The sequence below is a fragment of the Oryx dammah genome, unplaced genomic scaffold (genome assembly GCF_014754425.2).
Source record: "Oryx dammah isolate SB20612 unplaced genomic scaffold, SCBI_Odam_1.1 HiC_scaffold_11232, whole genome shotgun sequence".
Lineage (NCBI taxonomy): Eukaryota > Metazoa > Chordata > Mammalia > Artiodactyla > Bovidae > Oryx > Oryx dammah.
In genome coordinates, this window is record NW_024080625.1 from 638,167 (window position 1) to 705,670 (window position 67,504).

The 67,504-nt window shown below is 49.9% G+C and overlaps 3 protein-coding genes across 7 annotated transcripts; 2 read left to right on the forward strand and 1 right to left on the reverse strand.

Annotated features, from left to right (window-relative positions):
• The first annotated feature begins 12,553 nt into the window (after positions 1-12,553).
• Positions 12,554-19,626, forward strand: LOC120861288 (rho-related GTP-binding protein Rho6). The gene is made up of 5 exons (XM_040236918.1): positions 12,554-12,778; positions 13,568-13,655; positions 16,240-16,349; positions 17,428-17,562; positions 18,517-19,626. Exons 1-5 carry the CDS (start codon positions 12,659-12,661, stop codon positions 18,760-18,762), a joined length of 699 nt encoding a protein of 232 aa, XP_040092852.1. The 5' UTR covers positions 12,554-12,658; the 3' UTR covers positions 18,763-19,626.
• Positions 19,627-23,752: 4,126 nt separating this feature from the next.
• LOC120861290 (probable ATP-dependent RNA helicase DDX23) lies at positions 23,753-38,121 on the forward strand. Of its 2 annotated transcripts, XM_040236920.1 has the most exons (18): positions 23,762-23,866; positions 24,344-24,399; positions 28,534-28,742; positions 29,159-29,269; positions 30,768-30,861; positions 30,978-31,043; positions 31,586-31,724; positions 32,003-32,136; positions 32,251-32,363; positions 32,594-32,737; positions 32,834-33,059; positions 33,358-33,503; positions 33,864-34,041; positions 34,751-34,993; positions 35,407-35,558; positions 35,780-35,888; positions 36,636-36,810; positions 37,217-37,783. In XM_040236920.1, the coding sequence occupies exons 3-18, from the start codon at positions 28,534-28,536 to the stop codon at positions 37,438-37,440; spliced, it is 2,463 nt and encodes an 820-aa protein (XP_040092854.1). In that variant the 5' UTR covers positions 23,762-23,866; positions 24,344-24,399; the 3' UTR covers positions 37,441-37,783. The 2 variants fall into 2 exon arrangements, with proteins under 2 accessions (XP_040092853.1, XP_040092854.1); XM_040236919.1 differs by lacking the exon at positions 24,344-24,399 and having other exon boundaries at positions 23,753-23,866; positions 37,217-38,121.
• Positions 38,122-39,006: 885 nt separating this feature from the next.
• On the reverse strand, positions 39,007-51,349 carry LOC120861291 (voltage-dependent L-type calcium channel subunit beta-3). 4 transcript variants are annotated; one of them, XM_040236923.1, is made up of 13 exons: positions 51,171-51,349; positions 44,100-44,222; positions 43,788-43,910; positions 43,223-43,338; positions 42,863-42,927; positions 42,645-42,664; positions 42,367-42,447; positions 42,108-42,166; positions 41,821-41,930; positions 41,362-41,513; positions 41,060-41,155; positions 40,817-40,966; positions 39,144-40,370 (listed from the first exon to the last, which is right to left on the reverse strand). In XM_040236923.1, the coding sequence occupies exons 1-13, from the start codon at positions 51,210-51,212 to the stop codon at positions 40,056-40,058; spliced, it is 1,452 nt and encodes a 483-aa protein (XP_040092857.1). In that variant the 5' UTR covers positions 51,213-51,349; the 3' UTR covers positions 39,144-40,055. The 4 variants fall into 4 exon arrangements, with proteins under 4 accessions (XP_040092855.1, XP_040092857.1, XP_040092856.1 ...); XM_040236922.1 differs by lacking the exon at positions 51,171-51,349 and adding an exon at positions 47,839-48,079; XM_040236924.1 differs by lacking the exon at positions 51,171-51,349 and adding an exon at positions 45,135-47,809.
• Positions 51,350-67,504: the final 16,155 nt, after the last annotated feature.

Sequence of the window (67,504 nt, forward strand, 5' to 3'; positions counted from 1 at the left end):
TCCTCTCCCCATTGTCTGACCAGGATTTGGAAGCTCTGGTTTCCATAGCAACCCCTGGGCATTTAATTAAGGGAGGAGGCCTTCATCTCTTCTAGTCCCGGCAGTTCCAAATCTCTGCCCGAAAAGGATACCCTGAGGGGGTGAGGCAAAACATTGTCCTCCAGTATAGCACAATTCTGGCTTCTCCACAGCACCCAGTATAGCTTTCCCAGCCCATCCCCTCCCACCTGCCGGTGTCTCCCCACCTCACACCAGAGCAAACTGGGGAAACCTTACAGACCAGCCAGGGTGAACCCCAGGTCCCAGAATAGCAGGGTTCTGGGTCAGGGAGTAGGTAACTTCTGTAAGCCACCCCCTCTTCTGGCTTTGTTTACTGCACTAGTTGATTGGGGATGGGATGGGGCAGTGAAAAAAAGTGTTGTTAGTCAGTTGTGTCTGACTTTGTGATCCCCTGCGCTGTGGGGTCGCACAGAGTCGGACACCACTGAAGCGACTCAGCAGCAGCAGCAGCAGCACCGTAGCCCGCCAGGCTCCTCTGTCCATGGAATTCTCCAGGCAAGAATACTGGAGTGGGTAGCCCTTCCCTTCTTCAGGGGATCTTCCTGACCCAGAGATCGACCACAAGTTTCCTGTATCTCAGACAGATTCTTTACTGTCTGAACCACCAGGGAAGCCCCTGGTGGGATGGGATGGGGCTGGGAGCTAATTCAACACTGGCCCTACCATCTAACTGCTCTTTGAAACCCCTGGAATTTAATGTAAAATGTTGTATATAAATTCTTATAAGTTGCAGTTCTTGTTGTCTAGTCACTAAGTTGTGACCAACACTTTGGTGACCCCATAGACTGTAGCCTGCCAGTCTCCTCTGTCCATGGGGTTTCCCAGACAAGAATACTGGAGTGGGTTGCCATTCCAGGGGATCTTCCCAACCCAGGGATTGAACTCTCATCTCCTGTGTGCTTTCATCAACTCCACAAAGGTATCTGTGATCTCAAAAATTTCCCCAGATCTGTCATTAGCTAGCTGTCAGACCTTTGGCAAATTACTTAACTTCTCTGTGCCTCTAAGTCCTCATCTGTACAGTAGGGTTCATAATTCTTACTTTGAAAGATGGTGAACACTTGGTAAGGGGTTATTCTTGTTACAGTTATTATTACTATGAGAGGGGGCTAAATGGAGGACCCTACCCCTTATTCGCTCCACACGCACAGCCCCTCAAGGTGACAGGTCAGCCCTCGGTAGAAGGCTTTCACCTCCTCCTCCCTGCTCCCTGTCCGCCCCACCCCAGACTGCTGGAAAGTGCTCCAGACTCTGATCGGAAGCTGGCAGCTTTTACGAGCTCGTCATGAGGTGGAATTTCCAAGCTCCAGTAACCGAGTTATCCGGGTTCCTGAAATTCCTGACTCCGATTTCTCAGCTGTTGCTGTGACCACTTTTTCCCATTTCTGGTTAGGTTAGTTTGTGTGTGTGTGTGTGTTTCCTTTTCGCTGTATTTTTAGACTTCGGAAAAAATAAACACAGCTCACACACTAGCACCTTCCTGATCTTTCGGATCTTCATAGGCGTGGGGGTAAGGGCAATTCTTTCCATGACCGCGACCATTCTTCAACCCTGCCCCACCCATCCTTACCTTCTGTTGAAAATTTCCAGCCTTATCCTACCCATCTCGCATTACCGCCTCTCCCATCCCCTCAATACTGGTAACTGTTGATTGTAATGTGAACCTTTGGGTCTTACATCCTTTCTATCCTTTTGTCTTGTTTCCCTCTTGTTTTCCCACAGTGGGAAGCTTTCCCGACTGTGGCATTCTTTTCCCTCCCTTCAGAAGAGCCACTCTATTTCTGCAGTTTTGTGACAGCACCTGATTCAAAGCAGGAGCTGGGGAGTCCAACGAATCTAGGAACCCACACCCCACCAATTAGGTTTGGGCTTCATCATCAATAAAATAGCACTTGCCTAAGCCTCAGCGGGCTTCCCAAGTGGCACTAGTGGTAAAGAACCTGACTGCCAACACCGTAGACATTAGAGACGCAGGTTCGATCCCTTGGTTGGGAAGATCCTCTCGAGAAGGGAATGGCAATCCACTCCAGTATTCTTGCCTGGAGAATTCCATGGACAGAGGAGCCTGGCGGGCTGTAGTCCATGGGGTCACAAAAGGGCCGGACACAACTGAGTGACTAAACCACCAGAGTTGTAGCGAGGTTGAAGTGAACTAATGCACGGAGAGTACAGAGCTTGGGTGCCTTGCAGGCGGCAGAGGCCTTGGTAATGGACCTGAGGGTCCTCCAGGATGCAGCGCTGTTTCTCAGGCCTCTTTCATTCAACCCTGTCCCCTGCCCGTCAGAGTCCTCAGCTGGACTCAGTGCTGCCCGAAGACACAGGTGACATCCAGAGGTGGCGCAGGAGAGGTGCTCGGGGAGGGCTGAGGGTTTTCTCTTGAGAAGGCAAGAGACAAGGATTTGGATTATCCAGTCTGGAGAAAACTGGGAGGAAGGAAAGGCTTTTAATAATAATAACAGACGTCAGGACTCTCTGTGTCACATTCTGTTTTGTCTCCCTCAGGGAAGAGGAAGTGTTGGGGTTGGAGCGTCTAGGAACTGGGGAGCAGAAGAATGTCCCAGCTGTGCATGAAACTCTGGCTCAAGAAATTAAAAATCTCTGCCAAGGCTCACAGAGGTTGCCTAAGGTCACAAGGCAGTTGGTGCTGGGCCCTGGACATGGACACAGACCACAGCCCACTGAACGTGGGCCAAGGCTTTCAACCCACACGTTGTGGCCAGAGGCCCAGACCCGGGGGGTCAGATGGGTTGGCAAACCCAGTGGAGACTCCTGATTTGCTTAAGAGTCCCATCCCTAGGAAGTGGTGGAAAGAACACGAGGTAATGCAATATTGCCACCCCCATTTCAGAAAAAGCAAAGCTCAGTGAAAGATGGAGTAATTCACCCAGTTCATATAACAGAATGGCTGGGACCAGGATGCGAACCCGGGCTGCATGATCTGAGCAGCCTCTGGATGTGTGGAGTCTGGTTCTCAAGCAGGTGGGGCTGACTCTGGAGCGGAGATGCTAATGAAGTCCTGTAGCACCTCTTGGACCCTCGGAGGACCGAGGACTGGGTGAGACAGTGCAGGTGGAGCCCAGCACACAGGAGAGCTGACACGGCTGTCCTCATTCTGTCTGGCTGGCTTTGGGTCTGCCTTTCCGCTATTTGCTCTGTGCTGGGGTTTATGCCCTTGGCCTTCACTAATCTGGAAGCAAATATCTGTCCTTCCTCCATGTTTGCCCTCAGTCAGTAAACAGGATTGTGGGTTAAGGGGTGACTGCCTGACCCTCACAGTCCAACCAATGCCAGACTCTGGTTGTCTGGGGCACGTCCCCTGGCATGCCCTGGAAGACTGGACTGGGGGTGAGCCGGGAGGCTCCCAGAGAGCAAGTCCAGCCTCACATTTTGTATAAGGATGCTGAGGCCCAAAGAGAGAGAGTCTGGGTCAGGGTCATTCCTTCAGTCTGTCCACAGTCACTGAGCCCCTGCTGGGTTCCAGCTACCATTCTAGTTGGGGATATGGCAGGAAATGGTACTGAAAAGACCCCACCAAGAGGCAATGTAAGAGATGCAGTTTCGATCCCTGGGTCAGGAAGATCCCCTGGAGGAGGGCATGGCAACCCATTCCAGTATTCTTGCCTGGAGAATCCCCATAGACAGAGGAGCCTGGAGGGTTATAGTCCATAGAATTGCAAAGAGTTGGATATGACTGAAGCGACTCAGCAAGCACACGTGCAAGTCTGCCTTACCAGAGTGGAGGAGAAAGGCAACAAAAAATAGGTGCACAAAAAACACATGCCAGGAAAAGATCGTGGTAACCAATGCCAGAGAACACGAAAGGGAATTGCCAACTGGTTACTTTAGTTAAGGTGAGTTCTCTGGGCAGATGACACTAAAACCCCAGATCTAAGGGATGAAAGGATACCAGTGGGGACCATCAAGGAGCAGGGTGCTCCTGGAAGAGGGAATGCAGCTAAAAGCTCCCAGGGACAAGCAGAGTACATGGTACTTAGTAAAGGTGACTGTTTGGGGAACTTTAATGTTCTTTTTTTCCCCCAGGAACTTTAATTTCATAGGGAGCTGTCATGCTGGGGGAAGTCTAAGGAAAGAGAGGCGCTCGGGAACATGGGAGTGAGCTTGGAAATGATGTGAAGGCTGAGCCACACACACTCCCTTTCCAGTTTCCCAGGCCTGGCCACTTCCTCATCCGCTAGTGAAGTATGAACGTGTGTGTGTGTGATAAATATATATTTATATGTAAATGTATATGTAAAGCGTGAACATGTCTATGTTTTGGGCTGTGATGTAATGTGTTTCTTTTTAAAAAGTGTTTATTATTATTATTATTTATTTGGCTGTGTTGGATTTTAGTTGGGCTTCCCTGATGGCTTGGGTGGTAAAGAATCTGCCGGCAATGCAGGAGACCCTGGTTCGATCTCTGAGTTGGGGAGATCCCGTTAGTTGTGGTATATGATGTTTTCAATTTTCGCTGCGGCAGGCAGAATCTTAGTTGCAGCACGTGGGATCTAGTTCCCTGACCAGGGATTGAACCCGTGTCCCCTGCATTGGGAGCATGGATTCTTAGCCACTGGACCACCAGGAAAGTCCCCATAACAAATTTCTGACTATGACTTGTGATAGAAAATTTGAGAGCCGTGATTGGAGGAAGCAAAGGTTCAGCATGGCTGGAGCACAGTGGGGAGGGGAAGAATACAAGGGCAAGACAGGTCATGTATGGTTCTAAAAGAAACTGGATTTTATTCAAAATGAACCTGACCCCATAAGACTTAAACAGAGAATGGACATGACCCATGTAGTTTCTTGGTTTTGTTTTTAATCTTGCCTTTTAGAAATAGATAAACTGAATCTCCTTATAGTTGCTTTTTCCACCAAAACAGATTTGCCTTGCTTTTGCTGGCAAGAAATTGGGTTGGGGGCAGGCAGAGGAAAGTTATATTTCTGTCCATCTTGCCAGATCAAGAAGGACCTCCTGGAGGGACCCAGGAGAGGGGGCACACAGAGATCCCCGGGAGGCTGTAATGAAGGGTGGCAGAAGGAGGCCCAGAGAGCGTGGAGGAGGGCGGGGGGATTGCCACAACAGCAGATGAGGAAGTGGCTGGACCTGGGAAGCGGGGAAGGGAGTGTGTGCGGCTCAGCCTTCCCATCATTTCCAAGCTCACTCCCATGTTCCCGAGTGCCTCTCTTTCCTTAGACTTCCCCCAGAGTGAGGGCCCCCTAGCATCTTGGCCCTGAACAAGCCTCAGTGGCGGCAAGAGAAGGCAGGAAGCCCTACCTGCTGCGGTCTTACCAGGGTCCTCTGCTCCAGGTACCTGTTTCAGGAATGGTGGCTACACTCACTCTGGCCACACACTGTCCCCCACTCCCAGCTCACAACTCAGTCCAGACCAGGCAGAACAAGGTTTCCCCAGGACCACTGTCTTTACTGTGTCCCTATTTCCCCCCCTGCCCCATCCTCAGCCATCTTTTCCCTCCTAATTCTTAGTCTAGTTCAGGTAGCTTTTCTTTCTTTCTCTTCCTTTATAGGCCTTTACACACACACACACACACACACGCACGCACGCATCACTGGTCCTCTTTTTCCATCTCTTGCTTCCACACCATCCCATTCCCTAGATCATTCCCTATATACTACCCACCTCTCAGCATCTTATTCTTATTTTAACCACAGCTTAATGCTACTTCCTCTAGGAAGTTTCCCAAGAAAATTCTCCTTTTTCCTTTTGTTTCTGCTTCTAATTGCTCACCAGACTCATACAACACTTAGCTCTCAGGAAAAGGAGCAGAAGAGCCCGAGAGAGAGAAAAGCCGCAGAAATAGGCCTGGCCTTCACAGCTAATCTTTGGTTTTCTCCTATGGAATATAACACTTTCACAGAATATCAACATCAAGCAAGGCCACCCAATGACCGAAATAGATCAAGAGCAAGACCTCGCTGTAGTCACATCCAAACACAGACAAAACCAAGAAATTGTCCAAGCCATAAACATGAGCAAACATCCCCCTGTTCTAGCTCATACAAGTGGCTGCTGCTCCTTTACCACTCACAGCGTTAGTCTTGCTTCATTCTTATTTACTAAGGTACCACTGTGGTTTAGAACGGAGAAGGTGGGGACTTCCCTGGCGGTCCAGAGGTTAAGACTGTGCTTCCACTGCAGGGGGTATGAGTTAGGTCCCCGGTTGGGGAACTAAGATCCTTCATGCCAGTGCGGCACAGCCAAAAAAAATAGAAGCCCCCCCCTCCAAAATAAAAAGGTACCGAATTGTAGAATCCTCCAGCTTCCTGACAACCTCTAACACAGGGCAACCTTGCTTCCCTGCTGCTACTGCTGCTGCTGCTAAGTCGCTTCAGTCGAGTCCGACTCTGTGCAACCCCATAGACAGCAGCCCACCAGGCTCCCTCGTCCCTGGGATTCTCCAGGCAAGAACCCTGGAGTGGGCTGCCATTTCCTTCTCCAATGCATGAAAGTGAAAAGTGAAAGGGAAGTCGCTCAGCCCACCAGGCTCCTCCATCCATGGGATTTTCCAGGCAAGAGCACTGGAATGGGGTGCCATCACCTTCTCTGCTGCTTCGCTGACCTCTCCGCAAATCTGCAAATTTAAGTCCAGATCCTAAGCCTTTTCCTGGATGCCCCACAGTTGGTGTGTGGTGTTCTCCTCGATGAAATGAGTTCACAAACCCCATTTGGTTTGACTACAAGTGTCTGCTGGTAGTCTTTGGCTGGAGGGCATTGACAATCAAGAAAAAACATACAAGTATACTTGTGCGTATCTTTTAAAACTCTGAACTCCTACGTTTTGGTTTTTAAGTGTATTTTATGATATTTTAGTACCACATTCCCTTTCCTAATTATGTTCTCAGGCAAACTGCCCCACCCCCTGAATCATCTGCTTCAGCTGGTTACATTGATTCTTCAGTCCTTGGGCGAGCTGAGCATTTTCCTGCATCTTTCCTCTCCAGTCTTTTTTTTTTTTTTTAAATAATGTTTGTCTGTTTATGTATTTGACTACCTTGGGTCTTAGTTGCAGCTGTCTGTAGCACTCGCTTCAATAGTTACAGCGCTCTGGTTTAGTTGCTTCACAGCATATGGGTATGTTTGCTTCCAGAGCAGGGATCGAACCCATGTCCCCTGCATTGTCAGGAGGATTCTTAACCACTGGAGCAAGGAAGTCTTGTCGTCTCCAATCTTGCATTAAAATTGAAGCCCAGGAGAAACCACTCTCTTAGATGAGGCTTCCAAGATCACCTAACCAGATCTGACCTCTCCCTTCTCAGCACTCCTACAGCACTTGTTTCAGTTACCCGCCAGGCTCTTGTTTTATCTCTTCCTTATAAGCTATAAACTCCATGAAGATGGGGACTGAGTCTTAAAATCTTGTCTAGCACTCTAGTGACTGCTCCAGCTAAAAGGCCCCATCAAAGGGTTGGGTGTTCCCATGGCTAGGAGCCAGGGATCCCTGAGATCATGAGAAGTTATGGTTTAGAACTGAGAAGTGGGGCGCCTGAGTCATATTAAGGAGGGGTGAGTGGGCCTTGCCTTCCAGACTCCTGGGGGACACAGGTGGCAGTGTCCCTGGGAGCTCTTTGTAAGGATCCCTAGGGCAGAGAAAGTCCTGGGTTTGTGTACTCTGTGCTAAGAAAGTGGATTTGAATTTGCTACCACCCTGAACACCTTGGTGTATTACGTCACTGTCCTAGATAAGGACCTTATCACAGTAATCAGAGTCAAAAAAGATAGGACAGCCCTGAGCTTTGAAGGTGTGGTACACACACACACACACACATACACACACACACACACGCATGCACATGATATTCAGGCTAGTGGCTTTTAAATTGTGTTCCCTGGAGTTTGTCCCCTAGGACAAACTGGGGGGCTGAGTGAGTCCCATCCCAAGTCCCTAATTCTGATTTAACCACAGAAGTTTTGTTTTTCATCTTTTTGTGTTTAGGGATACTGCATGAGATGTAATTTGTAAAAGTGTTTAATACATGTTAACAACACCATGGAGACGCAATCAGCAAAATCCAGAATATGGAAGACACTGTAGAATAAACAATGTGGTTTCTTCATCAGGTAAACTATAGGGAAAAAAAGGAAATGGAACCTATGAAATAAAAGATGCTTAAGAGCCATATCAATGAAATTCAGTGAGTGGACTTTGTTCAGATTCCAATTTAACTAAATCAGTGAATGACACAATTGGGGAAATTTTAGCACTGACTGACTATTTGGTGATTTTTAAGGAGTTATTTATTTTTGGTGGGGATAATGGTATTTTGATTATGTTAATGAAGAATCTTTTTATTTTTCAGATGAGTACTGAAACCTCTATGGATTAAATGATATGACATCCAAATTTGTCTTACAATTGTCCAGTGAGGAGGTGTACTGGGGAGAAGCTGGGTGGGGGTATAGATGAAGTAGGATTGTGTGGATGGTTGTTGAAGCTGAGTGATGGTTACAAATGGGTTCGCTGTATTTTTCTATTTCTTTAAATATTTGAACATCTCCACACAATAAGTTTTTTTTTTTTTTTAGGAAAAAAAAAAAAACAAACAAGTTAAAGGAGATTGCAAAGAAAATTTGAAATTATAAACTTATTTATTTATTTTTTAAGTAACCGCTTTGGACTTCCCTGGTGGCTCAGTGGTAAAGAATCTATCTGCCAGTGCAGGAGGCATGCGTTCCATCCCCTGTCCGGGAAGATCCTGCATGCCAAGGAGCAGCTGAGCCTGTGACCACAGCTACTGAACCTGTGCTCTAGAGCCCGTGCTCCGAAACGAGGGAAGCCACTGCAAGAAGCCCGCTCACCGCAACTAGACAGCAGCCTGCACAGCAACAGAGACCCAGCCCAAAATAAATAAATAAATAAAATGTCAGGAAAAGTACCAGCTTTATCAAGATGTAATTCACATACCATACAACTCACCAATTTAAACAAGTCAGTGGTTTTTAGTATATTCAGAGAGTTGTACAACCATCACCACAATCAAATTTAGAAGAGTTTTGTCACCTCAAAAAGAAACCTCGCACCTATTAGCAGACATTCTACAAAGTGAAGTCGTTGAGTTGTGTCCGACTCTGCGACCCCATGGACTGTAGCCTACCAGGCTCCTCTGTCCACGGGATTTTCCAGGCGAGAATACTGGAGTGGATTGCCATTTCCTTCTCCATGGGATCTTCCCGACCCAGGGATCGAACCCCATAACCCTTACAGCCCTAGACAACTACTAATCTCCTTTCTGTGTCTTTGGTTTTGTTTTGGATGCTTCATACAAGTGAAATCATATAACATATGGCCTTTTGTGACCAGCTCCTTTCACCTTAGGATAATGTTTCAAGTAAAACCTTGATTTAAATTTTCCTGGTCTTATAGGAGGGCTTCCTTGGTGGTCCAGTGGTAAAGAATCTGCCTGCCAATGCGGGAGACCTGGATTTGAGTCTTGGGTCAGGAAGATCCCTGGAGAAGGGAATGCCAACCCACTCCAGTATTCTCGCCTGGAGAGTTCCACGGACAGAGGAGCCTGGCAGGCTACAGTCCACATGGTTGCAGAGTCAGCCTCACAGGAAAAAACAACCTTATACATGTATTACTCTGGCTTTGGATTTTTAAAGAAAGATACATGGAAGAGGTTTAAACAAACTTGGGGGAGGTAGTCTAACTGCTAAAAAAAAAAGGCTAAAAACCCCTTCGTTAGTCCAAACCCCTCACCTTACGTTCAAGGAACTAGGGGCCCAGAGAGACTAACCCAAACACACATAGCTTGTTAAGGACAGAGCTGGTCCAACATCCAGACCAGCTGAGTTTTGGTTCCATCCTCCTTTCATGTTGCCACACTGCCTTCTGAACACACACCTCCCCCACATTTCCCACCATAATTCATAAACATGTGACCCACAAAATATCTTCGGAGACACATCTCGACAAGGTGAAGGGACCTAGAGAAGAAGTCTGGAGAGCTCTCCCTTCTGCTCAACGACAGTTTTACTTCAGTCCTGATCCCCAGGAGGCCCCATGATGGGGGCTGCTCTGTCTCACAGCTCAGGCTTTCTGCTTTCCTCCCCTGAAATGCAACCACTCAGGGAAGAAGCAGTGTTAGCACCAGTTCCCAGAATTTCTATCTCAGTGGACCTCAGGAGTGGCAATCTTGTTAGAAGTTAGAGGAAGTTGTTTGCATAGCAAGAACAGTTTTTACTTATTTGAATATTATTTGGAGTGCCTCGGGAGGCTGGGAGAGAACATGGGGAGAGAGAGGGCTAAAGCCTTTCGGGCTGCCATTGGAGGGAACCCAGTTAAGGGTTAAGAGGCTGTATGGGAACCCCACTGGTGCTTCCAGAACTGAGTTTGGATGAGACGGAGGGAGGGAGACACCAGGAAAAAGTCATGCTGAGGGAGAGGACTCCAGGCTGAGGCAGTCTGTGATCTTACAGCTGTTCCTGGAACACTCCCAAACCATGTTTATGGGGAGCTCAGAGAGGCTGTCAGTCTGCTGCAAAAGGGCAGAAAGAGGACAAATTCTATAGACAGAACATTATCTTAGGGCTGAGGATGAGACCTGGGGAATGGTAGGGGAAAGAAGCTTCCAGAGAGCCTGCCTGGGAGAGGAGGGTAACCAGCCAATGGTATCATCTGGTAACTGTCTTTCTACCGTGGAGATTCCCTGAAGTGATCCCTGATCCCTGGAAGGGGGGCCTTAGGGCAGAGGACAGTGCAGGACTTAGCCCCAGGACCCTCAGCCAGGCAACTTGGACTAGACGCAGGAGACCTAGGTTTGATCCCTAGGTGGGGAAGATCCCCTGGAGAAGGGAATACTACCAACCCCAGTATTCTTACCTGGAGAATTCCATGGACAGAAGAGCCTGTCTGGCTACAGTCCGTGGAGTCCAGGAGGTCCCAAAGAGTTGGACACGACTGATTGACCAACACTGTTGGGGCTTCCCAGGTGGTGCTAGTGATAAAGAACCTGCCTGCCAATGCAGGAGACATAAGAGATGCAGTTTCAATCCCTAGGTCAGGATGACCCCCTAGAGGAGGGCATGGCAGCCCACTCCAGTATTCTTGACTGGAGAATGCTATGGACAGAGGAGTCTGGTATTGCAAAGAGTCAGACACTGAAGACTGAAGCTACTTAGCATGCACGCACATTGGTTAGGCCACATTCTCAAAATACTCTCCATTCTCCTGTCTATAGAGGGTGTTAGCAATCCTGTCCCTTTGGGACCAGGGAAGATTTGAAACATCCTATGTAACAGGGAACACACTCCCCTCCCCTGCCCCAGTGGGGCAGCAGTGATGGCAAGTCAGAGTAAAGCTCCAAGGGAATAGGGCTCAGGCTGTGCTCCAGAGGCACTGGGCTTCACAAGGTGAAGGGACCTAGAGAAGTCTGGAGTGCTCCGCTTTTGCCCAGGGTCAGTCTCACTTCAATCCCTGATCCCCCAGGAGGCCTCATCTAGACTGTTTTGGTTCCTGAATAATCAGTATGTTATTCAAGCTGGTTCTGTCTAGTGGCGAGGCGGTAACATGAAGGGCTCTGAGGGCCAAGGGCTGGCAGGTAGCTCGTCTCAACCTCATTTTGCCCTTCAGCTTCCGAATCCCAAAGTCCCAGGCCCATTCTTCCAGTCTGGACTTCAACCAGCTGACACATGCAGTACAGCCGCGTCAATAGGTGTCAACCTGAAACTGGACCTGTGCCTGATTCATCCAGGAAGCTGAACCCAAGAGGCAGAACAAACACCCCTAAAGCAGCTCCTGCCAGGCCTGGGGTGAGAGGTTGTCTGGCCAAACAGACAGCAACTTTGTTTGTTTTGCCCTCTTCATGCCCCTCCCCACTTGCCAGACTCCCTCGTTCCTTTCTCCGTGCCCATCTCTGGGTCAGAAGCTCTGTGGGTTTTTTCCAGATGACGCAAGAAGGTTGTTTAATTTATGTACTTTTTAGTGAAGGTGATTTCTGAGGAAGAGACTTGGGTGTTGAAAGAGGTCCAACCGAGTTAATAAGGGGGTCCAGCAGGAGCTTCTGTGAAAAGAAGCCAGAAATGGGAAGTGGTCCGAGAGTGGGGATTAGATGGAACAAGGGGGCCAGAGATTTCTGGGACCACCCCTTCCCCAAGGAAGTGCCACCAGACTACAATTTAGGCAAGTCCTGTTCTCCTGGGACAGCTCCAGCTTGACTTCACTATCTACATTCTTGGCTAGTTTGTTGTTTTTGACACTAATTGGTGGACACTCAAGACCATTAAAGTTTGGTTCATTTTCCCCCACCCCAACCCCGATACAAACGCAGAACAACGTGGGAATTCCCTTTCAGAGGAAACAAGAAACGGTGCAGCTTTAAGAGAAAGGGAAGGGAAGAAGAGGGTTCTGAGTCAGATCCTCCTGCCATTGGCTGCTAGAGGGGATCCCACTTCAGGGATTGGCTGTGACAGAGTCCGCCTTCTCTTGTGATTGGCTCAGCCATGGCAATATAAGGTGGCAGTACTGGCCTCCTTCTCAGTCGGAGAGAGGCAGGGCATCCGGCTGGGTAGTGTGCTGAGACGCACCTGGCGTAACCCTCTCCTTTCTGAATCCGAGTCCAGGTCCCGCGGAGGCTGCAGCCATGAAGGAGAGACGGGCCCCCCAGCCAGTCGTGGCCAGATGTAAGCTCGTTCTGGTGGGGGATGTGCAGTGTGGGAAGACAGCAATGTTACAGGTGTTGGCGAAGGACTGCTATCCCGAGGTGAGTTGCTAGCCCGCCCGCCGGCCACCTTTCCTCTTTGACCGCCTGCTGCTGCGGGTAGATTCCCACCTGCCTAGGGGAGCTGTTTCATCCCACCGCACCCCTCCCCATCCTCAGCCGCTTTCTGGCTGGAGGACCGCCCTGCCTTAGCTTCCCCTGAGACCTGTTCCACTTCTGCCGCCCAGCTGGCTCCTCCTCACCTCTTCACCCATAGGTCCCTGATCAAATCCCCTCCTACCTCTCTTCATCCTGGAGTCTGCTCTTGGGAGAGGGAACTGGAGGCATTTGAGAGTCAGGGGTTTCTTCTTGACGTAATACCTGCCGTCCCTTCACCCATTCTATGCGCTTGTCCTCAGGCAGGCTTCTGCCGCCCTGCTGGTCCAAGGGACCTGTGGAGAGAAAAAGAGCTAGAATTGATTTGTGGCTCTGAAATTTGGAGACAGGCAAATCTGGGGACAAGAGGAATCCGTGTGTGTGTGTCTGTGTGTCTGTGTGTCTGTGTGTGTGTGTGTCTGTTTGTGTGTGTGGTGTCTCCCTGACCGTCTAGGATATGGGGAGATTGTCCCTGGCAGGAAGTCTTTTACATTTCTCACTTTGATGGAGCAAAGTGCCTGAGCCTCTACACCTCTCTCTGCTGTCCCACGTGGTCCCTCCTGCCCCAGGTATCCTCTCCTTTCCTGCCACGTTAGTGTCTCACTAGGGTGAGTGGGTTCTTGTGTAGCCAGCACTAACTGGAGGGTTCTGAGGGTTGGTACGTCCAAGGTGTGAATAGTTCCTCTCTTTTCACAGACGTATGTGCCCACTGTGTTTGAGAATTACACAGCCTGCTTGGAGACAGAGGAACAGAGAGTGGAGCTCAGTCTCTGGGACACTTCAGGTAAGATTGCTGGCCCTAAGTGCCCCTTTCCCACCCGCACTGGTCTGTTGCAATTGCTCTCTCTTAGAAATTGTTTTTCCCTCTGACGGGGGGGGAAGGAGTATGGTGCTTGCCGGGAAACTGAAAGAGAGAGACCTGAAGATTCTTTGGCCGGGGGTGGGGGGGTGGGGCTTGGCTAACTCAGTTGGCTCATCCAGGGGTGCAGAGTGGATGAACCCCAGAAGCTATCACTTCTCTTGGTCTGGCTCCATCCTTTGGAGAGCTGGAATGGGGAGGTGAATGGACCCCAGAAGACTACTGGAGAAGGCAGTTAGCGCTTCTGCATTTCCACACTCTGCCCCCCAACACACGCACTCACAGCCTTTACTGCCCCAGAGCAAAGCCAAATAAGAGGCAGGAGGCAGTGGTGGCTGTGGCAGGGAGACAAGTCTGCTTTGGGGGAAATGTTGCTCCTGACTCAGTTTTCTCTTCCGCATTTCATCTCTGGCCACTGCTGCCTGCCTGCCTGCCGCAGCTCAGCCCCACTGTCATGCCTCTGCGGCTGAGGGCTGAAGCGATGCATCGTCAGTGTTTTGGAGGGTGGGGGCTCAAATGGGTCATGGTCATGTTGTACATAGCAGGGGGCTGTTGGCTCTGACTAGGCTGAGGTAGAAGATGCTCTATCTTTCTGGAACGTGAAAAGCAATGTTTTAAGTCTCTCATCCCTAAATCTTCAGTGCTAGGCTATCCTTTGCTTTTCACTCTGACCCCCTTTCCATTATCTCTTTACCCCAGCCCTTTTAAAATAGACTGAGCTCGGAATCATAATTAAAGGCTGAAAGCCAGAAATAAGAGAAAGAAAATAAAATCCATTTATCTTCAAAAATGCTGAGTTTAAAGAGGAACTATAAATCACTAGGGGTTTCCTGTTACATATAAATATGCCCTCCTACTCCTCCAAAGATCTATTATTCCCATCATCCAATTTTGAGGATTGGAAAGACGAGGTAGGATATGGGTAATCAGAAAATGAGACATCCCCCTTGCTCCCCACTCCCCAAAACAGGACAGAAATTCCTCCACCTGGTCTGCTTCCCCCTGTTGCAGTTCCAGGCATTGGGAGCCAGGATTCTGATTATCGGGACTGTGCTACGCTGGCTGGATTGAGCTGGAATGCAGTTCAGCTGCATGATATATGGGTTTTCATCTGCTGTACTCTGCCCACCTCTCAATCTTCCCAGGATCTTCCTGCAGCTCATCTCTTTTCACTACCACCGCCCCCAAAGAGCCCCTCCCCCTCCTCCCACAGTCAGAATGCAGTCCTGGAATCCCAATTCAGATAATGGAAAATCAGCAAGGTGGTCTCTATTCCCTGTGCCGCATCCCCACCCCCCAAGTTCCCAGAAGATGCCGGCTGTCCGTCGTGGCCTCAAACTCCCTCTTTCAAATGAGATGCCCGTAAGGAAGGAGGAATGGCAGGGCTGTGTGGGATGGGGCTTCCCAGCACTGGGGCCATTATTCACTTGCTGGTCTTAGGGGAGAGGGATCGCTTAGAGCCAGAAGGGAGGCCTCCTCTCCTCCTCCTTCCCCAGTGCTGCAGTGTTCCCTTTGCTCAGTGATACTGTGATGAGACCCCACTTCATCCCTCAGAGAGGGATGGGGGCTGATTACTGAAGGAGCAGGCAGTTATCTCAGCTCCCCTCTACTCCTTTTTTTGAACAACCAACCCCCTGCCTCAGCTTGGATTCCCCCCAGTTTCCATGGCGATTGCGGTTCAGGGAGAGGGGCTGCTTGCTATTCTGAGCACGGATTGTCTGGGTTCCAAAGCTGCTACTGTTCCTTCCCCAGGGTGGAGGGGGGCAGGTTCAACCCCCAGCCTTCTCCCACATTGGACCACCTGGGTCTGCACTGCCTACTCCCCTCCCAGCGATGGACCCTTATTCGAGAGCCTCTAAATCCCAGCTGTTGGTGTTGCTGTCTTTGAGAATGCCTCCCTGAGATCTTGGGACAGGGGGCTGCAGCTTTCCTTTTGCCCTTTCCAGTGTAAGCTTATTTGGGTGGGAGGAGCAGTGGGACCCTGAATTCCTGATGCTGTCCCTTCCCTGCCTGCCTCCTAGAGTTCTGACCCCATGGCAAAGAAGCAGGGCAGCCAGTTATATAACAGGCAGACGTGTTTCTTCACTGGGGAGACCCTGGAGCAGAAGCCAGGAGCAGAGGTTGGACATCAGGCAGATTCTAGAAAAGAGACCTTAAACAAGGCCTGGTCTCTGCAGGAGTAGGAGGCGCTTCCCCTGGGACTCAGAAAACTGGTGGACCTTCAATGAAGCCCACTGTAGGAGATCCAGACAGGGCCCGATTATACTTCACCTCCCTTTTATTTTGCCCCCTTTCCCTTTTTCAGGATTAAGGAAGATGACCTTCTTGTAGTGTCTCTTGGCAGGTGGTCAGGTGCCAAGCTTCCCATTGCAGCACGTTCCCCCGGGAGATAGGTGGGGCCCTCTCCCTTAAGGGACCAAGCATAGTGTTCCCAGTGCTCTTTGGGTTTAGGCCTCTAGGGGAGGGAAAATGCCATGATTTACCATCAGCTCTCTCTCCCTGCTACCAGGATCTCCCTACTATGACAATGTCCGTCCACTCTGCTACAGTGACTCGGACGCAGTATTACTGTGCTTCGATATCAGCCGTCCAGAGACTGTGGACAGTGCACTCAAGAAGGTAAGACTGAATGAATTCTACCATCTCTAGCTCAGCTGGAGAACAAAAAGGAATCTTGGGGACCTTGTCATCTAACCCTTCTTGTGTAGGAAGAAATTGAGGCCAGGGAAGGAAGAGATTTTCCCAAGGCCACACCATTAGCTACAGTTCTGGGACCAGAGGGGCTGCCCAGGTGGTTCAGTGGTAAAGAATCCGCCTACCAGTGTAGGGGCACGGGTTCAGTTCCTGGATCAGGAAGATTCCCTGGAGGAGGACATGGTAACCCACTCCAGTATTCTTGACTGGACAATCCCATTGAGACAGGAGCCTGGCAGGCTACAGTCCATGGTGTCGCAAAGAGTTAGACACAACTGAGCCACTAAACACTGGGGCTAAACCCAGATCTCCAGTCCCTTTTCATCCTGCCTTTGCCCCTGTCCTGCACTGATCTGCCAGAGGCCCAGCAGGGAAGGGTGGTGTTGGAGACTCAGGAAATGAGGGTTGAGGGTAGAGAACTTTCTGGTGATATGGTTTGAGAGTCGGAGAAGGGGCCTTTGGGTGGCAGCTTTACAGACCTTGATCCCAGGCCTTCTGGGACTTAGCCAGGCAGGCCTGAGCTGAATTGCTGGTAGGAAATGCCTCGGTCATGGTAGTAAGGTCTACCCATACTGAGGAGTCCCAGGAAACCTTGCGGAACTAGCCCAGTTTCCCAGAAGACTCCGGGATTATCTCCTTCCCTTGGAAAGAGACTGGTTGGCTTCTTGGCTTTCTGGACTTGTGCAGCCCTTTGGGTTGAGGGGGTGGACCCGTGCCCCATATGCCTGGTGGAGAGTGAGAGATTTGTCCCTGTGCTCTCTTTGGAGACTGGGCCGTTGAATCTGGGGACAGACTCTTGGGTCAGCACTCCTGTGGCCCCAAAGGCCTCATGGGCAGGAAGATGATGTAATTAGTGCAGTGGCGATGCTGTGACTCACAGGGAGGGCTGGGCTGGGGATAAGCGGAATGGTGTATGTGATGTTGCCAACTGGGTTCCTCCGGTGTCCGTCAGCCACTGACTCTCCCTCCTTCCTCCTTCCTGTCTTCTTGCATGGCTCTTCAGTGGAGGACGGAAATCCTTGACTATTGTCCCAGCACCCGTGTCTTGCTTATTGGTTGTAAGACCGACCTGAGAACAGACCTGAGCACTCTGATGGAGCTGTCACACCAGAAGCAGGCACCCATCTCTTATGAGCAGGTGTGTGTGTGTGTGTGTGTGTGTGTGTATGTGCACGCCCATGTGTGGGCTGGGAGTTGAGCTAGGGAAGGCTACAGGAGAGGGCTTGGAAAATGGCTCTTGCTCACACTCTTTCACTATAGCAAGAGAGAATTGGTATTCTGGGGGGCCATCTATAATCAGCAAACTAGTTACCTGGATAGAGGTAGTGGATACCAATTTGCTCAGATTCATACTTTCCAGGTGGCGCTAGTGGTAAAGAACCTGCCTGCCAGTGCAGGAGACAAGTGATATGGGTTCCATCCCTGAGTCAGGAAGATACCCTGGAGGAGGGCATGGCTAACCCACTCCAGTATTCTTGTCTGGTGAACCCTATGGACAGAGGAGCCTGGTGGGCTACAAACCACAGAGATGCACAGGGTTGGACACGTCTGCAGTGACTTAGCATGCACGCAGGCACAAACGATAGGTTTTCAGGGAGCCATTCCTGTGTGTGTCACTGTTTCTCAGGTGGTTTTTTGTGTGTATGTGTGGACCACCTTCATTAGAATCACTAGAGGTGTTTGTTAGATTCCTGACTCCTTATCTGCAGTCATTCTGGGAGAAAAGTATGGGAGTTACATTATAAATTAAGTCCCTGGATAATTTCCTATGCACATGGGAAGGTAAGGATCATTTCTTCAAACCAGTCTTTCACATTACAATCATCTGAGGAGTTCTTAAAAATACTAATTCCGAGGCCTACCCCCAGAAATTCCGATTTACTTGTTCTGGCATCAATATGGTTTAAAAATGTTCCAGATGATTTTAAGGTGCAGTCAGGCTTCACTCTCAGAAAATAATCAGTAGAGGGTGGTGGTGGGAGCCTGGCGGTTGGGTCCCTTGGAGCCGCCCTGGGGAGGACCACTACCCTGAGAAAGCAGGGTTTCAGAGCCATTTTGGGTCACTGCATGGATGACCTCACTTCTCCTGCAGGGTTGTGCCATTGCCAAGCAGCTGGGCGCAGAAATATACCTGGAAGGCTCAGCTTTCACCTCAGAGAAGAGTATCCACAGCATCTTCCGGACGGCGTCCATGGTGTGTCTGAACAAACCCAGCCCGATGCCCCCGAAGAGCCCTGTCCGAAGCCTCTCCAAGCGACTGCTCCACCTCCCCAGCCGTTCTGAACTCATCTCTTCCACCTTCAAGAAGGAAAAGGCCAAAAGCTGTTCCATTATGTGAAGTGGGGGTTGGAGAGGGGAGACAACCTCCCACTTCCTCCCTTGGGTTGCAGAGGCACGGGGAGAGGGAGGAGGAGACAATTTAGGACTCTGGACATGAGATTTTCAGATGGCCACGGTGAGGGCTCAGAAGGAGACAGGAACGAGACAAGGAAAGAGCCAGGCCCGGCTTGAGGACCTGACACTGAGAAAGAACCATCACACCCCAAGCCAGGCACTAGGTGGTGGAGGGGGCAGCTGTCCCCGTGCCCTCTGCTCCAGTGACAGAAAAGGTGTGGGGGCTTGGGGGGCATGCTGGCCTCACGGCTTTGGTTGGGGGCCTACGGGAGCCTCACTTCAGCATCATGCCTCTTCCACACAGCGTTTCCATGCAGGCCAGGGGATGGGAGGGGTCCCTGAACCCTTCCCTTCCCCTCTGAGGAGGCTGCAGAGGAGTGGAGAGTGGGGAAGCCAAGAGGCAGCTCCCTTGGGAGCTGAGCCCAGGTGCTTCATAACTGGTAACTGAAATCAGAAGGCAGGAGCTGGTCAGAGCCACCGAGAAGGAAACCTCATCTTTGCATAGCCCATGCCTCATGGAGAGGTGACATCATACATTCGCATGCTTCTCGCCTGAGTCCCCAGGGTCCAAGGGAGAAGCCCCAGACCCCCTTCTCTTGCAGTGTGGGGGTGGTGGTGCTGCAGGAGGCAGGGCTGGGTGGGGGTCACCAGACTTTTTCTGCCCTTAGGGCAGTATAGCTGGCATTTGTTTTATAGACTCTTGTCTTTGGAATTGGGGGGAGGGGGGAGTGTTTCAATCTGTTATATGTTCTGTGTTTAAAGAAGAAAACCTATTTATTAATTAAATATATAAGACATACAAAGAAGTAGACTCCGTTTTCTTAGTTTCTTTAGTTTCCTTTGGTCTCTGATACTGAGGAGAAAGTGGTGCTGGGGTTCTTTCTGTGCATTGCAGAGGGGCTGCCTCCACTATTCCCTGGCACCTCCAGCAAGGATCTGCTCCCTCTCCCCACAGCCCTGCTTCATCCCCTTCCCCACCCATTTCTTGCTAATCTAGTGAGGCTCTCCTTACCTCTGGGGCAAGGTTTCTCAACGTGGGAACCAATGACATTTTGGAGTAGCTACTGCTTTGTGGTGGGGGCTCTCTTGTGCACAGGAGGATGTCTAACAACATCCCTGGCCTCTCCCTGCCAGGTGTGTATAGCACTCTGAGTTGTCCCAGCCAAAAATGTCCCCTGCATTGCAGGTAGATTCTTTACCATCTGAGCACCAGGGAAGCCCAAAATGTCTCCAGATGTTGCTAAATGTCTCCCAGGGCAAAGTCATTTGGGGTTGACAACCATTGCCCTAGAGAGTCTAGAGGAGAGAGACAAAATCCAGTGAAAGCATCAGTTGGAGAGCCAACCCCACCCCTACAGAAAGTGGGCAGGCTGAAGCCAAGGCTGGGAGGTTCCAAGGGTTCAGGTCTCCTCTGAATTCAGCGTGAGGTGATGCCTTTTGCTTTCTTGAACTTCTAATTCCAAGGCCTGTTGATGGCAGCTCAGGGGCCTTATCATCTCTTTAGCTGCTTATAGCTCCTTTTTTCTAAGTTTCATACTGTACTGGAAATAAAAATTTACTGTGTATTGTGTACTTACTACTATGTGCTCACCATTGTGCTGAGTGCTTTACCTTATCGCATTTTTTTTTGGATTTATTTTTATTTTTTTTGATTTAGTATTAAAAAAATCCTATGGTAGTTTATTTACAATGTTGTATTCTGGTATACAGCAAGGTGATTCAGTTACATATTATTTTTCTTGTCCATTATGGTTTATCACAGGATATTAAATATAGTTCCCTGTGCTTTACAGTAGGGCCTTGTTGTTTATCCACCCTATGTATAATAGCTTATATATGCTGACCCCAAACCTCCAATCCTTCCCCCTACATTATCACATTTCACCTCATAAATGAAAATAACATTTATTAAATGTTTACTATTGGTTAGGTGTGCTTATAAGTTCTTTATGTTACTTATTCTTGTGGTAACCCTATGATGTACTAACGCCACTCTACAGACAGGAATACTGAGGTTCAGAGAGATTAATGTGCTTAAGGTCACACAGCTAGAAAGTGGTAGAACCTGAATACAAATCCAGGCAACCTGGCTGTAGAACCTGCACTTAAAAAAAATGAACCATTTAATTTTTTTTTTAAATTGAATGTCTTTAAATTCTATAGTGCTGTGCAATTTTTAAGTTTCACACACATGATTTCAAATATCCCATATTCTCCCCTTCCCCCCTATATCGCCCCTTCACTCTCCCCACTGGTAACCAGTAGTTTGTTCTCTACAGAACATGCACTTTTTACTGATCTGCTATCCTATGGTTATAGTGGTGTCAGTTGCTCAGTTGTGTCTGACTCTTTGCAACCCCATGGACTATAGCCTGCCAGGCTTCCCTGTCCATGGGATTCTCCAGGCAAGAATACTGGAGTGGGTTGCCATTCCTTCTCCAAGGGATCTTCCAAACCCAGGGATTGAACCTGGGTCTCCTGCATTGCAGGCAGATTCTTAACTATCTAAGCCACCAGGGAAGACCATGCTATCCTATCCTGTGAGGCAAATGGTCTTATTCCTATTTTATAAATGAGTAAATAGAAAAGCCAGAGATGCCATATAACTTGCACAAGATCGTACTCTAGTAAATAGTGGAGTCAGGATTCAAACCCAGTCTCAGTGTTAACTAATTCCGTGAGTCCTTTACTGCTAGCCATGTGGTACTGAAATAGGAGACTATACTTATGAACCCTAAAAGAATGTAGCCACTTTGTCTCCATCTCCAAAGATGCATATTTGTGAAAGAGCTAGCAGGGTAGGACAAACCATGCAAGTATCCTTTAAAAAAAAATTTTTTTTTTTGGCTGCTCTGCTAGGCATGTGGGGTCTTAATTCCCTGACCAGGAATAGAACCCCCGCCCCTTGCATTGGATATGGAATCTTAACCACAGGACTTCCAGGGAAGTCCTGCAGGTATTCTTTAAACTCAATGTCTCACAAGTATCATGAGAAAGCTATGTGCAAGTACTAGGGAACTCTGCCTCTATGCACTTGGACAAGCTTAACCAATTTTCTGGGCCTCAATTTACTATCTTTAAAGATGTTTGAGAATGGTAGCCTGAACATGGGGACAGCATCTACGCTGAAGTTAAATGAACTTGGAGTTGAATCCTGACTTCATTCTTTGAACTATGTGGACTTCAAAGGTATAATTAATCTTTCTGAGCCACAAATCTCCTTATCACTGAAATGGAGATAATGCCCATTTTAAAGTGTTAGAACCAGTGAAGTAAGTAATGTAATTTAAGTATCCAGCACAGAGCTGGGCAGTAGAAGATAACTTAGTAAAGAGCAGTCGCAGCTCTACCCCTTGGTCTGATTGTTAGTTCCAGTCTGTGAGTGGAGAGCCCTCTAGTGTTCACTGGGTGAATTACACCTAAATGATCTTGGACAACTTTTTCCTTCCCTTTTCTGAGGTCCAAAAGGGCAGATAAAGGCTTCAGAGTTCTAAGAGCAGAAGGATGCCTCTCCTGGGGTTACTGTTGGACTTTGTGCAGTGAGGTTCCGAGTTTTAGGTTATTTGGGCTTACTCCAGGCTCTGCTTCAGCAGCACTGAACACATTCAGAGAGAAAAACCAGACCAAGAGCCATGTGGGATTGAAACCCAAAAGCTTGTGATGGGAAAAAAGGAAAGGAAGGAGACATTAGTTACTTCTGGTCCGTGGTGCTGCAAAGAGTCGGACACGACTGAAGCGACTTAGCATGAATGCATCTATCTAAACCGTCCTAGAAGTTGTCAAGATTTTTGTTTTGGGGAGGAAGGGAGGTAGAATTATTAACCACAAGATCAAAGAGAAAAAAAAACAAAAGTACAGTTTTTTGGGGAAAAAAGCTCATTGGAGGACTGAAGAGAGGGAACTAGAGAGAGAAAGAATAAAAAGTATTAAGGTAACCCAAACAACTGGCCAGATTCCAAAGAGCGAGAAAGTGAAAAGGGCAGGTCCTATCTGGGATGTTTAGAAAACCAGGTGCCACAGCCCGGAAGACACTATCTTTCCAAGAGGTGCAATCCACTGTGTGAGCTCATTTCAAAATGTTCAAAATGTTGTAACAGTAACTACGGTGTTAGGGCGGGGGCCAGGGTGGTTAATATGTTCTCCCAAAGCTGGGATAGTCTCACACAATGAACTGTCCCACCCTCACTGGTAAATACTAGGCTGCTCCTGTAACTTAAATTTTCATTTGTCCATCTGTAAAATGGGGCTAATAATCTATCTCAAAGATTTTTTTAAGCCCACTTTTCCACAAATGGTAAAGTATTTATTGCTGTTAGTACAGTTGCTAGTTACAACTAAGTGCTATTGATATGTATTGGACTTTCCTGGTGGCTCAGACGGTAAAGTGTCTGTCTATAATGTGAGAGACCTGGGTTCAATCCCTGGGTTGGGAAGATTCCCTGGAGAAGGAAATGGCAACCCACTCCAGTACTCTTGCCTTGAAAATCTCATGGACTGAGGAGCTTGGTGCAGGCTACTGTCCATGGGGTCGCAAAGAGTCGGCACGACTGAGCGACTTCACTATTGATATGTAAGTTCAGTTCAGTCGCTCAGTCGTGTTCGACTCTTTGCGACCCCATGAATTGCAGCACGCCAGGCGAGTTCATATGTAAGGAAAGCCTTAAATTACTCCGTTGTAAGCCACGGGCCATGATGTCGTTAACTATAGTTTTCGGGAAAACCAGCATATTCCAGGAGGGCTGCGCCCGCAGAGAGAAAAACCTTCTGATGAAAGTCCACCTATGGAAAACTCTTCCTCCCACAGACTCAAATGTTTGGCGAACCACATTGCCCAGCGGCCTCCGTGTCCAGGGACCGGCGCTCGCGCTGTGCATTCGGGGATTGGTAGTTCTCGGCCCCGCGTTGTTGGCCTGCGCTGCCCAGGACCAGGAACTCGCCTTCCCGGCTTGCCGCGCGGCCGAGGGAGCAGCCCGGCGACCAGGAAACGGGAAAGATGGCGACTACTCGGCGACGTTGAGGCCGCGTTGGGCGGTTTGAGCTCAAGAGTGGTGAGTCTCGGGCAATGGAAGCGGTTTCCACGAGCCTGCAGAGAAGGCGAGAATGAGGGCACAGCGGTCTACCCTGTCTCTGGGACGAGGCGAGGAAGAACGCCATAGGGAAAGGGCACGAGCTTGGAAAGATCTATCCGGCAGGAGCGAAGGGGCGCGGGCCCCAGTGGGAGTGTTGGCTCCGGCGGGGATAGGGCAGGTCCCTGGACGATGTTACGGGTCAGACCTTTGCCCATGCGCACAGCACCCGTGATATCCTCAGTCCGATCTTATTCTTTCATGTTTGGAGTAGCCCTTGCTCCAGCCAAACTGAAACTCTGGCTTTTCTCCCATAACTAATCATGCTTTCCCGCCTCTGCGCCTTCTGTATTATTTCTTTTGCCGGGAATGACTTATTTCCGGAACCCTCAATTACACATCTTCAAATTCTACCTATATTTTAATATTCAAGAGCCATTTCCTCTACACTCTTTCCAGATTTCCTTTTTCAAGTGAAAGGAAACTTCTTTGAACTCATCTGAGCCTGCATCTTGGTATGTGTCTCATATCCTCCATTGTTTTGTAAGCTTCCTGTGGACAGGATCTTCCTGATTTCCTTTTGTAACTCACACTGTGCCTAGCACTGTGCCTTGCATATGGTGGTTGTTTGATAAATGCATACTTCATTGAATGAAATGAAGTTCATTCAATGAAGTTCCTCAGTGCTGTCCTGCAAGCACTGAGGAACTCAAAGATCCGGAGGTTTGTGATGAGTAGAACCTACAATAAAAGTTGCCTGTGCTTACTGTCTGCTTATTTGCACTTCTCATTTTTTTCTAAACTCATTGCACTCAGGCTTTTACTCCCATCATGCCATTAAAACAGCTCTTGTCATCTCTGTTTTTACAAAGGCGAGGTGACTCCTTTATCTTCCAGTCTTTCTCCACTTGACACAGATCAGCATTCCCTCCTTGAAACACATTTTTGGCTTCTGTGATGGCATACTTTACTATCTTTTCTTCTTTTTCACTGGCTATTGTTTCTTTCCAGTCTTTCCAATTTTCTTCTCTGGCTTCTATGCCTGACTTCTAAATGTTACAGTGTTTCAGAGCTCAATCCTGGGTCCTCTTTTTAAAACAAATATTTATGACTGAGTTGGGTCTTAGTTGCAGTTCCGGTAGTGAGGGGGTGGCGGCGCCGTGGTGTAGGTTTTTTCTTGCCAGCGCTTAGGCTCTCTAGTTGGGGCAGGTGGGCTTAGTTGCTCTGCAGCATGTGAGATCTTACTTTCCTGACCAGGGATCCACCCTGTGTCCCCTGCATTGAAAGGTGGGTTCTTAACCACTGGGCCACCAGGGAAGTCCCTGGGTCCTGCTCTGTTTTCTTCCTAACTAGAATGCCTACTTAGATAATAATCATTTAGTATCCTATGGTTTTAAAAGCCATCTGTATATTGATAACTCACATTACTGTCTGCAACTCTCTCATAAGTTCCAGAATTGCATTTTCAGCTGCCTTCCTGGAATCGCCACTTGGTTTTCTTACTGACATCTTCCATTCACCGTGATCAAAATGAAACATTCGATTTCTTCCTCCATCTTCTCCTTCCCCAGTCTTCTGCAGTCACTAATGGCGCTGTGAGCCATTTAAGTTGGTCAGGCCATACAGGAGTTTGGGTGTCTCCTCTTTGCTTCCTCCCTTCATCAGTAAGTCCTGTTAGCCCTGTCTTCAGAATCTGCCTTGAGGCTCTCTTCTTTCCGTCTCCACTCTCACTTTCCTAGAACAAACCACTGTTACCTTTGTAAAAATTTTTATTTATTTATTTGGCTGTACCGGGTCTTAGTTGCGACACAAGGAATTGTTTAGTTGTGGCATAAAACTCTTAGTTGTGGCATGTGGAATCTAGCTCCCTGACCAAGGATCAGGCCTGGGCCCCTTGCATTGGGAGTGCAGTCTTGGCTACTGAACCACCAGAGAGGGCCCTACTGTTATCTTCTGTCCAGACTACCATAATAGCATTCTCAGTGGTTCCGTGTCCATTTTTGCCTTTTGCAAGTCACCAAAGTGATTCTTTAAAAATATAAAATAAGACCTTATTACTTCCGGTTTAACACCTTTCTAAGGTTCCCACTGCAGTTAAACTAAAATCCAAGTTCTTCTAGCCTGCCCTAAAACACGTTTCCGTGATCTGACTCCTGCCTACCTCCTTGAACGCATCTTGAGCCAGTTTTCCCCTTGGTCACTGCCACTTCTGACCACGTGGGTATTTTTTTTGGCAGTGCTGCATAGCTTGCAGGATATTAGTTTCCTGACCAAAAATTGAACCTGGCCCTGGCATTGTGAGGGCCTAACTATTGGACCACCAGGGAATTCCACACGTGTCTATTTTTAGTTAGCAAACATGCTAAGCTAGCTCTTGCCCCAGTGTCTTGCTGTTCCTTCTACACAATAAATTCTTTTCCTTGATTTTTACAGACTCTCTATTTCTCATCATTCAAGTCTCAGCTTACATGTCATTTAAAAAATTCTTTCCAGAGCCCTCTTGTTCATGCTGCTCCCCACCACACACCCTGCTTTGTTCTCTTCATTAGCACTTATACTGTTTGAAATTCTCTTATTTTCTGCCTAACTGCTGTCTGCTTCACTAGAATTTAAGCATTGTGAGTTCAGAGGCTTTGTTTTGCTTACTGCTGTGTCTCTAGTACTGGAATAGTTTCTGGCGCCTCTCAGGTACTCAGTGAGTATTTGTTGAAATAATGGTGATGTCCAGGATTGCCTTTCCTCTGATTGTTTTCTTAGGGCTATAAGTGAAAGAGACATAAGTATAATGTCCATGGTCTATGCATGATGTACTGGCAATTCTGAGGTAAAATAGGTTGTCTCCAACTTTTTAAAAGTGCTACTTGTTCATTTTTCTTTTCTTTACCCTCTCCCTTCTTAAAGATACATGACAGGAATTACATGGGAAAGGGGGATTGTAAGCTGAGGTTAGGGAACTGTTATTGCATGGGAACCATTTGGAGATAAAGTAAGTTTTGAGAAATATGTCCTGAGGCTTAGGAATGATGATGGTGATGGTAGAATAGAGGCAGATTCAGACTTGCTGTCTGAATTTAGCACCTCGCTGAAATAGATTTTGTAGTCTAAAGGGCAGTTGACAGTATGATATGGTGTTCAGTGTCCCCCAGGCAGGATGGGGACAGAACAATTCCTGCTCAAACTTTTTGTGGGACTGGATCATAATCAAGGCTGTGAAAATCTGTGTACGGAATGTCAGAACGTCTGTGACCTCTAGTTTTTGGTATACTTCTTCCTCCCTCCCTCCTTGCTCTACTCCATCCCTCCCTCCCTTATTTTTAATTCTAAAATAATCATAGATTCACAGTTCAGTTCAGTCGCTCAGTCGTGTCTTGACTCTTTGTGACCCCATGAACTGCAGCACGCCAGGCTTCCCTGTCCATCACCAACTCCCAGAGCTTGCTCAAACTAATGTCCATTGAGTCGGTGATGCCATCCAACCATCTCATCTTCTGTCATCCCCTTCTCTGCCCGCCTTCTATCTTTCCCAGCATCAAGGTCTTTTCAGATGAGTCAGTTCGAATCAGGTGGCCAAAGTACTGGAGTTTCAGCTTCAGCATCAGTCTTTCCAATGAATATTCAGGACTGATTTCCTTTAGGATGGATTGGTTTGATCTCCTTGTAGTCTAAGGGACCCTCAGGAGTCTTCAACCCCACAGTTCAAAAGGATCAATTCTTCAGTGCTCAGCTTTCTTTATAGTTCAACTCTCACATCCATACGTGACTACTGGAAAAACCATAGCTTTGACTAGATGGACCTTTGTTGTAAAGTAATGTCTCTGCTTTTTAATATGCTGTCTAGGTTTGTCATAGCTTTTCTTCCAAGGAGCAAGCATCTTTTAATTTCATGGCTGCAATCACCATCTGCAGTGATTTTGGAGCCCAAAAAATAAAGTCTCTCACTGTTTCCATAAGACATAGATTCACAGGAAATTTTAAAACAAAAGTGCATGGAGGTCCTATGTACCTGTCACCCAAGTTTTTGCCATTGCATAACTAGAAGTACATTTCTTTTAATCTGTGTAAAAGTGAGTTTCTCTTCTATTTGAACTTAGGTTTTCCTTGAGGTGCTGATCATAATCCCACATCTCAAAATTAAACTCCTTTTTTCTCTTTTGAGTTTTTTTTTTTTTCTTTTGAGTTTTCTTTATGTGCCCAAGATAACTTATCTCCCTTAGATGTAGTTTATTGATCCTAGTGGGCTGGCAGATACAGTAGATTCCTAAGATGAGCAATACGAGATATTTCTAGAGATAGCTAGTATACTATTCATTTGGTAACTTTCTTTTAATACTCTTGCAGTTTAATTATAAAAATTAGGTATGCTTATTGTACACTTTTGGAAATGAATATATACAAAAATGAATCCCAGAGAGAGAGTATTAATAAATAAGAATGGGCCTCTGGAGCCAGACTGCCTGAAACTCTGACACTTAACACCCAGGTATCCTTAGGCAAGTTACTTTATATATCTGAGCTTCAGTTTCTTTATCCATAAAGCAGGCACACCACTATATCTACTTCAGAGGATTGTTTTGAGATTAAGTAAATTGTTTGTAAAAAGTTCAGAAAAGTACCCAGTACATAATAAATACTCGTCTTATGCACGATAGATGGCAGGAGAGCTGGCTGATAAGAAGGACCGTGATGCATCACCTTCCAAGGAGGAAAGGAAGCGATCTCGGACTCCTGACAGAGACCGCGATAGAGACCGAGACCGGAAGTCTTCCCCATCTAAAGACAGGAAACGGCATCGTTCAAGGGATCGGCGTAGAGGAGTCAGCCGTTCTCGCTCCCGTTCCCGATCCAAGTCTACAGAAAGGTAAAGTAACTTGCTGTGTGTTACCTGGAAAGGGAGTGTACATTTCAGACTCCTTTATCCTTGGTTCCTCTGATGCCTCCATATTGGGACATGAGCCTGTCATAGGTTTCTCTACACCTGGGGACCCAGTAGCTCTTAAAGGTAGAGAGGAAACTTGTAAGATGAAGTTCCCAGTGATTGAGGAAGATAGTTCATCTGTTCACACAGTCCATGGCCTCTCATTGTCATGAGTACTTAGCAGTACAGTTTGGAGTTCTAAGACCTTATTAATAGAATTCTCTCATAATTTCTTGGGAAACACATTTTCTAATTTGTAAAATATTACTTTGGGAAGAAGAGAGCATGGGAACCTTCTTAGGACTGCAGTGCAGGTCCACAGGAAATATCACATGATTTCTTAATTGCTCTGTCTTCAGAGATCGCCGGCACAAAGAGCGAGAGCGAGATAAGGAACGAGATCGGAATAAGAAGGACCGAGACCGGGATAAGGATGGGCACCGAAGGGACAAGGACCGCAAGCGATCCAGGTACCTGACTGATTGGAGTGGGCTTTAGGGCAACGCCCTCACTGCTTCTTCTCTGTATCTCAGCTTGCCCAGCTTCACGGGGAATTTTCCACAGTGAATCCTGTTGGTAGTTATTGCAGAGCTGTCTTTTAGAAGGCACACATCTTCTTTAGAATGTATAATCAGTTAGTGAAGTCACAGCCCCTTGAGGGTCCTCTTGTTCTTAGAATTTTGAAATTAGTTTGAAAAGGTTACTAGCCAACAGAACATTCCTATAGCTCCATCAGACCATTCAGTTTCCTACCCAGAATATACAACATGTACTTGTTGGGTTAGCTTAATGTGCCAATATCTTGATCTCTTTGTTCTGGAAACTTTCTATACAAAGGTTTTATTAGGCTCTGAATATGTAGGTTAGAATTCAGGGCGAAGGATAGAATCCTCATAACAAACACTGTGGTTATTTGAGATCTCTTGTATATTAAGATTATAGCAGATATGGGGGAAAGATTACTGGGACTGATAGGAAGGAGAAGTGAGCAAAGGAATATATAGCAGTATCTGGGAAGGGTGTGGGTGGTGGCCATGTTGGCTGAATTCATTGTGCATTACAAAGTAAGGCAGGGTCTTTTTTTTTTCCTTCTGATGTGTATTTGTTATTTGGAGGAATTTTTTTTAAATTGAAATATAGTTGATTTACAATATTGGGTTAGTTTCAGGTGTACAGTGAAGTGATTTCAGTTACACATATATTTTTTTTTCCAACTCTTTTCCATTATAGGTTACTATGAAATATTGAATGTAGTTCCCTTTGCTACAAAGTAAATCCTGTTGTTTATTTTATATATAGTAGTGTGTATCTATTAATCCCATACTCCTAATTTAGCCCTCCCTGCCCACTTTCCCCTTTGGTAACCATAAGTTTGCTTTCTGTGTCTGTGAGTCTGTTTCTGTTTTGTAAATAATTCATTTGATTATTTTTGCAATTCCATGTATAAGTGATATTATCTAATATTTGTCTTTCTCTGTCTGACTTACTTTACTCAGTATGATAATCTGTGTCCATCCATGTTGCTACAAATGGTAATATTTCATTGTTTTTTGTGACTAATGTTTGGAGGAAATATTTTTGATATCAGTAGTTAAGACGCACTTCCCAGAGGAGATTAGTCTCAGAAAAGGAGGTTCAGGTATCATGGGGGCAAGACAGGGCCATCATTGGTTTCAGAGCAGGCGGAGTGACCAGGCCTGCCAAAGGAACTTCAGGACTTGTTGGATGACCATGGGCCAGTCTTGTTGAGTCATGGGAAAACTTCCATTGTCTTTTAGGGGGCTCAGTCTGAATCTCATCCAGGAGCTAGAGTAACAGTGATATGGGGAGTTCTCTGGTGGTCCAGTGGTTAAGACTCCTCACTTCTGCTGCAGTGGATCCCTGGTTGGGGAACTAAGATCTCACATGCTTCACAGCATAGCCAAAAAAAAGTGATGTGGACTGTTCCCTTATTCATTTGCCTTAAAGTTTATCTCCTGGCCGTGGAAAGGATTTTAAATCTCGGAAAGACAGAGACTCTAGAAAGGATGAAGAGGATGAACATGGTGATAAGAAGCCTAAGGTAAAAAGAGGAAGAATTTTTTTTTCCCTTACCATCCTTTTCAGTTTAAGCCTGACTTTGTTGTTCTTCAGAGGGAGAGAGCCTCTATGGACTGAAGTCCTGTGTTTTATCTTCAGGCCCAGCCATTATCCCTGGAGGAACTTCTGGCCAAGAAAAAGGCTGAGGAGGAAGCTGAGGCCAAGGTAAGAGCTTGAGGGTCTGTATTAGTTGCCTAGGGTTGCCACGACAGAACATATGGACTGAGTGACTTAAAGAACAGAAATTTATCTTCTTACAGTTCTGGATGTTAGAAGTTCAAGATCAAATGAGGTTGTTTCTTCTGAGGCTTCTCTCCCTGACTTTTAGGTGGATGGGTTTTCCATCTTCACAGGCTCTTCCCTCTGTGTACAGGCCTCTGGTGTCTCTGTGTGTCCAAGTGTTCTTATAAAGATACAGTTAGATCTGTGTAGGGACTATCTTTGGAGCCTCATTTTACCTTAATCACCTCTCTAAAGGCTTTGTCTCTAAATACAGTCTACTCAGAGGGATGGGAGTTAAGGGCTTCAACATCCAGATTTTGAGGGAGACATAGTTTAGCCTTTAACAAGGTCCCAGGCCTGTTTGTATTTTCCTTACACATTTAGTGCCTGAACAGGTATTTCTGGGCCCTTTGCCATCTCACCACAAGTGATGTGAGTCTACCCTGTCCCCAGATCCTTGTTAACAGTTGTAATCTATTTTGTAGCCCAAGTTCCTCTCCAAAGCAGAACGAGAGGCTGAAGCCCTGAAGCGACGACAACAGGAGGTGGAGGAACGGCAGAGGATGCTTGAAGAGGAGAGGAGGAAAAGGAAGCAGTTCCAGGACTTGGGCAGGAAAATGTTGGGTTCGTTTCCTTACCCCGTGGCCCTCGCTGGGGGTAGGAAAGGGTGGGACAGGATTGCAATGTCACTCAGAAGGGCTTGAGACCTGTTTGAGTTTGGAGGAGGGTGGCTGGGGCACATTCATGAGAAACATCTCTTTCTGTTAGGTCTTCATTTCCCTTGTATCATAAATGTCCCCCCTTCCTTTTTACTCATTTGGTGTCTGCTGTTTGGATGATCTCCATGCCCTCTTTTTTCTTCCACTGAGTTCTTCTGCAGCTTTGTTCTCTTTGGTCTGCAGAAGACCCTCAGGAACGGGAACGTCGGGAGCGCAGGGAGAGGATGGAGAGGGAGACCAACGGGAATGAGGATGAGGAAGGGCGGCAGAAGATCCGGGAGGAGAAGGATAAGAGCAAGGAGCTGCACGCCATTAAGGTTTGGGCCCCACCCTCCACACACAAATGAGGTTTAGCTGTGTGACCGTTCTGATCTCCGTATGTGAGGTTTGGGCCTCCTGCTTGAAGGGCTTTGTGTTTTGTCCCTGGGCAGGAGCGTTACCTCGGTGGCATCAAGAAGCGGCGCCGGACAAGGCATCTCAACGACCGCAAGTTTGTCTTTGAGTGGGATGCGTCTGAGGACACTTCCATTGACTACAACCCCTTGTGAGTGGTTTCATGCCTCAGTGCTAGGTCTTTTAAACTAGGCAGTTGCTAGAGAGAATAAGTGACTACAGAGATAGGAGTGAGATAGGCTGGGACGGGGAGATGGGTAAAACAATAGTCAGCCGGCCCTCTGGGTGGGAAAAGACTCTGACCGAAAGGGGAACTGGTACACTTTCAGCCTTGTGCTTAGCAGCTTCTTCTCTTTTCCTCTTTCTCTGTCTCAATCCCAGGTACAAAGAACGGCACCAGGTACAGTTGTTGGGGCGAGGCTTCATTGCAGGCATTGACCTGAAGCAGCAGAAACGAGAGCAGTCGCGTTTCTATGGAGACCTAATGGAGAAGAGGCGGACGCTGGAAGAAAAGGAGCAAGAGGAGTGAGTGGTCAGGGCTATGGGTTCAGGGGCACAGCCGAGTCTACAGGAAGGAGATGGAGGATATGGACCCCATTTATTCCCTGTGTCCTGCTCCAGGGCGAGACTCCGCAAACTTCGAAAGAAGGAAGCCAAGCAACGCTGGGATGATCGGCATTGGTCCCAGAAAAAGCTAGATGAGATGACGGACAGGGACTGGCGGATCTTCCGCGAGGACTACAGCATCACCACCAAAGGCGGCAAGATCCCCAACCCCGTCCGATCCTGGAAAGACTCCTCTCTGCCGCCGCACATCTTGGAGGTCATCGACAAGTGTGGCTACAAGGTGAGACGCGCAGACTGCCCGAGGTCCGACATGCTGCCAGATTCCAGGGGCACATGCTTAATTTGCGAACAGAAGACTTTGTTCCTTGACTGTTTGGTGCCTCCTCTGCCAGTGGGCACCAAGGTGATGTTGTTGTCAGTTTCTGAAGTATTGTTTGTTGATTGTGTTTCTTCTCGGGTCCCATACCTTTTCGCAGTGCTTGGTTTCTTCCCATTGTGCCCACCCTGACAGCAGTAGTCCAGGTAGCATAATTCTGTACCCAGTGTCTGTACCCGTTGCTATCTCTGGGTCACTGCAGGAGCCGACACCTATCCAGCGCCAGGCAATCCCCATTGGGCTACAGAATCGTGACATCATTGGAGTGGCCGAGACTGGCAGCGGCAAGACCGCAGCCTTCCTCATCCCACTGCTGGTCTGGATTACCACTCTGCCCAAAATTGACAGGTGAGAGCAGCCAGCATTGGCTCCTCTGGGCGGGAAGGGTGAAAGTGCCAAATGAGCATTTGGTCTTCTTTTTAAGTCTGTAATCAGAAGGGCCCTTCTTCAGTTAGCCTGGGTCAGATATTAGGGAATAATTGGATCATGATATCAAAGAAGCATATGGTTATTTTATTGCTGGTACAGATCACTTCTTGGAGTGCTTGGCTGTCCTGGAGTCTGATTTTTAAGAGCACTTGTTGCATTCTTTTCCCACCACCCTCCCCATTCTCATAGCTGCCCTTAAGAGTGACTTTATCTTGCTCCTGTTTGTGGTTGGATGAGAACCAAAGCTCATGAAACTGCGGGCTGCCCCATTTACCACAGGATCGAAGAGTCCGACCAGGGCCCTTATGCTATCATCCTGGCCCCCACTCGTGAGCTGGCTCAGCAGATTGAGGAAGAGACCATCAAGTTTGGGAAGCCGCTGGGCATCCGCACTGTGGCTGTTATTGGCGGCATCTCCAGAGAAGACCAGGGCTTCAGGCTGCGCATGGGTTGTGAGGTTGGTTCACCTAGCCAGCAGCAAGCCCGCCGTTTGGGATGGAAGTGTTTCTAGTTCTGCCATAGATGTACAGTAAATGAAAAAAGGGGCTGGTTTATAGATATGTGCTATTATTTATGGAGGACTTAGGCACCAGGGATTGTACTTTGCACATCATTGTCACAACCACCTTAAGAGAATGGATAATGGTACTTCCATTTTACAGATGAAGCTGAGGATCAAGTTAATAACTTGCTCAGAGTCCTAGCTGGTGATGGGCAGAACTGAGATTCATGTCTGAAGGCTGTGCTCTTAATCACTCTGCCAGACTGCGTCATTGATTTTGCTTTGCATTCTTCTCAGGGTAGAAGGAGAGCTTTTTAGAAGAGGTCTGCTGGAGGAATTGAGTCTTCTGCAGGCTTCCTAATCCTACTATCCAACCCCCTCCACCGTATCACTTAGTCTCTCTTCCATCTAAGAAAGTTCCTGTTGATGTTGCCTCTTCCATCTAACCCCTGGACCTTACCCAGAGACCCCATTCACTCCTGAGAAAAAAAATCCAAGTGATTTCATGCCAGTTCTCTGGAATTTTCACTCCCAAACCTAAATAGAGTTTGGGGGCCAAGTTTCTTAGCACTGGGCATCTGTTGCCCAAGTAGGTGGATAGTTGACAGGACGGGAAGGAAAGAGTACCTGCTGGGGCCACACGTGACTCCCCTGTGCCCCCCAGATAGTGATCGCTACCCCGGGACGTCTGATCGATGTGCTAGAGAACCGCTACTTAGTGCTGAGCCGCTGCACCTATGTGGTTCTGGACGAGGCAGACAGGATGATTGACATGGGCTTTGAGCCAGACGTCCAGAAGATCCTGGAGCACATGCCTGTGAGCAATCAGAAGCCGGACACAGATGAGGCTGAGGACCCTGAGAAGATGCTGGCCAACTTTGAGTCAGGAAAACACAAGTACCGCCAAGTAAGGCTGCTTCCCTAGGCCGGGAGAAGTTGGGCAAGTTGCCAAACCTGCTCCAGGGCCCTTGCCCTTGGTGGGCCAGAGTACCTGTTTCCAGAATGGTGAGGCATGGCCACATACGACCGTGCACGAGCAGTGTAGCCTCTTAGCCTGGAAAGATGATTCTGGAGAGTCACGCTGCTGCTGCCGCGGGTTCTCCAGATGACTCAGCCCTTCTTCTATCATAAGGTAGAAGAAAGTACTCTGCTGAGTAGCCACTGAGGAAAGAAGTGGGAAGGCAAGGGGCAGTTTTCTGAAACACTGTTTCCTGTCCAGGCTCATTTTCTGTTCTTTAGTTTGGGGTGTGCTGCTTGTGCTTATGGTGGCATGTGTGGTGTGTCTGCCTGCGCTCAGGGCTAGACCTCTTGTTTTCACAGACAGTCATGTTCACGGCCACCATGCCCCCAGCCGTAGAGCGTCTGGCCCGGAGCTATCTTCGGCGACCTGCTGTGGTGTACATTGGTTCTGCAGGCAAGCCCCATGAACGTGTGGAACAGAAAGTCTTCCTCATGTCAGAGTCCGAAAAGAGGTATGGGGGCACCTGAGTCGGGAAAGGGAGAAGAGACTTTTTAGTGCGAGTGGTGGCTGGAGGGGTGATTGTTCTACCACGTTGAAGAGTTTCTGTTTTCTTGTTCAGAATTCCATGGGCATTGGAGATTCTGGAATTGGTGTTTGTAGATCAGGGTTGGGCATTTCACTTGGAGTAGAGGGGTAGTATGCGTGTAATTTTTCTCATCCTTTTTTCTCCAGGAAAAAGCTGCTGGCAATCTTGGAGCAAGGCTTTGATCCACCCATCATCATTTTTGTCAACCAGAAGAAGGGCTGTGATGTTTTGGCCAAATCCCTGGAGAAGATGGGGGTGTGTCTGGCAGGGGAGGGCAATGCCTCGTCTCTTTGGTGCTGCTTTCTGAAGCTAGTTGGGCCCCCTGGGCTCCTGCTTTCAATGCCGACCCATTCTTGAACCTTTACAGTATTTAACAAGTCAGGGTCAGAGGGAGAGGGGTGGTAGATGGGGTCAGTTGCTGTGACTCCCTGTCTGTTCCAGCAATGCCAGCCACAGCTGCCTTGGCTTTTCCTCCAGGTGGGCTGGGGCCAGGGAGAGACATATCCTGGCAGGATCTGAGCGTGTGGAGTGGAGTGGGTTGGAGTGTTCTGTTACCAAGTATTTTGGGGAGAGGGGATGGCGTGGTCAGGAGGCAGATGTTAGTGATCAGTGTCCTTTACTCCTGAATCTGGTGTTTGAGGGGAAGGGTGTGTCCTCTCCACTCAGCGCTGAAACGGCCTTGAATTTCTTGGTCCCTGCTTTCCATCCTCATCTTGCCCTCATTCTCCCTTCCACTACTTGTCATCTGTCTTGACTCCACATCTCACCCCGATTGCCCTACCCTTAACACTGTCCTGTCTGTCTGCCGCACCCCCGTCTCTCCCATCCCTTTCCTCGGCTCATCTGCTCCCTTCGTACTTCATTTGCCCTTGTTCTCCCACCTCCTTCCCCTTCCTTCTCCCTCTCCTCTCTGCAACTCTCCCTCCCTGTCTACCCCCTCCTGCCTTCTGTGTCTTTCTGTGATCCCATTGCTCTTTCTTCACCTCACCGTTCTTCCAACAGTACAACGCTTGTACGCTGCACGGTGGAAAAGGCCAGGAGCAGCGAGAGTTTGCACTGTCCAACCTCAAGGCTGGGGCCAAGGATATTTTGGTGGCTACAGATGTGGCGGGTCGTGGTATCGACATCCAAGATGTATCTATGGTCGTCAACTATGACATGGCCAAGAACATTGAGGGTGAGTGCAGGGGAAAGCAGCTTCACTCCAGGTAAAGGGTGATTCCCTGCCTGGTTCTTCTCGAATATCTCCACCGAGGGGGCCGCTGCTGTCAGGTCTCTCAGCCTCGAGCTTGGGGTTGCTTGTTCCTGTGAGAAGAGCTCCTGTCCCTCAGCGCCTGGGACAGCACTCTGTCTTCTGGGTGTGAAGAGTGGAGCTGGGCCACACTGTCCGAGTGTTATAGGGTGACCTCCATCAGCAGTGCTGCTGGGGAGAGCACTGTGGGCCCTGCAGGTTCAGGCAGCACAAGCTGTGTTTACTGCCCTTGGAGGTGTGGAAGGGAAGAGGGTGCCTTTAGAAGTGGAGGCTTCAGACACTGCCCACAGGGCATCTGGCCTGGTGCCCTGACATTTCTCCCCCTCCCCAGATTACATCCACCGCATTGGCCGCACAGGACGAGCAGGCAAGAGTGGTGTGGCCATCACCTTCCTCACCAAAGAGGACTCTGCTGTGTTCTATGAGCTGAAGCAAGCCATTCTGGAGAGCCCAGTGTCGTCCTGCCCCCCAGAGCTAGCCAACCATCCTGACGCCCAGCACAAACCAGGCACCATCCTCACCAAGAAGCGCCGGGAAGAGACCATCTTTGCCTGACACAGCACTCGCCCCAGGCTTCAAGGCCACGCTCTGGAGCCTGTTCCTCAGGAGCCTTACATCTCTTCCCAGGCCCTCACTCCTCCAGGGGCTTAGGAAGCAGTCAGACTCCCTGGCCCAGGCCCTCAGGGCTGAAGGAGCCTGAGTGCAGGTCTGTCAGAGGGGAGGAAGCTGCTCTAGGAGGCAGGCAGAACAAACTACCAGGGATTTGGCCCAGCTCTGCCCCTCAGGCGGGCTTTGGGATTGCATCGGGCCATCAGCTCTTGCCAGTTAAAGGGGCAGCCAATTGGCATCGCCTCCCAGACTGAACAAAAACCTGGCTGCTGGGCTGGGACTTCTTTGGCACAGACTTGACTGCCTAAGCCACGGCACCATCGTTGCCCTAGATGACCCAGGGAATCGGGTACTGAGGATTATGGACCTTGGACTCTTATCGTCATTTTGACAGCTGTTTGCCCTTTTGGATTATAAAACAAGTTGAGAGCCTTGTTTAGAGTTGTGCACGGCCCCTGTGCCAAGGGGTGTTGTGCACTCGAGGCGTCCCTCACCCAGGGAATTTTTATAGTAGATGAGGGGACAGGGTGAGCTGGCTGAGTCCATCTTGAAGTCAGTGAAATTTCTGTTTTCTACTCTCTGAGAAGATGAGTTTGTATGTTCTGAGAATAAATACACGAATATGAAGGCTATGTTTAGTTCTGGCTAAACTCCTCTCCCAGGTCCTCCCTAGTGCCACAGGAGACGGAAGGACAGCACTGGGCACGGTGGGTTGACTTGGGAAATGAAGGCAAATCACATCCAAAAAAGATCCTTGGGTCTAGGCTGTTAGCCTTAAGTCTCTAGGAGCCACTTGAGGGGAGATGGGAAAGGCAGTGTTGGAGGGACTGTCATGCATCTTCCCTCCTCAGTTCTGGCTTCACAGAAGTAGCTCTGGCCTGGACAGCCTTCTGGGGTCTTCACACAAGGGTGAGGAAGGAAAGCAGCTGTGAAACTCTGGCAGGGACAGCACAGTCAGAACCGTTCTCCCACCCTGGAACAGTGTGCTTGACCCCGAGTCTTCAGGACCACTGCTTGTGGCTCCCAGATTGCTGCTCTGGAGGGTGAGGAGACAGGCACCAGAGACAGCAAGGAGAGATGAGCTGGGCCCGGCTGAGTTTCCATGTGGGGAGGGGGCTGCAAGGCCTGGGTCCTCCCCCAGTACTCTTATTCACATGCTCTTCCGTACCCCTCAAAGAGCTGGGCAAGGATATGGAGTTCGAGTTGCAGCTACTTCAGGGCCTTTCTGGCGTGAGGCTGGGACAGTGTGAGGCTGTAACTCAGCCTCTTCTCCACCTCCCCGAACAAGTCCCTTCTGTGCTGCTGACAGTGTCCCTCCAGGGCCTGGGCATGAGCGGCTGGGTGAAGGGGCGCCTGGGAGTCTAGTGCCTCCCCCAGCTCTGTCCTTTTCCTTTCCCATTCGGTCTTTTTTGAGAGAGCACGTCGAGGATAACGTCTTCAACTCCTCCAGACTTGGGCCATGCAGTGAGGACCTTGGCTACCTGAGCCAGCAGACAGAACAGGAGCCCAAGGGTCTGCGCATGGTGTTTATTAGTGATGGCAGTGAGGTGGGGCGGGGTCTTGTGGAGCATGCTCTGTAGGTCACACACTAGAGCCTTAAGACAAGGGTAGCCAGGCTGACAGGGCCTCTGGGGGCTGTCCACTGGGTCCTATCTCCCCCTCTAATCCTAACTTAACGAGCAGCAGCTATGGATCAGGGAAGAAAGTCTGAGGCCCATATCCCATGGGCGTGGGAGGCATGAAGGCCAAGAACAGAAAAGATAGGATGCAAGAGCGAAACAATGAGTGGGGCAAGGAGGTGCCCGGAGCAAGCCGTCCATATATTCTCTGCTACACTCGCCCTCCCTCCCCCAGGCCCCAGTCCACCATGTTCCTAGCCCCTGGTCCCTTCAGATGCTAAGATGCTTCCTGGCAGGTGGGCAGAGCCCTTTCCTGCTGGAGCTTCAGCTGGCCCTGGCCCAGCAGCCCGTGCTCCAGCTTTGGTGTGGATGCCTCACCCCAGCTGATGCCAGGAGTGCCACCCTGCTGGGCTTCGACTGTCTCATGTCTCACGTGTGGCAGTGAGGTGAGTAGAGGCCCTCGGACCCCAAAGCACGACCCCCGAGTCCCTCAGGTTAGGACAGGCTGTACCTGCTCAGGGACCTTGTTTCTCCTTCATGCCATGCTGCCCATGCCCCACCCTCTTGTCTCTTTGGGTGGCATTCCTTCCCTGAGTCTGGTGGGAAGGCCCCTGCTGAGGGGGTCCTGGCCTGAGGGCACTGCCCAGTGGGGCAGTTTCTTGTGCGGGAGGAGAGGAAAGGTGCCAGGGTGCAGCACACACAGCTATTTCCTGGAATGGGAGCCTGGGGGGGGGGGTCACTGTGCCCAGGAGGTGAGGGGGCCCCCTGCTCTTCTCCCAGAACCTCGGGACTACAGGCAGGCCTGGAGCTGGGGCTGGGCAGGGGGGTTCGGGGGCTGAGCCTAGTGCCAGCCTCATGCCAGTCTAACTCCGACCTGCCTGGAGCAGGGGCCCCAGCCAGCCTGTGCCTGTGCCTGCCGGGGCAGGGTGGCAGGAGGCTGTGTCAGTAGCTATCCTTGGGCCAGGGCCGGTTGCGTTGCCAGTTCCGCTCATTGTGGTTGTGCTCCGAGTCCTGGGCCAGGAGGCGGTCTTGGGGGTCGTGCCCATTGGCACTAGGCAGCCCCGAGGTGTGCTGGCGGTGAGGCTGGTACAGGTCGTGATAGGCATCCGCATAGTCCTCCTCCAGGTGGCGGGAGCTGCGCTGTGAAGAGCCCGTCCAGGCTTGGCGGGAGCTCTCGCTGGCCTCATCTGAGGGCATCAGGCTGTCCCGCTCCAGGGGCGAGTGCTCCTCGCCACGCTCCCCTAGCAGCTGCTGGTTCTGGGGGCAAGATGGCAGCTCTAAGTGAGGCCATGTGGACCTCGCCTCAGTCTCCCTCCCCACTCTGGCAGCGTGAGGATTCCTGCCCTCAACTCTCAGTCCCTGGGTACAGGAAATGATGCAGAAGGAGAAGCACCCCGGAGCATTCTTCTACTTCAGACAAGGAAAACTGGAACTTTTGACACCAGCCAAATCCAGGCTCTGCCTTCAGGACAGACGAGGAGGAGTTTGGAGAGTGTTTCTTTGGAATCCTAGGAAAAGTGGCCCCTGATTACCTGTCTCATTGCTTGCTTCCCTCATCAGGGAGTGCTTTCACCCACATACCCTTGCTCTGCTCTCTGATCCTTTGGCCTTCAAACTGGAGGTCAGGAATGATCCGCTGGGTGGGGAGGGGGCATTGCTTTGGTTAGCTCAGCCTGAGCATCAGTGCCCTTGGAAATGGTTACCTGAAGTCCGGGGATGGCACTGGGAGGGCCCAGAAGCCCAGGGCCGGGGGCTGGGTGGTGGGTTGCCCTCCAGTAAACCTCCAGGTACTCAGCCAGGTGCTCACAGGCGTCTTCCAGCTGGTTTTCATCCAGAATCACATCAAATGACTCCTGGAAGGGGAAGGGGGAATGTTCCGTCTCTATCAGCCCACCCAGCCCTGGAAAAGCAAGAGTGGGCACAGGAGTGGTGCCCCAGCCACTTACGGGTGGGCACTGGACCAGCTTATCGTATGCCATCATCTGCACAGTCAGGTGCTTCATCTGCGACTTCCCCCGGGAGCGGATGAGACGCTGGAGCACCTGAAGGGCAAGGGCAGAGCTGGGCCCAGGAAGCACTGGGCATGTCCCCGACTCATGGCATGAGGAGCCGGTGAGGAGGACTCAGCGGTGTTAAGCAGCAGCAGGAAAAGGGGACTGAGGAGCCCCTGGGCAGGGACCAAGCAGAGTTGTACCGCATTCTAAGAGGGCAGCCCTGTAGGCCTCCTCCATCGCCACAGCTGTCTTACCTTCGGTGAGGACACTTTGACAAAGACGATGATGGGGGCCAGTGAGGTCTTGGCCAGCTGTGCCGGGTGGTTGATGGTGTCGGCGTCCAACACTACTAGCTGCAGGGATTTGGCCAGCTCGAATATGCGCTCAATCTCACTCTGTACTTCAGCTATGAAGGGAGGGAGGGGTGGGGGGAGCCGCAGTGCTCACCGGTGGCTCCACCCCCATCTGACTCCAACAGGGCTTTGGGGTCTCCCAAATGATGGATGGGAAGGAATGGTGGAGGGAGAGGATGTTCATCAAGGCCTGGGCAGGTAGAGGCATGGGGAATTGAGACTGGGGTGGGTTCTTGCCAATCCTGGGGAAGGTGGAGAAGGGGTTGGGCAGGAATGCAAGTTGTCAGGAAAGAGAAAGATATGAGGAAGGTTTTCCCTAATGCATGAGTGGGCAGAGAAGCAGGACTGGGGACTTCTCACCAATGCTGGAGCGGGCAGAGGAGCGCTCGATGATGGTCCTCTTGCCAGGGTTGTTGAGCACGGATCGCTTTGCCAGTGAGAGGTCTGCAGTGACTCGGGTGATGGAGATCCTGGGGTGGGCAGGGAAAAGCACAGGGAGAAGCACACCACCTTTAAATTTCAAGCCTAGGGCCCTCCCTACCCAGGTCCCACCAACTTTCACTTTAGAGGACACCTGGCTACAGCATCTGGAAGGAGGCAAGGACTTCTCCCTGGTTCTCATGCCTCCCCAGGCCAGAGTAGCTTACCTGCCATCAAACCTATGTTTGAGGAAGTCGAAGAGCGCCTTCTGCATCATGTCTGTGACCTGGGTTGGGGGCGTGGGTGAGGGGAAAGGCGTGGAATTGACTGGGAGCCTTCTTGGAGATGGGCAGCCTCCCCAGGTATGGCCATGGAGTTCACCCTCTCCACACACAGACCCTGATGGATGGGCAGTGGGGAACACCCCCTCCCACTGTTTCTGTGGCAAGTTTGGTAGAGGCAACTCTGGGGTCAGGGACCTCTCACCTCATAACCTTTCAGAGAGGGTCCCACCAGCACCACAGGCCGCATGGAGGGTACCACATCATATGGAGGAATATGTTCCGCCTGCAGAATTGACCTGAGGTCAGGCAAAGTCATGGCCATGTGGCCTGCCCTTCGCCTGAGTTGGGTGGGACAGATGCAGACGTCTGGGCCCCCTCCCCTCTGTGTTTTCTTGCCCCTTCAACAATGACTGCCCAGAAACCTGTCCCCACAGCCAGACGCCATGAGCCCCCCAAGCCCCAGTCCCTTCCTTGACTCACCTGCTTTTGCTTCTGCTTGGCTTTTTGGAAAAGGAAATAAAAGATTAAAGTTGGTGAAGGGGGAAAGACCCCGAGGGCACGGTGTTCCCGTCCCCAGGGGAAACCCTGGGCTTCTCCCAGCTCCAACCCCTTCCCACACTGTTCACTGGGAGAATCTCCCTTCCCCCTGTGTCTGAGTGGCCCACCTACCCAAGACAGGTGGGTGGAGGGGAGGCTACCTAGAGATGGAGGAGGGGAGCGTCGGCTGCCAATGTCACTCAGGCTGGATGGGTTCCCAGATCTCCTGAGAGCAGAGAGGGAGGTCAATGAGAGTCTTTGTGTGTCTGCTCTACACAGTACTCAATAGCTGTATACACTTATGTTTCTGCTAGTGAGAGAAGTGCATGTGACCTGAGCCTTTGTGTGTGAGCTTCAATACGTGTGCATTTGTACCTGTGCATTGTGAATGTACACGTTAGGTCCGAGTGTGCACCCTGCATATTGCGGGGGGCGGGGTGTCCATGCCTGTGTGGTGATGTGGACCGTGGGTAAAGAGCACACGTCAGGAGGCATTTACTGAGTCTCAGCCCTGCTCTCACCTGGCCTTCTGCTCCTGCTTGAGCCGGATGCTCTCGAGGCGCTGGGGGCTGGGGATGAAGGCGATGTCTCCGCCCTCTTTCACTAGCCGCCCGATCCACCAGTCATTGCTGTATTTCTAGGGGTGGGGTGGGGCGGAAGGGGTGGTGAGAGGAGGCGGTCCAGGCCTCAGCGCTGGCTCTTCAGTGAAAAGGGAGGCGTGGGAGAGCTGGTCTGAGCCAGGCAGCGCAAGGGGAGGGGGTCAGGAGAAGGTGCCAGAGGGGAGGGCAGCCATGTCTGAGACCCCCAAGATTTCCGTGAGGCCTCACACTGGTCACTGGGAGCCTCAGAGGCAACTAAGCTAACTGCTCACTTGTACAGATGGGAGCTGAGTCCCAGGTCTCAGGAGGACAGAGACCCTGAGGACTAGGTCTCGGGTATGAGGGGTGTGTATATGTACAGGGGTGTGTTAAGGATGAGTTTCAGAGTTTCAGGACTTGTTTATTAAAGAGGACTGAAGCAAGAGGCCTGGGAACTTGGGTAAGAGCAGAGAAACCAGGTGGCTTCTGTCCGGAGGGGGTCAGTTACCTCTTTAATGTGCAGAAAGTCTTTGGCCTCAAAGTTGACTCCAGAGCCCTGGACTGGACACTCCTCATCCAGTACGCCACAGTAGCTGACATTGGTCCTTACAGCAAACGCCACAGGTTTGTGCTGGGGAACGTAACCATTGGCGCAAATGAGGAGAACCTCAGAGCACCCCTTCCAGGTTCAGGGCCCAACCGTCCACCCAACCACACACACTCATTCGCACATCCTGCCCGTTGACCCCTCGAGACTTAGGACCTGGCACCAGTTTCCACCCAGCCTGGCCCACTGTGCCCCCAGCCGGCAAGAGGATACCTTGGCCCTTTCCAGCTGCTGCTGAGCCTGGCTCTCCACTTCACGCCGGGCACTCTCCCGATCCTCCTCCAGGGAGACGTCTGAGTCCAGAGATGGGCGGCTGGTATAGGAGTCGGCTGAACCCTGGTATGGGGAGAGGCTGTGACCTGTGGGCTCAGGAGTGCTGGGCACTAGAGAGGCACCTCTGAACCCCACGAACCTCAGCCTCTCCAGTTCCATGGGGGTGGCTGGCCCTGTCAGTCCCTCCTGTTTCCCCAGGAAAGGCACCAGTGCTTGTGGGGCTGCAGGAAAGCCAGTCCAACCCATATGTGCTGAGATCTGGGCTCTTCCTCCCAAACCTATTAATACTGCAGCCGTGAATAGAGCCTTCATTTCCCTCCTTCCTCCCTTTTCTCCCCTTGACCATGTCCTGTGAGGCAGAGGGAAGTGAGATGTACTGAAGATGACATACTGGGGATGATCTGGAATCTTTGGAATCCAGAAGACTCAACCCTCTTGTTCACATCAGCCTGCAAAGCAGCCTGGAAACTATTTCCTTAAAATGCCTGGCAGGAGTATAGCCAGCCAGGAACAGTCAAGAGACACTGGTTGGCATGCTGCTGGTCCTGAGTGTCAGGATATAGCTGCCTAGCCCCTTAGATCCCCTCTCTCATCCAGGGTGAAGGGGAGGACACCAGGCTCCCAACTCCTGGCAGTTACTCCCTTCCTGCTCTCTCTCACTTTCTTTCCTCTCACCCCTGCTGGGACAACTGGCCAGGTGTGGGCAGCACAGACTGAGGAGGCAACATAAAGCTACCTCCTTGAGCCCAGGTGAGCCCTGGCCACGCCTACCAGCTGGCCTACATCTCTCTGCCCCTTGCCCAGGGGGATATCAGCCCTGGAGGAAGGCGGTGCTGGTGCTGGGCAACCCAGCCTGGAGCAACCCTGGGGATGGAGAGAGGGGCTCTCTGGTAACCTGAGCCAGGAGGGTGTGAGTCCTGCTCAGAGGTCGGGCCTCTGGGCAATGAGGGGCCTTGGGAGGGTGGCAGAGCTCACCTTCAAGGCCATGAGGGTGATGAACAAGGGAAGCTGGACCTCAGGGCAGAAGAGAAGAAGTCAGAATGTCTGGGTTTCCCCCTCAGTCTAGGGAGAAGGGAGTCTTTGGTTTCCTGCTTCAGTTTCCCCTCTTTATGAGCAGAAGCCTGAAGTGATACATGCATCAGTTCTGAGGTCCAGGGGGCAGAGATCAGGCAGGAGCCTAGATAAAGGGACCGTGTAGGAATGTACACGTGTGTGCGTGTGTAGTAGAATGTTCTCAGGCTGAGGAACACTCCTTCAGACCCACTGTGCATGACCACCACAGAAGGCAGCGGAGGCCTGATTCTGAGTGGGGAAGACAAACTTACACAGCTTGCCCAGCCCACCGTGGGCAAGAGGGCTGGTCAGCCTGCGGGCAGCCCAGGTCCTAGTGTGGAAGCTAACGACAATGTCCGTGCTAGACCCAAGGCATGAAAACAGCACGAGGAGGGAAGGGCCTCCATTTTACAGAGCACGTTCCCATCTCCCTTGAGAACTAAATAAGGCCGGCTTGGCAGCAAGATAAAGAGCAGCTGAGCCCCGGGAAGAATCTTAGCTCTATCAGCTGAGTAGGGGATCTCATCCCAGGGGCCTGGGGCGCAGGAGATGCCTCTGTGGGAAACAGCTGTCTGAAGTCAACAGGGGCCAGCAGGCGAGGGGGCAGGTCAGGCAGGATGACCACTCGCATTGGTAAGTGCATGCCAGATGCTTCCTAGATGGGAGAGGAGTCTGACCCTTCCTCTGTTCTCCAGGCTCTCAGCCTGAGTCATTGTTGTTTTCCTGCCTGGGGCACCTGGGTTACCTGACCTCTTAGCCTAAGATGGGAACGACAGGGTCTCTTCCTAATGTTCCGTGAGTCACACTCAGAATGCAATTCCTCTCCATCTTTCCCAGGTCCTCAGAGCTCACCCATGACTCAGGGAGGCCAGGGCTGCCCCACCGAGCAGACCCTGGGGTCTTGCCTCCCCCACCCCCTGTTATGGCAGAACAGCCAGAGGCTCAGTGCTTTGGAGCTGCCAGGAGTTGGCACTGTGCCCTGGTGGTGCCCCCCTCGCCTGGTGAGTGTGTGGGCAGGCTGCAGCTCTACTCTTGCCTGGCACGGGGGAAGGAGAGGAGGGAGATGAGCCGTTGGATTTATTTAGAGCCTGATTTCCCTCCTACTGCTTCAGAGGGGGCCTCAGGGAGAGCAAGGAGCCAGGCAAGAGAAAGGAAAGTGGGGGAGGGTAATCCAGGAACCAGAGAGGGGTGGGGAGCCAGCAATGGGTTAGCAGGCTGCCCCAAACACCATCCCTGTGTCAGGCTTTACCTTGTAACAGTCCAAGCCTTCTCAACCAGGGATGGGAAGAACCTTCTAGGGCCCTCCAGCCCCACAGAGGGAGGTTCATTCTCCAGCTCACCTTGGCACCCTGGGCCGTGGCCAGCTGTCCCTTCAACTGTCAGGAAGAGGTGTTCACCAGAGCCTTGAAAATCATCTGCTCTAGCTGCAATGTAATTAGCCTCAGAGGCCCAGTGGGGAATTGGGCCCAGCAGGGGCCCAGTCCCCGAAAAGGACGGATAGATAGGTGCCTTTCCTGAGCCCCAGAACTCATCTATCCTGGACCTGGCAGCAGGAGATGGGAGAAGACGCCAACACTCCCCTTTGACCCTGGCACACTCTACCCTCCTTATCAGATCAGAGACCCCTCTCAAGCCATCCAGCTGCTTTCATAAGGAGGACTTCTTGTCGGATGCTGGAGAGAAGGGACTGAGACAGTGCTGCTCATCCTTGCCGCATCTTTCCAGGCACTCTCCCTGCTCTCTTGAGCTCCGGGAATCACTGCCTAATGAGCTGATTTGTCTCAGTGGGTCAGGAGATAAAAGCAAAGAGGAGAATTAAATATTTATCAGTTGCCTGGTTCTCTGAGCAAAGAGCTTCCTCTCCATCCCCAGGCCCTGGGCTCCTCTGGCTTCATCTCCTGGCCTCCCTGCTGAGCAGGTGCTCAGGAGGGGCCCCTGCTTGGGGATGCCTCAGCAGGAGGAGTGGGATGGCTGGGGCACAGTCAGCCAGCCCACCCATGTGCTGGACACCCAGTTTCCAGCCTGGGAGAGAAGCTGGGCTGAGGGGTGAGGAGGTAAGGCAGTGCCCGGGGATGGCCAGCTGAAGGCGATAATGGAGGTCCTCAAGTTTCATGATCCTTCTGTCTGAAGGGGCTGGTATGGGGTTCTCTGCTCTCCTCCAGGCTCCCTAATCTGTCCTTTACTAAGGCACAGGAGGGCTGGCTTGGCCCCCTCTGTAAGGGCCTCGCATCCTGTGTCTGCTGTGTTCAGACCCCAGAAACCCTCCCTGGGGAACTCCAGACCTTGCCCGAGGGCCTCTCTAATGCCTCCGGGCCCTCAGTCTCCAGCCCCGCCTCCCTCTACCCGTCTGTCCTGGTCTGTGGAGCCACCTGCTCTGAGCCTCCCCCAACCCGAGCCCCTCTCGGCACACACCGGATGCGCCCTGCTCTAGGACGGGGCCACCGGGAAGCCTCCGGCGTGAACATCCATCGCTCCACTTTGCTGGAGCGCCACCGCCCCCCACCCCCCACGCCATGCCCTGCCCCGCCACAGAGGCGTTCCTCAAAGTCCTGAACTGGGGGAAGGGTCCGAGGGACAGGAGTGTCACCCCAGCTTCCCCACCCCCACCCTCCCCGTAGGCACTCACCGCCTCCGAGTCCTCAAACCCGGGCACGTAGGAGTCGTCATACATGGGGGAGTCCGGGTGGGGGGGAAGCGAGCGGCGCCGGGGGCGGGAGCGGCCCGGAGGCAGGGGCGATGACAGCGGGCCGCGCCCGGGAGATGCCACCGAGCCCCGCAGCCCTGCGGGCGGCGGCGGAGAGCGAGAGCGCGAAGGAGGGAGCGAGCCGCGAAGACCAGCTGCTCCGAGCTCAAATCACCGCTCCCCCTACCCCACCCCCCCAAAACCCTGCCGGTCCCACCCCGAGCGCGGCTGAGGAAATCTGGCGCCGGCTCCTACAATAGCGCCCGCCCACCTGACCCCCCTCCCCGGGAGCGGGCGAGGGGGCGGCGGCGGGGGGCGCCGGCCGCCGGGGGAGCCCGAGGCCCGGCCGCCGGAGGGTGGCCGACGCCAGCGGGGGAGAAGGTGGGTCCCCGAGCACCTACGGGGCAGAGGGGCGGCGGGGAGGAAGGGGAGGAGAGACTGCGGGCGGGGCGGATCCCGGCGTGGAGGAGGCGGGCCGAGGAGGGACGCGGAGACCGAGACGCTCGGCAACCCAGGAAATGCTCCGCCGGGAAACAAAGGGCTGGCGCGGGGGAGGGGCGGGGCGGGGCCGGCCGCGGAGCCGGGACCCCGCGAGCGAGGAGCGGGCGCAGGTTAAGGGGAGGCGGGAGAGAGGGAGAGGCAGCGCAGGGGCAGAGGCCGAGAGAGGAAGAGGGGGGGCCGGGTAGCGGGAGACCGGAGGCAGGGGAGGCGGGGCGGGGGCGGGCGGCAGGTGAGAGGGCGGCGTGTCTGCGCCCCGGCGGCCCGGGAGACTCCAAGAACAAACCCTGCAGGGGTCCTGGGGAGGAGTGGCTTTAACGACCCCCGGCCAAATGCCGAAAAGTAGCTCCCGTCCCCCGCCTCCCCAACCCCCCCCACGCCAGGCGCTCGGCCCCGTTAGTGCTGCGACTCGCTCGCAGCAAAGGGCCTCGGTGGTTGCCCAACCCGGGCGGATTGGGGCCCGGCCACCTTACTACACCTGTTGCGCGGGCAGATTTCATCCTAGTCTGGCCAGGATGGGGGTTCCCTTCCTCATTTCCTTGCCAAGGACTGTGCCAGGCATTGCCAAGGCATCGTGGGAATTGGCGTAGGGAGGGGCTGCTTTAGGCGAACCTAAAGGGAGGGGGAAAGAAGCCAGAGAGTGGAGGTAGGGGGGTGGTTGTGGCTGGGACTGAAGGAGGGAGCCTGGCCACGCCGGGGTTGGTGGGGGGAGCAATTTCCTCAGGCACTAGTCCAAGGCCAGATACCCTCCTTAGCAAAAGGATGAGGGTGGTCCGGGTGGCCAGTGTGTGGGTTGGAAGCACATGTACCACTCTTCCAGTCAGTCTCCTTCAAAGGGGCACTAAGGTTTGAGGTTAGAGACCCGAGCAGCATCCCTTGTCTTGAGGAAACTTCCTCAAAGATCCACCCATTTGAACTCCAGAGCAAAATTATTCCTTTGAATTTTGATTCCCTCCCTACCCTTTCCTCCCCTCTCTGCCTCCTCCCAGAGATTGAGGCGGCTGGCGGGGATGGGGGATGTGAGATAGAGGGGTGCTCTTGGACAGCTTCTGGGTCTCAGTCCTTCTCCCCTCCCAGAGTCTCACACCCAGGAGGGTGAATCTGATATTTGCTCATCCCTTTTCTTCCTGGGCTACAGGGGAGTTGGAAAACCAAAACTCTGACAGGGTTGGGTGAGATCTGTGGTAGGAAGCACTGTGCCTGGCAGAGAGAGGAAGACCACCCAAACCAACTGGCTTCCCACTTAGGTCACTTGTTTGTGTTCCTTAACAAGAAAAAGAGAAGGGGGTCTCATTTTAAGACTGTCTTGGTCTGCCTTCAGTCTCTCACCCCTCTGTGAATGGTGCAGTCCAGCCCTGCCCAGCATCTACCTCCCGCAGGGATTTGGCGTGCAACTTTCTTGGAGCCCCTATGGCCCACTATTGGGGGAGGCAGTGTACTTTCACAGTTGCCTCTCCCGAGGCTAGCACCATTTGGGGCTTGGTTATATGTTGGATTCTTCTGTATCGGAAGTTCCCAGACACTGTCTTCTCGCTTTGTGCCCTCCCCCAGTTCCTCAGTATTTCTCATAGCCTCCTTTATTCTCTGTCTCTTCTGTCCTTCCAGAGGGACAGAAAAGGGGCATTAAACGTGACACAATAAGCCCTTAAGGTGCTCTCTCCTGGGAGATGATTCTAACGAAGGCGACAGCTACCGGGGCATCTGCCTCTCTCTCCATCCCTGAATTTACTCTCCTGGCCCCTTCTTTTGGGACTCTAGGTAACAGTGGATCTGCTATCAACCTCACTCCTGTCTTACACACCTTGTCTTCATCCCCATCTGGGACAGTGGTGTCTTAAGTCTGCTTATGAAGCATGAATTGCCATGCCAACCACCCCCAGGAGATGTATTCAAGTTCCTCATACCTGGGCCATCTCCTGGGTCCTGCAGAAGCTTCAGAGCTTCTCCCTGGTTCCCTTCTCTCCGAGTTGCTACTCACTGCCCTCTTCCATTTCTCATCTCACCCACAACTGCCTGCTCTAGTTCTCATGCCAGCCTAGTGCTTCCTGTCCTATATCAAGACATGTGCCTGTCACTACCCATGTGGTCCCTAATCCATTTTCTTTTCCCTGGCTAAGCATAAGGAGAGTGAGCTGAAGGTTAGGGTGGGAGGAGGATTCGTGGACAGGATTCCTCCTGCCTTCCTCTTTCTAGGAGAGCATCATTAGACTGGCAGCTGGCAGATACCCAAGGCATGGAAGCAGGACGTGGGATCGGGGCTGGGGGGAAGCCTGAATAACCGGGTTTGGGAGTTGGAATTCTTGGGAATCTCCAAAATACATTCTAGCTTCTCCTATAAGTGCACCAGGAAACTGGGTGGATCCCAGTCGCGGAGTGTTGAAGGGGGGAAACTGAGGCAGAAGCTAGGACCTCTAGGAAGTCCTCCCCAGCAGTATTTAAGATCTGGAGAAAGCCAAAGCCTCTAGCATTCTAGCTGCTGGGCTGCTCCCAGGGAATGCAGGGAGGAGCACCAGGGGAGCTTCGCAGAGTCCTCCCCTCAGTCCTCACATCTAGACCCCTTTTTGGCCCCCACACGGTTCCCCGCCCCCATTCCAGTCCCAGTGCTTAGAGGGTGCCAGCACTGGCGCTCCCTCCTTTCCTACCTGCCACCTCTACCCTTAGCCTCACCTACTCCGCCTCCCTCCCCATCACTGCAGTCTTCCCCCAAATGGCAGCCCTCTCCCTAGCTCGGAGTGGGCTCTCCTCCCACCCACTGGAGAGGGGGCCCTCGCGTTTACCTCATTCAGCAGGAAGGTTGCACTGGAGTCAGAAAAAGACATAGACCGGGCTGGCGGCCTCTCTCCTTCCTCCGGGGCAGGGGCTCCGAGGCGGGAGCAGGAGCGGGCAGCTGCTCTGCACACTGGCTCCCACCTGCACGCCTGGCCTCGCCCCACGCCCGGCTCCCACGGCGCTCCCTTCCCTCTCTCCGGGCTCCCTCCTCCCTTCCCTTCTCCCTCCCTCCCTCCCTCTCTCTCTCTCTTCCTTTCTCGCCGCCTCTGTCACTCTCTCCCTCCCTTTTCGCTTTTCAGCCCAGCTTTCTCCATTTCCGTCTCTTCCCCCGTCTACGATCCCTGTTTATCTGGGGGCCTGCCACTGTCCTTCCATCCACATATCTCGCCTTTCTTCCCTGACCGCCCCCCCACACACCACCTTCTCTTCCTTAACCGTCTCCCCAGAAAAGGTGGGGGCTCCGGAGCTCCCACTGCCGCAGGCAGAAGGGCAGGAGTAGCCGAAGGGCTGCCCGGACTCCGGAGCTTTAGGCGGAAGGCTCCGCTCCCTTCCGACACCTGCTCGGTGCGCCCGGAAAGAAAGGCGCCGCGGTCCGAGACGACTTCGACCTGTCCTCAGCAGAGGGAGAGATCGGAAAGGAAGAATGCTTGTGTACGGCTCGGTAGCCCCAGCGTCCAGCGCTCCCTCTGGGTTCCGGGGAAGCTCCGTCCATCCACCCGTCCCAGGCCCAGACCCGGTGGCTCCTTTGGGATCCAACTGGAGACACCCCAGCGGGGATGCGCCCGGCACCCGGGGCGTCTCTACTGTCACTCTTCTCTCCCGGGTTCCGGGAGCCGCGGGACTCAGCTCGCACAGGCGGAGAGCGAGGCGAGGCGGCTCCTCCCGGCCAGCTGCAGCGCCCCCTGGGCTTGCTCGCCCCGCGGTCGCGGTCGCACACGCCCTCCAGGTGGTGGCACCCGGGGTCCGCCTGTCGGCCGGCAGGGCTCTGGCCCTGCCAGCAGGAGGCGCTGCCCTGGCTAGACCAGAGGCAGCGCGTTTCGGAGCCAGACCCTCGCCCGCCAGAAGCCTAACAGGGCCCCCCCTCATCCGCTCTTTTTTCCAGGAACTGCGATCCCACCTCCAGACCCCTTTGGGATCTGCACTCTATCCCCTCCCCCAAGGGGCTTCTTTGAGGTCTTTGGCCCTTCTGGGTCCCTACGTTGCTCCTACCTCCATCCTGCTCTCCGGGGGCGCTCCTGCTGAGCCCGGCGGCGTCCTGGCCCGGCCTGGGTAGCAGGGAGTACGGAGTCGTGGGACCAGTCCTCGGGTCAATACCGGCTCCCTCCCGCTTAGGCGGGCACGTCAAATAGGACAAGCCCAAGTTCTGGCGGGGGAAGGGGGGAGCAGGGGAAAGGGGGAGCAGGGGTGTAGCCCCAGCCAGCTCTCTCCCTGCACCCTTGTGAGCGGATCAGCTTCTCATTGGTCCCTGCAAACCCCCAGTATCCCCAGGCTGGACTCTTCTCCATACCAAAGACAGCGGATGGAGGGAGGGGGCGGCCGACAGAGACAGATACACCCTGAAGACCAGTGACCCGGCGTCTCCAACTTTCCCCTCGGCATCAATTAGAACTCTTTCCTTTTGGATCCAGGGTATTCCACTCTCCTTCTTGGCTCTTCTTCTGGCTGCTTTCCTTTGGGGAGTTCCCAATTCCCCCATCCTCCTATTCTCTGGGGATCTTGGAAGACTTCTCCCTGCTTCCCCGTTCAGCTTACCCTGTCCTTGCCCCCATTCCGGAGAGAGCTAAACTGAAGGAGAATCAACTCTCCTCTTTCCACCCCCAACCCCTCCTTATGCTTAACCTGCAAAGTCCTTTGGGGGAGGACCTCCTCTCTCTCTCTCTCTGTGATCTAGTCCCTGCATCCCCTCCCACCCACCTACCCCTCAGTTATTCAGCTTCAACTATTCAGAGGAGATAAAGAGGTTGCTTGTGTGCTTTAAAATTGTGCATGGAGGTTTTTATGGGTTTTGTTTTGTTTTGGCTCTAACAGGGAGCAGAAGCTTTGCTATCATTTGGCAATAGGACCTGGAGGGAGAGAGGCCCCTCCCTACACCCCTGCTGACCACAGCTAATGGACTAGCTCCTCTGGGCCTTGGGGCAGCTTAAGTTTCCATAGGAGAAGGGGAGGGGGGGGGTGCTGGCCAAGGCAAGCAATTGTCCCTAGCTTCCCCCTCCCTCCCTCCTCTTCAAGAACCTACAGCCTCTCCATCCCTTACTTTAAAATAGAAATATCAATGACTTCTCTCTGAGCCTATCAGAGGGAATCTAGGTGCACAGGGACAGCTGAGCACCCTTTACTTGTTCTCATTTCCACTCCAGCTGCTGGAGCACACACCCCTCTCTCTTCTGCTACTGAGAAAAGGTAGGACCCTCAGAGCTGGAGCTGGGAGCCCAGCCTCCAGGTTCACAGAGCAGTTCTCTTCCAGCCCCCTCCATGTGAGATGACTGCTTAGAGGACCCACACAGTCTTCCTCCTCGCTTTACCTCCCTTAGCGCCCCCATCTCTGGCCCTGACCTCACGGTGTCTGACACCCTGCTCAGAGGGGCCTCAAAGCCTGGATGCAGTCCTGTGAGCCATGCTTTAGGTTAGCCCCTTCCGGCCCCTAGCTCCACTATCTGCTTCCCCCACCCCGCACCCCCGCCCTCCAGGTGGCCTTCCCAGACAGCCTTCATCCTCCTCTCTAACCTCCCAGGTTGTCAGGCCCTCAGGATATTTGACAGGACTCTGCTAGCCCTTTTGGCTAGCCTTTGTGCAGACCCCACCCTGCACGGGATGTTGCTGACCTAGAGCTAGATTTCAATCCCCACTTGCCTCCTCAGCAAGGCATAACTCACATAACTGTACTTTGGGGCCCTAACATTTGAAAACCCCTGTACTGCAAAGACAGAGAACAGAGGTCACCATGTCCGTCCCTTTATGTCTACTCTACTGAGAGCTTCTGAGGAAGTTCTGTGGGGGTAGTTTCCACAGGGAATCCCTGTTGCCAACTCCAGATATTACTCTGGGGAAGTTCCTCTACCATCAAACCTCAATCCCTCTTGCTGCAATCTCTGTTTTCTTTTTCTGGGCTCTGCCTCTAGACTTGTGGTGATATTTGATGCTTCTGGGCACTTTCAGTCTCCATCCCCTGACGCAGCATTTGCTATAAATATGTCTGAAGAGTTTCTTGCTGACAGTGCTCAGCAAGACTGCACCTTCCTTCCCACACAAGGCCTCTCTAGAGGGACTGGGCTCTCAGCTATGTCTCCCAGACCCAACTCTTGCTGGTCCTGAGGCAAGTGGTGTGGCTGCTCTGTGAATTTGGGGGTTCCTTTTCATCCCTGGGAAGAGGGGAAGGTGAGAAGGCTGAGATGCTTAGCTCTCATTCTCTTTCTCCCTGGAGTTTGGCTCAGAGTAGGTGGCACATAGTAGGTGTTTGACATATGTCTATTTTAGTCTTAGATCTTAGTTTCCATTGAATGTGACTGGTGATTCCAGTTCCACAGAATGGATTGGAGAGAGGAACAAGGCTGGGCACAGGAGGGGAATGCTAGTGCTGCCCTGGTTGGAGGAAGGGGTATGAGAGGCAGGCTCCCTAGAGTGGCCTGGGGAAGGGGGTGCTGGCCTAGGCTTTACCTCCTTCTCTCCTTTGCTCTTGCCAAACTCTTAACACTTCAGACACTGAATTTCAGCACCACCCAAGGGATCAGGTCAAGTCCTTCCTCCACTCTCACATCTTTACAAGCTTTGTAAACATCAGAGGTGGGGAAGCTGGGGTTGAAAAGAGATGTGATGGAGGTGGGGAATCCCTGGGAGGAGTGCTGAGGCCTAAGTGGGGGCAGGATTCCCTAAGTGGAGGCAGTGGAAGCATCCCAGGCCTTCCAAAAGCTGGGACAGAGTGGACTTGGGCATCCTTTAGAAAAGTGGGGCTGCTGATGAGAGGCTGAGGTGGCCTCAAAAAGGCTCGGGGCAATGGTAATAAGGCGGACCCTGGTGTACATACAGCTGGAATGAGAGAGCTGAGACTTGGGTCCTTTCTTTCTGCACCCTTGGGCCTACTGCAGGTCCTCGGCTCCTTTATCTCTCACAGGACGCCTGACCTCCACCCAGATCAGTCCCCTTCTCTAAAATAAGAATTAGTGGGAGAGGTGTCTGTGGTGGGGCAGGAGGCTGGGTACTCTTCTACTTGCTTACTCTAGCTCTCTCACCCACTTGTGACTCCCACCACTGTCAATTCAGGGTCTGAGCTGTGGTAGCCATCTCCAGCTCAGAATGAGGGCCTGGAGCCCTCAGCCTCCCCGGGAATGAATTATTGAAGAGAACAGAGTGCTAGCTGCTTGGGCGGCTGCCCCCTGGGGCCTGCCATTGCCTGTCACTCTGCTTCTCACGGCTCCTTCACCAGCTGTGAGGAAGATGAGGTCTAGCTGCCTGGGATGGGACAGGCTTTAGGAGATATTAAGGAGAGGCTGGAACTTTGTAGGGATGGGGAAGTGCTGACTCAGGCCTTGAGGAGAAGCCTTCTGGGGAGGAGGGCAGAGGACTGGTGAAGAGTTGTGGCCCCTCATCGTGGATGACGACGGGGTGCTCACCCTGGAGCTGGGTTGGGAAATGAGCCTGGAAGACCCTTGACTTGAGGGGCTGCATTGTCAAGGGGTGGACTCCTATATGCCTTTCTGAGTAACATAGAGCCAGGAGTCTGGATCCTTCTTTGAGTCAGCATCAGGTCACTAGGGGTGCTCTGTACAGAGCTCTCTGTTCCCCCCTGTTCTCCCCCACTCCAGAAATAAGGCCCTACCAAGATTGCAGGAGAACCACAGAGCCTCTGGAAGCAGGTGCTGGTTTACGGTTGACAGGGAGGAGGGCAACAGTCGAGGGTCAAGGTTCTAGGTAGGCCATTGGTGGAAAGAACACAGGATGTGGAGTCTGAAAACCAGCAGGCAAATCCTAATTCGATCACTCACTAGTTCAAGCGAGCCACTTGGAAACAGTTTTCTTACTTTTAAAAGGGGCAAGAGCAGTGCTTGCTCAAGAGATTCTGTGAGAATTCAGCAGGAATATTTGTGTTTCATAAAATGTAAATTCCCATGGAAAAGTTAGTTGTTGTTATAAACAGGGAAGCGGTGCATAGTGGAGAGAACCTGTCCAGAGTCATGATCTGGGTTACCACCCGTGCCCTGTGACTGACCCCTCGTCTTTCCGCTTCTGTGGTTACAGGACTTTTCAAAAGGCCACACTCAGTGCTTGGCTCTGGATTTAGACCTAGATCTTCAGATTCTATCTCCTGGGTTCTTTCCATTACACCATGTGGGCTGGACACTCTGGTCCACTCTGACCTTCCACCCGTGCTCAGCACAGGGGACTTCCCCAAAAAGTCCCCCACACCCTGATGCCACAGCGATGAGTACTTCATTCCTTTGTCTCATGTGTGGCCACACCCCTCTCTCCTTCAGGAATAACACAGCAAATACATTTCTTAGCTTTCCCCTGAGGCAGCATAAATGATATTATCAAGCATGTGGAATGTAGTTTAAAAATAACTTTTTATCATTACAGAAGTAGGGATTATGTATTGGAGAAAGGAAATACAGACAAGCAACAAGATGAGACAAATCAAAACACAGTATTCTCACCACCCTGTTATTTCCACCATTAATGCTTTTGGTGTAATCCTTCTGGATATTTTTTCCTTAAAAAAATTGGGATATAATTTAGTTGTATATAGCGTACTGATTTAAATGTACAATTGGGTAAATTTTTTGCATATATGTACTGATACATCAATGTCTGTGTAACCACATCCATGTCAAGGTCTGTGACATCCTCACTCAAGAGCTGTCCTTGTACCCTTTCATGGTCAGGATCCAGAGTCTTGTGGTGATGGTGCCTTAGGCTCTTATCACCATAGATTAGGTTTGCCTGTTCTTGAACTTCATATAAAAAGGATTGTGCAGTGTGTACTCCCTCATATCTGGTGTCTCTCCCACAATATTATATTTTTGAGATTTATCTCTGTTGCATTTATCAACAACTTAAAAAAATGTCATGTGGTATTCTATTGTTAGAATACACTATGATTTATTTTTCCATTCTCCTCTTGACAAACACTTAGGATGTTTCCAATTTTGTTGTATACTGAATAAAATTACTATGAACATTCTTGAACATGTGTCTTTTGGTTAGACACATGAACCCATTTCTCTTGGAGGTATATAGCAAGAAATGGAATTGCTGCGTTATAGGTTAGGTTGTATGTTTTTTTTTTTTTTTATGTACGCACACATACACACATACACACAGAGAGAAATGAATGCTTTTTTAACCTGCTTATTTTCATCCAATGTTCTCCATGGTTCCATTTCATTAATTTTCTCTTTATCTAATCCCAGTCAATATTCAGATCTCCCAATTGGCCCCAAAATGTCTTGTATAGCTGATGTGCCCTAATCAGTATCCCATCAAGAATTCACACACTGCATCCTGCAACACCTCACCTTGGGTCCTCGCTGGTTGGTGGCTGGAGACATGAGCTCCTTGTCACGTGGACCTCTACGCAGAACTGCAGACACATGGCAGCTGCTGAGAGAGAGAGAGGGAAGGTGTGGTCTTTTTGGAACCGAATTTGGGGAGTGACTTGTCATCTTTCTTGCTGCATTTTATTCCTTAAAAGCAAGTGACTAGATCCAATCCAGACTCAGAGGGTGGTGATTAAACAAGGACTTGGATACCAGAAAGTAGGGATCATGGGGAGCCATTTCAGAGCTGATGGGAAGATGTATAATAATTTAAAGGGAACTTTATATATAAGGACTTCTTCCCTGATAGCTCAGTTGGTAAAGAATCCACCTGCAATGCGGGAGACCCTGGTTCAATTCCTGGGTTGGGAAGATCTGCTGGAGAAGGGATAGGCTACCTACTCCAGTGGCTTGTGGCTCAGCTGGTAAAGAATCCACCTGCAATGTGGGAGACCTGGGTTTGATTCCTGGGTTGGGAAGATCCTCTGGAGAAGGGAAAGGCTGCCCACTCTAGTATTCTGGCCTAGAGAAATTCTGTAGACTGTATAGTCCATGGGGTAGCAATGAGTTGGACATGACTGAGCAAGTGTCACTTAATGTATATATGATACACACACACGCACATATATATAGACCAATACTTCTATTTACATTTTATGAGTGAGAAGACAGCTTCCTTTTTCATTCTATTTAAAGTAGGTCCCTCCGCTCATAGACTTAGAGAACAAATTTACAGTTACCAGGGAGGAAGATGGGAAAAATGAGGCGGGGGAGGGATAGTTAGGGAGTTTGGTATCAACACGTTCTCACTGCTGTATTTTAAATGGATAAGCAACAAGGGCCTACTGTATAGCACAGGGAACTCTGCTCAATGTTATGTGGCAGCCCGGATGGGAGGGGAGTTTGAGGGAGAATGGATACAGGTGTGTGCATGGCTGTCCACTTGAAACTGTCACTGCACTGTTAATCAGCTATGTGTGTCTGTGGTCCGTTGTGGTCCATCTGTGGTCCGTCAGTCATGTTTGACTCTTTGCGACCCCATGGACTATAGCCCATCAGGCTCCTCTGTCCGTGCGATTTTCTCAGCAAGAATACTGGAGTGGGTTGCCATTTTCTCCTCCAGGGGATCTTCCTAATACTCCAATATAAAATAAAAATTAAAAAAAAGTAGGTTCCTCCAGTTACCTTTTATTATAATTACCTCTTCTGGTAAGTTCTCACAACACCCTTAAAAAATAGACTACATTTAGAGCAGTTTTAAGTTCACAGAAAGATTGAGGGGAAAGTACATTTCCCACTAACACCCTCCCCCTACACACGCACTGCCTCTCCCATTATTAATATCCCCCACCAGAGTAGTACAGTATGATTTTGTTAAAATCAATAGAGGATGATTTTGACACATCCTTGTTACCCAAAAGTCCCTAGTTTACATCAGGGTTCACTCTTGGTGTTGTACATTTTATGGTTTTTTAAAAAATTTATTTATTCTTTAATTGAAGGATAATTGCTTTATAGAATTTTGTTGGTTTCTACCAACATGAATAAGCATTAACATGATGCTTATTGATGTTGGTGTATAACATGAATAACATCAACATGAATAAGCCATACATTCTATGGTTTTTTTTTTAATTAATTAATTAATTAATTAATTTAATTTTTACTTTACAATTCTGTATTGGTTTTGCCATACATTGACATGAATCCACCACAGGTGTACATGCGTTCCCAAACATGAACCCCCCTCCCACCCGCCTCCCCACAACATCTCTCTCGGTCATCCCCACGTACCAGCCCCAAGCGTGCCATATCCTGCATCGGACATAGACTGGCAATTCGATTCTTACATGATATTATACATGTTTCAATGCCATTCCCCCAAATCATCTCACCCTCTCCCTCTCCCACTGAGTCCAAAAGTCCGCTATACACATCTGTGTCTTTTTTGCTGTCCTGCATACAGGGTCATCATTGCCATCTTTCTAAATTCCATATATATGTGTTAGTATACTGTATTGGTGTTTTTCTTTCTGGCTTACTTCATTTTCTATGGGTTTTGACATGTATAATGGAATATACCCACTATATGGGAATACCAGACCACCTGACCTGCCTCTTGAGAAACCTATACGCAGGTCAGGAAGCAACAGTTAGAACTGGACATGGAACAACAGACTGGTTCCAAATAGGAAAAGAAGTATGTCAAGGCTGTATATTGTCACCCTGCTTATTTAACTTCTATGCAGAGTACATCATGAGAAATGCTGGGCTGGAGGAAGCACAAGCTGGAATCAAGATTGCCGGGAGAAATATCAATAACCTCAGATATGCAGATGACACAACCCTTATGGCAGAAAGTGAAGAGGAACCAAAAAGCCTCTTGATGAAAGTGAAAGAGGAGAGTGAAAAAGTTGGCTTAAGGCTCAACATTCAGAAAACTAAGATCATGGCATCTGGTCCCATCGTTTCATGGGAAATAGATGGGGAAACAGTGGCAACAGTGTCAGACTTTATTTTTCTGGGCTCCAAAATCACTGCAGATGGTGATTGCAGCCATGAAATTAAAAGACACTTACTCCTTGGAAGGAAAGTTATGACCAACCTAGAAAGCATACTAAAAAGCAGAGACATTGCTTTGTCAACAAAGGTCCGTCTAGTCAAGGCGGTGGTTTTTCCAGTGGTCATGTATGGATGTGAGAGTTGGACTGTGAAGAAGGCTGAGGGCTGAAAAATTGATGCTTTTGGACTATTCTAGTAGGATGCTTTTAGTTCAGTTCAGTTGCTCAGTCATGTCCGACTCTTTGCGTCCCCATGAATCACAGCAAGCCAGGCCTCCCTGTACATCACCAACTCCTGGAGTCCACCCAAACCCACGTCCATCGAGTCGGTGATGCCATCTAACCATCTCATCCTCCATCGTCCTGTTTTCCTTCTGCCCCCAATCTTTCCCAGCATTGGGGTCTTTTCCAGTGAGTCAGCTCTTTGCATCAGGTGGCCAAAGTGTTGGAGCTTCAGCTTCAACATCAGTCCTTCCAATGAACACCCAGGACTGATCTCCTTTAGGATGGACTGTTTGGATCTCCTTGCAGTCCAGGGACTGCAGTAAGGGACTCTCAAGAGTCTTTTCCAACACCACAGTTCAAAAACATCAATACTTCGGCACTCAGCTTTGTAGTCCAACTCTCACATCCATACATGACCACTGGAAAAACCATAGCCTTGACTAGAAGGACCTTTGTGGACAAAGTAATGTCTCTGCTTTTTAGTATGCTTTCTAGGTTGGTCATAACTTTCCTTCCAAGGAGTAAGCGTCTTTTAATTTCATGGCTGCAGTCACCATCTGCAGTGATTTTGGAGCCCAGAAAAATAAAGTCTGACACTGTTTCCACTGTTTCCCCATTTACTTGCCATGAAGTGATGGGACCAGATGCCACGATCATAGTTTTCTGAATGTTGAGCTTTAAGACAATGTTTTCACTTTCCTCTTTCAGTTTCATCAAGAGGCTCTTCACTGCCCTTAAAATCCTCTATGCTCTGCCTATTCATTCCTCTCTTCCTTCAAACCTTGGCAACCACTGATCTTTTTACAGTTTCCATAGTTTTACCTTTGCTAGAAGCTTGTATAGTATTTGTTTTGTTGTTAGCAACTATAGTACCGTTGATAAGTTGTGTCCCCATGGACTACAGCATGCCAGGCTTCCCTGTCCTTCACTATCTCCCAGAGTTTGCTCAAACTCATGTCCATTTAGCCGGTGATGCTATCTCATCCTCTGCCAGCTCCTTTCTCTTCCTATGCTCAGCCTTTCTCATCTCATTCGGCCTTTTCCAGTGAGTCAGCTCCTCAAGTCAGGTGGCCCAAGAATTGGAGTTTCACCTTCAGTGTCAGTCCTTCTTGTGAATATTTAGTGTTGATTTCCTTTAGGATGGACTGGTTGGATCTCATTGCTGTCCAAGGGACTCTCAAGAGTCTTCTCCAGCACCATAGTTCAAAAGCACCAATACTTTGGCATCCAGTCTTCTTTATGGTCCAACTCTCATACCCATACATGACTACTAGAAAACCATAGCTTTGACTATATGGACCTTTGTCAGCAGAGTGATGTCTCTGCTTTTTAATATGCTATCTAGGTTTGTCATAGCTTTCTTTCCAAGGAATAAGCATCTTTTGATTTCATGGCTACGGTCACTGTCTGCAGTGATTTTGGAGCCCAAGAAAAAAATCTGTCACTGCTTCCACTTTCCCCCGTTCTATTTGCCATGAAGCGATGGGACTGGATGCCATGCCCTTAGTTTTTTGAATGTTGAGTTTTAAGCCAGCTTTTTCACTCTCCTCTTTCACCTTCATCAAGAGGCTCTTTAGTTCCTCTTTGCTTTCTGCCATTAGAGTGGTATTATCTGAGTGTCTAAGTTTGTTGATATTTTTCCTTGCAATCTTGATTCCAGCTTCTGATTCATCCAGCCTGGCATTTTGCATGCTGTACTCTGCATATAAGTGAAATAAGCAAGGTGACAATATACAGCCTTGATGTACTCCTTTCCCAATTTGGAACCAGTTCATTTTTCCGTGTCTAGTTATAACTGTTGCTTCTTGACCTGCACACAGGTTTCTCAGGAGACAAGTATGATGGTCTAGTATTTCCATCTCTGTAAGAATTTTCCAGTTTGTTGTGATCTGCACAAAGGCTTTAACATAGTCAATGGAGCAAAAGTAGATGTTTTTATGGAATTCCTTTGCTTTCTCTATGATCCAATGAATGTTGGCAATTTGATCTCTGGTTCCTCTGCCTTTTCTAAATCCAGTTTGTACATCTGGAAGTTCTCAGTTCGAGCATTACCTTGCTAGCATGTGAAATGAGAGTGGTTGTTTGATAGTTTGAACATACTTTGGCATTGTCCTTCTTTGGGATTGAAATGAAAACTGATTTTTCCAGTCCTGTGGCCACTGCTGAGTTTTCCAAATTTGCTGACATATTGAGTGCAGCACTTTGACAGCATCATCTTTTAGGATTTTAAATAACTCAGCTGTAATTCCATCACTTCTACTAGCTTTCTTTGTAATAACACTTCCTAGGGCCCACTTGACTTCACCCTCCAGGATGTCTGGCTCTGGGTGAGTGACCACATCATCATGGCTATCCAGGTTATTAAGACATTTTATGTATAGTTCTTCTGTGTACTCTTGCCACTGCTTCTTAATCTCTTCTGCTTCTCTTAGGCTCTTACTGTTTCTGTCCTTTATCGTGCCCATCCTTGCATAAAATGTTCCCTTGATATCTCTAATTTTCTTGAAGAGATCGCCAGTGTTTCCCATTCTGTTGTTTTCCTCTATTGCTTTGCACTGTTCACTTAAGAATTTTTTTCCCATCTCTCCTTGCTCTTCTCTGGAACCTTGTATTCAGTTGGGTATATCTTTCCCTTTCCCCCTTGGCTTTTGCTTCTCTTCTTTTCTCAGCTATTTGTAAAGCTTCCTCAGAAAACCACTTTGCCCTCTTGCATTTCTTTTTTCTTTGGGATAGATTTGGTCACCACCTCCTGTACAGTGTTACAAACTTCCTTCCATAGTTCTTCAAGCACTCTACCAGGTCTAATCCCTTGAATCTATTAATCACTTCTACTGTATAATTATAAGGGATTTGATTTAGGTCATACCCAAATGGCCTAGTGGTTTTCCCAAGTTTCTTCAATATAAGTCTGAATTTTGCAATAAGGAGCTTATGATCTGAGCCACAGTCAGCTCCTGGTCTTGTTTTTGCTGACTGTATAGAGCTTCTCCATCTTCAGCTGCAAAGAATATAATCAACTGATTTCAGTATTGACCATCTGGTGATGTCCATGTGTAGAGTCATCTCTTGTGTTGTTGGAAGAGGGTGTTTGCTATGACCAATGTGTTCTCTAGGCAACTCTCTTAGCCTTTGCCCTGTTTCATTTTGTACTCCAAGGCTAAACTTCCTGTTACTCCAGGTATGTCTTGACTTCCTATTTAAAAAAAAAAAGAGATCATAGTTTTTTTAAAAAAAATATTTATTTATTTGGCCCTGGGTCTTAGTTGTGGCATGTGGGATTTAGGTCCCTGACCAAAGATAGAACCCAGGCATGGGAGCATGGAGTCCTAGCCACTGAACCACCAGGGGACTCCTTGACTTCCTACTTTTGCATTCCAATTCCCTATGATGAAAAGGACTTCTCTTTTTGGTGTTAGTTCTAGAACGTCTTGTACATTTTCATGGAACTGTTCAACGTCAGCTACTTTGGCATCTGTGGTTGGGGCATAGACTTGGATTACTGTGATGTTGAATGTTTTGGAATGCCTAGGAAACCAACAGAGATCATTCTCTTGTTTTTGAGATTGTACCCAAGAACTGCATTTCAGACTCTTTCACTGTCTATGAGGGCTACTCCACTCTTCTAAGGTATTCTTGTCCATAGTAGTAGATATAATGGTCATCTGAATTAAACTCGCCCATTCCTGTTCATTTTAGTTCACTGATTCCTAAGATGTCGCTGTTCCATCTTGCATCTCCTGCTTGACCACATCCAATTTACCTTGATTCATGGACCTAACATTCCAGGTTCCTATGCAATACTGTTTTTTACAGCATCGGACTTTACTTTCACCACCAGATATATCCACAGCTGAGCATTGTTTCTGCTTTGGCCCAGCCACTTCACTCTTTCTGGAGCTCCTAGTAATTGGCTTCCAGTCTTCCTCAGTAGCATATTGGATGCCTTCTGACCTGGGAGACTTATCTTCTAGTGTCGTATCTTTTTGCCTTTTCATACCATTCATGGGGTTCTCGAGGCAAGAATACTGGAGTGGTTTGCCTTTCTCCTCTCCAGTTCTATAGTATATCCATACAATATGTAGCTAGATTATGCAATATACTTTTCATGATATATATTTTTCTATTTCATTTGCCTGTTTGTTTATTATCTGCCTCCCTGGACTCTAATGTAAGTAGTATGAGGCCATGAACCTTGTCAACATTTTTTACTTCCCATTATATCCCAGTACCTAGAATTGTGCCTGCTACCTAGTAGCATCTCACATGCTAACGGAGTAATGCTCAAAATTCTCAAAGCAAGGCTGCACCAGTACATGAACTGAGAACTTCCAGATGTTCAAGCTAGATTTAGAAAAGGCAGAGGAATCAGAGATCAAACTGCCAACATCTGTTGGATCATCGAAAAAGCAAGAGAGTTCCAGAAAAACATCTACTGCTGTATTGACTATACCAAAGCCTTTGACTGTGTGGATCACAACAAACTGGAAAATTCTTCAAAAGATGGGACTATCAGACCACCTGACCTGCTTCCTGAGAAATCTGTTTGCAGGTCGAGAAGCAACCGCTAGAACCAGATGTAGAACAATGGACTGGTTCCAAACTGGGAAAGGAGTACGTCAAGGCTGTATATTGTCACCCTGCTTATTTAACTTATATGCAGAGTACATCATGAGAAATGCTGGGCTGGAAGAAGCACAAGCTGGAATCAAGATTGCCGGGAGAAATATCAATAACCTCAGATATGCAGATGACACCATCCTTTTGGCAGAAAGCGAAGAACTAAAGAGCCCCTTGATGAAAGTGAAAGAGGAGAGTGAAAAAGTTGGTTTAAAGCTCAGCATTCAGAAAACGAAGATCATGGCATCTGGTCCCATCACTTCATGGCAAATAGATGGGGAAACAATGGAAACAGTAACAGACTTCATTTTCTTGGGCTCCAAAATCACTGCAGATGGTGACTGCAGACATGAAATAAAAGATGCTTGCTCCTTGGGAGAAAAGCTATGACAGATCAAGACAGCATATTTAAAAGCAGAGACATTACTTTGCCAAGAAAGGTCCATCTAGTCAAAGCTATGGGTTTTTCCAGTGGTCATGTATGGATGTGAGAGTTGGACCATCAAGTAAACTGAGCACCAAAGAATTGATGCTTTTGAACTGTGGTGTTGGAGAAGACTCTTGAGAGTCCTTTGAGCCTCAAGGAGATCAAACCAGTCAATTCTAAAGGAAATCAGTCCTGAATATTCATTGGAAGAACTGATACTGAAGCTGAAGCTCCAATACTTCAGCCACCTGATGAGAAGAACTGACTCATTGGAAAAGACCCTGATGCTGGAAAGATTGAAGGCAGGAGGAGAAAGGGATGAGATGGTTGGATGGCATCACCCACTCGATGGACATGAGTTTGAGCAAGCTCTGGGAGTTGGTGATGGACAGGGAAGCCTGGCGTGCTGCAGTTCAAGGGGTCACAAAGAGTCAGATTCGACTGAGCAACTAAGCTGGACTGAACCTAGTAGGCAATTAATGAATGTTTGCCGAAAGGATGAATATCTTTTACAGTTTGTCCAAGTTACATTCTGATTGGAATTCAGGTCTTCCTGACTTCACAGCCCAGACGGATGGGTGTTCATTACATCACATGCGTGCATACTCAGTCACGTCCGACTCTTTGTGACCCTGTGGACTGTAGCCCGCCAGGCTCCTCTGTCCCTAGGATTCTCCAGGCAAGAATACTGCAGTTGCCATTTCCTTCTCCAGGGGATCTTCCCAACCCAGAAATTGAACCTGCATCTGCTGCAGTTCCTGCACTGATAGGCAGATTCTTTACCACTGAGCCACCTGGGAATGCCTCATTACACCGCACTGGGAAGGGAGAAAGACGGTGGGAGAGAGAAGGGGATGGGCAGAAGGAGTGAAGACAAGAAAGGAAGAGGATAGGAGGCAAATAGCTTTTCTTTAGCCAAGGGAGAAGCTCTGGAAGGCTCTCCTTTCCCTTGAGAGCCCTGCCCCAGCAAGAAAGTTAAGAGTTCACATGCCTCTGCAACAAAGAGTGAAGATCCCAAGTGCTGCAATTAAGACCCGGCACAGCCAAACAAACAAATATATATATATATATTTATTATTATTTTTAAAGAAAGTTCCCATTCTCACTACAGCTGGCTTTATCCTTGGACATCCAGGCTTGGCTCCTTTATAGATTTTGCCCCCGAGATAACTGCTACCCAATTTAAAAGTTAGTTTCTTTCTCTCTTTCTCTCTCTTTTTTAATGATTTTGCAGTGAACTCTGGGAGATGGTGATGGACAGGGAGGCCTGGCGTGCTGTGATTCATGGGGTCGCAAAGAGTCGGACACGACTGAGCGACTGAACTGAGCTGAACTGTATGCCTTCTGGGTTTCCCTGCCTCCCAGCTCCTAGCCTGTTTGTGCTGGTTGATGGGTGTGAGGACATGATAAGATACCCTAAGCATGAAAAAGATTATAATGATCCTTGTATAGTGAAAAACAATTCAACCCTCAAGAAACTCAACTGCAAAAAAATTTAGAGGTTTAACAAAATTCTGAAAATTTTCATGACAAATTTGATGTGTGGGGGAAAATATCAAATATAAAATTATTTCTAAATAAATATTTTTCAGTGCCCTGTTTTGCTGACACCTAGCCCTCGGCATATCTATTGAGTAAACAGTCACTGTTAAATCCCCAAAACCCCACCTTGGTGGGATGGAAATGTGAAATTTAGGGGAATTATAGTATATTGTGTCTTTCCTTATTTAGAGTATTTTTCTGAATTGGCATTTCCCCAAAAGTTTGTCTTGAAAATTTCTAAACCTTTCTGTAGATTTAAAGTTGCAAGAATTATATGACTATATATGCCTTTCACTTAGATTCACTAGTTGTTACAATTTTCCCACATTTGCTGTGTAGACATGTGTTTTTGCTGAACCATTTGAGTTAGTTCCAGATATCAGCTTCATTCCTAAATACTTTATCATGTATTTGCCAAGAACAGAGACATTTCTACATAA

What these genes read in the sequence shown, in the direction of transcription:
- LOC120861288 (XM_040236918.1), top strand. Translation starts at nt 12,659, where the DNA reads ATGAAGGAGAGACGGGCCCCCCAGCCAGTCGTGGCCAGATGTAAGCTC. An exon ending in CGAAGGACTGCTATCCCGAG is followed by an intron (nt 12,779 to 13,567) that starts GTGAGTTGCTAG and finishes CTCTTTTCACAG; the next exon opens with ACGTATGTGCCCACTGTGTT. An exon ending in CACCCATCTCTTATGAGCAG is followed by an intron (nt 17,563 to 18,516) that starts GTGTGTGTGTGT and finishes CTTCTCCTGCAG; the next exon opens with GGTTGTGCCATTGCCAAGCA.
- LOC120861290 (XM_040236919.1), top strand. Translation starts at nt 28,534, where the DNA reads ATGGCAGGAGAGCTGGCTGATAAGAAGGACCGTGATGCATCACCTTCC. An exon ending in AAGGACCGCAAGCGATCCAG is followed by an intron (nt 29,270 to 30,767) that starts GTACCTGACTGA and finishes TTTGCCTTAAAG; the next exon opens with TTTATCTCCTGGCCGTGGAA. An exon ending in ACTCTGCCCAAAATTGACAG is followed by an intron (nt 33,504 to 33,863) that starts GTGAGAGCAGCC and finishes CATTTACCACAG; the next exon opens with GATCGAAGAGTCCGACCAGG.
- LOC120861291 (XM_040236921.1), bottom strand. Translation starts at nt 44,471, where the DNA reads ATGAAGGCTCTATTCACGGCTGCAGTATTAATAGGTTTGGGAGGAAGA. An exon ending in CTCCCCTCCTCCATCTCTAG is followed by an intron (nt 42,665 to 42,862) that starts GTAGCCTCCCCT and finishes TTTTCCAAAAAG; the next exon opens with CCAAGCAGAAGCAAAAGCAG. An exon ending in CCAAGCAGAAGCAAAAGCAG is followed by an intron (nt 42,448 to 42,644) that starts GTGAGTCAAGGA and finishes TCAATTCTGCAG; the next exon opens with GCGGAACATATTCCTCCATA.